The sequence below is a fragment of the Pinus tabuliformis genome, chromosome X (assembly GCF_031772625.1).
Source record: "Pinus tabuliformis cultivar Carrire ecotype Pingquan chromosome X, CPIR1, whole genome shotgun sequence".
NCBI classification, from domain to species: Eukaryota; Viridiplantae; Streptophyta; class Pinopsida; order Pinales; family Pinaceae; genus Pinus; species Pinus tabuliformis.
In genome coordinates this window covers 190921575-190993663 of record NC_142308.1, presented here as the reverse complement: position 1 = coordinate 190993663, position 72089 = coordinate 190921575, and positions in this window count along the sequence as shown.

The window sequence follows — 72089 nt, the reverse complement described above, 5'->3', positions numbered from 1 at the left end:
TCACAATAGGAAATATGAAGAACAAGTGGGAGCAGGCAAGATGAGGGCCGATCGATGAAGTATGATAAGACCAAGCACACCGAAGATTATACACAGGGAAGCCTTTGACAAGGTGTGTGAAGTGCTGAACACAGTCCACCATGTGAGATGCACTGACTGGGACCTGCAGGTACCAGCGGTTCTATGGGCTTATAGGACCATGTGTAAAACCCTGACCACACAAGCACTTCCAAAACTGAAGTATGAAGTAGGGGCTATGATCCCTATGGAGCATGCAAAGCCTAGCTCATGCCTAACAACACCCATATATACGACAGTCTGCGAAGCTTGGGATGAAGGAATCACATAGCCGCGAGAAACAAAACACATAAGACTTGAGGAAGAAATCTGATAGGGAAACCTTAGACTTCATGAACTTGAAAATGACCAGGTACGGATGAGGGAGAAAAGCGCTTCGATGGCCACAGAGGTCAAGAAGCTAGAAGACGAATTAAAGGAAGCATTTATCGTTGAAAAAATGAGGGTGGTAAGGTAAGGTGTGTACAATCACATTGACAAGTTGGAGAACTATCGTCATGAACTAGTTAGCCTGTTGCCTTGGCTTGGACCGCATATTGCCAAACGTAATGGCCAGGGTAGCGCGTTGCAAGTAGTAAAGGGCGTGAGGCCGACCACAACTATGGAAGGTGGGGGTTATCCGCGAGCCATAGTAGAGAATGGATGGAGCCCCACATGGGTGGTGCGACCACCTGAATAACCGCAGGAAGGACAGTCTTAGTGCTCTAGGTAGTTGAAAGGAAGCGCATGACTATAAACTATTCTGCCTAGAAATTGCACAATATTAGGGATGCGTGCAGAAATAGAGCATCACAGGGTTCGTCAACGCACACAAAGTGCTGCGCTACTACGTGGATTAGCTAAAAAGTGACCGTAGGTGTCACTATTCACGATGGGATGCTCGATTTGAGGTCAAATAGAGTGGGCAGTTGGCATTTAAGACACAATTTATGGGCAAGATTTGGGAAAATCTGCCACCAAGGAAGCATTAATGGCCCAAAATTGAGGGGAATGGTCGAATTCAAATTCAAAAGGCGCTATAAAAAAACAAACGGCTGGCCAGAAAACAACACTTGGTCATTTGAGAATTGAGCGCTTGAGCAGAGCACTACACATTAAGAGCTGAGCGATAATTGAGCCCCTAAGTTCGCGAGTGACAGAATACAGCCGAGATACGATGACAACTATTAAGCATGGTTTGGGAATTGAAGAGGTAACCACCGGCGAGGCCACGCAGACCCCCATGGTGGAGGATGTTCCAGAAGGCACCAGGGTTGTGAAAGAAATCCCCAAATCACTGCAAATGCCGAGGCCCAAGAAAGATAAACAAACAATGGCCCCCATACGTGTGTCCCCGAGGAACCCACTACGCAATAAGCTATCAATGGCTAATAAAGGAAAAGCTGTCGCAGTCGACACAGATGAGGAAGAAGAATACTTATAGGCCTGTTTCATTGCAGCAGAAGAAGACGAAGGTATGGAGGAAGATATTCAACCTATATGTTTTGCAAAAAAACTACCCGCGTATGTCCCAGAAAGGGAAAACCAAAGTGCCGCAGGACCTAGACAAAATTAAGAGTTCAATCTAGGCCCCGCTCCTCCCATATGTCATTGTGTTTGAGGGCACGCACCTAGGCCGCATTCCAACCTTGAAATTTGAAGACTGGGACCTCGTTGACCGCGAGAAGTTCCCGTAACTAGAGATCGGGAACCTAATGAAGCAGAACACTAAGGGGGTGGTGATAACGTTAGAACCACAGAAGTGGCTGCGCAGTGTGGAAAAGGCCAGGTTGTTGTACTTACTATGGATACCGCATTTCCAGCACGTGCCCATCACCATTTTCGTCAATAGGCAGCTGCTCTACCTGGTGCATGATGGGTATCTATGGCTGGAGGAGCCTATCCCCATCATGGTAGACCTCATTCATAACATTTTTCGGCTCCCCTGCAAAGGAAAGGACCCCACAACCATAGCCAAAGGAAAGGGTAGTGATTTGGCCCTTGCAAAAGCCATGAAGACAAAATACAAGATGGAGAAGAAGAAAAGGGGCTACACCATCTCCAGCATCAAGGACAAAGGGGTACGTGTAGCAACCCAACTCTTGGCTGAAAATGTTATGAGGAAGTGTCGCATCGATGAGGTACCAGCGCTGGTAGTAGTACTGGCTGAGCAGTACGCAGAGGGGGTCCAGTTCAATTAGTCCCAATTCCTCTATGAGGAATTTTTGCAGAAGTATTGTGAAGCCCAGTGTTGGGTCCCTATAATACTAGTGATTACCCCATTACTATTGTAGTTATACCCCTTATTAATATTGTTGAGCCCCTATTGCCCCCATATTTTTATTACTGTGCCGCATACAATCCCTCTATTGTTATTTTTGTGGCTTTATATTATTATTGTTAGGTCGACTGGATTATATTGTGACTCCTTAGACTCCTATATATAGAAAGGAGGTTTTGTCATTTGAATCATCTAAGAATTGTTAATTTATGTAATGTAAAGGACGCTGCCCCCTCGAAGAGGCTAAATTCTAAGCCGTTGATCTATCTTTTCTATCTTTTCTTGAGCCGGTTTCATAACATTTGGTATTAGAGCTTTGGATTCTAGGGTTTCGCTGCTCCAAACAGGTCATCGTGGCATTTTCGTTATAACTTTTTTTTTCTGTGACATTTCAGAAGTCACAAGAAAAACCCTTTTGAGAAGAAATGGCGCTGAACCTTGGGTCCAAATTTCAGTGCTTTTCACGCTATATTTGCAGAGATATGATCTGAGGAAGTTGGTCTTTTTGCAGACTCTTGAATTACATTCCAAACAGGTGACCTGGGGAAAATCCTCATAACGTTTTCTCTGGGGATCGGATTCAAATTTCATAAGAAGGTACAGAAAGAGGATGGATTTTAGTTTCTTGTATGCGTTTTTCAGATCCAAAGGTCGAAACAGTGACTCGTGGCACGTCATACAAGTTTGCTCTACTGAACTAGTCTATAATCAAGTCGTTGTGGGAGATTTTGCATAACTCTTCCTTGGAAAATCCAATTTGGGTCAGACTTGTGGCATTGGAAAGAGGACACAAAGGGCTACTATAGGTCACAAACTTAGAACTAGATGATCAGAAATTACAGAGATACATCAAAGGCAATATCAAGCTCCTACAAAGTGAAAAAAGGTGAGTAGATTTTCTTAAATTTTCGCTTAAGCTTGGTTTGAATTTTTTTTTTTGAAGGAAATCAAAGGGCATAGTAGATCATTATTATCGGTAATCGATGCTCCACAAAAAGAAAATGCAAACACCTAGTAAGGAACCTGAAAGCTCTAGCGTGACCCATGAAGAAGAGGAAGAAATGCAACATGATATATCAAAATTACAAGACCAAGTTCAACAATTGTCGCTTACACAAAAAGGAAGAGCATCTAAGATGGATGGTTTAAAGAAAGATGTAGAAGCTAAGATGGATGGTTTAAAGAAAGGTGTAGAAGCTAAGATGGACTGTTTAAAGAAAGGCATAGAAGCTAAGATGATTGACATGGAAGCTAAGATGGATGATTTGAAGATAGATTTGAAGACAGTTATGGACGAATTGAAGATAAATATGAATAATTTGCTACAAGAAATGGGCACTAAGGGTTAAAGGGTAATAAAGGAAACTCATGATGAGAATAAAAGAAGTGTTAATCATGATTCCATAGATGCTAATGTTGGATCGAAGACTCACCATATTCCAAAAATTGATATGAGGAAGTTTGATGGCAAGGATCCTGCCACATGGATATTACAGATGGATCAATTCTTCGATCTCAATAATGTGCAAAACACACAAAAGGTACATATGGAAACTTTATATTTGGAACCAAATTAGTTTGTATGGTATCAATGGCTTTTCTCTTGTAAACAATTTATCACTTGGGCAATTTTTACGGAAGAATTGATAGCACATTATGAGGATACAAAAAGCAACACTTTTTTTAGCCAATTGATAAGTCTCAAACAAAAGGGTTCAATAATGGAGCACATTGAGGAGTTCCAAAAATTGAACATAAGGGTAAAAGATATTCCAGAGGAGCATAGGATTGATGTGTTCATAGGGTCTTTAAAGGATAATATCCAACATGATGTTCGCCTTTGGGAACCTGATTCATTAGAGAAGGCATTCAGGTTAGCAAGAAAAATGGAAAGAAAAATTATGGCAACTAGGAAGCATACCACTCACAACTATAAAGACGGAAGTGTTGTTGCCCCTAGTCTTCCACAACCTATAAGGTTGACACCACAACAATTGGAAGAAAAAAGAGCAAAAGGGCTTTGTTACAGTTGTGATAGCAAATACACTAAAGGTCATAAGTGTGCTGAGAAGAAATTATTCTACATAGATTGTGAAGAGGAAGAAAAAAAAGGAGCAAGAAAGGTCAAAAGAAGAGGATATACTCCAGGAACAAAGCCTAGATGAAGAAGAAATAAATCCGACCATATCTTGTAATGCATTGGCGGGAATTACCACTCCTCAAACCATCAAGATAGAAGGACAAATCAAGAAGAAAAAGGTAATAGTGTTGATTGATTCAGGAAGCACCCACAATTTTATTCATTGTAAGGTAGCAAAAGAATTGAATTGCTTCCTATATCCAGCACCAGAGTGTCAAGTGATGATTGCAAATGGAGGAACAATAAATTGCTCTGGAAAGTGCCATAATATCAAGCTATCCATGGGAGAATATGTATTGACTAGCCCAATGCTTTCCATTCCAATGGGAGGTGTGATGTTGTACTAGGAGTCCAATGGCTACAATCCTTGGGTACAATAGCTTTTAATTTTCAAGAACTTTTCATGAAATTTTCTGGAAGGAAAGGAAGTTGAATTAAGGGGTATTGCAGGGAAACCAGGAAAGATAATCAGCTCTAATGGTATGACAAAGCTTCTAAAAAAGGAGCAAAGAGGTGTAATTGCACAATTATGTTCGCTAGATGTTTCCACATCGGAATCATCTATTTCTCCAGATCTCCAAAAAGTCCTGGACAATCATTCCAAGGTATTTGAGACTCCCAAAGGTCTCCCACCTATGCGTGATCATGATCATGCTATTCATCTGATTCCAGGAAGTGTTCCTCCAAACATCAGGCCGTACAGATATCCCTATGTCCAAAAGAGTGAAATTGAACGTATGGTTGCAGAAATGCTAGAGGCTGGTATAATTCAACCGAGTCAAAGTTCTTTCTTTGCTCCAGTAGTATTGGTGCACAAGAAGGATGGATCATGGCGCATGTGTCCGGATTATAGGGAGCTCAACAAGCTCACTATTAAAGATAAGTTCCCCATTCCTGTCATTGATGAATTACTGGATGAATTGCATGGATCAATTTACTTCACCAAGTTGGATCTTCGTTCAGGATATCATCAAATCAGAATGAAGATTGAAGACATTCCAAAAACAACATTTAGAACTCATGGGGTCATTATGAATTTTTGGTCATGCCTTTTGGCCTTACCAATGCACCTTCAACATTTCAAGGTTTGATGAATTCAATTTTCAAACCATTCCTTAGAAAATTTGTGTTAGTATTTTTTGATGATATACTAATCTACAACAAGTCTTGGAAGGATCATGTTGAACATGTTGACAGGGTGCTACAACTATTGGAGGAGAAACAATTATATGCAAAAAGATCCAAATGTTTCTTTGGAGTCCAGGAGGTGGAATATTTGGGTCATATTGTATCTCATGAAGGAGTTAAGGTAGACCCTAGCAAAATTAAAGCCATTAAGGAATGGAAAATCCCCACATCCATAAAGCATCTGCGAGGATTTCTCGGGTTGACAGGGTATTATCACAAGTTTGTTAAGAATTATGGGAGAATAGCAGCACCTCTAACAACATTATTGAAGAAAGATGCATTTTCATGGACTCCAGAAGCAACAAAGGCCTTTGAAAATCTTAAAGAGGCAATGTGCCAAGCACCGGTCTTAGCTACACCGACTTCACAAAAACCTTTATTGTGGAATGTGATGCTTCAGGAAATGGAATTGGTGTTGTTCTAATGCAAGATGAAAGACCCATTGCTTTTGAAAGTCGTCCAATCAAGGGAAAGTTTTTAAGCAAAGCTATTTATGAGAAGGAAATGTTGGCAATACTCCATGCACTTAAGAAATGGCGACCCTACCTAATGGGAAGACACTTCAAGGTAAAAACGGATCATGATAGCCTTAAATACTTTTTAGAACAAAGATTATCCTCTGAAGAGCAACAAAAGTGGGTCACAAAGATGTTGGGTTATGACTTTGAAATCATCTACAAAAAAGGGAAGCAAAATGTGGTGGCAGATGCACTCTCAAGAAAGGATGAGGATGTGGAAGCATTGTTGTGCACCATTTCTATTATCCAACCAGATTGGATAAACGAAGCAAGGGAGGAATGGAAGAATGACGAAGAAGTGTGGGCACTTATTCGAAAGTTACAACAAGATTCCAGTACGTCTGATACATTTAGCTGGCAAAATGATTCATTATGGTACAAAGATCGCTTATACCTCTGTAAGAATTCCCAGCTAAAACAAAAGATTCTTATGGAATTGCACACTTCTCCCTTAGGAGGGCACTCAGGATTTTTAAAAACTTACCACAGGGTTAAGAAGGAATTTTTTTGGGATGGCCTTAAATCAGATATTCAAAAGTTTGTGGCGGAATGTTTGGTTTGCCAACAAAATAAAGTTGAAACAATTAAGACACCGGGTCTATTACAACCTTTATCCATTCCAAGCCAACGTTGGGAGGAGGTTTCAATGGATTTTATCACAGGTTTACCCAAGTCTGAGGGAAAGAGTGTCATCATGGTGGTAGTTAACAGACTTACCAAGTATGCACACTTTTGTGCATTATCACATCCATTTAAAGCCAGTACAGTTTCTACTGCATTTATGGAAACAATTCAAAAGCTACATGGAAACCCAAAGATTATTGTAAGTGACAGAGATCCCATTTTCACTGGAAATTTTTGGACAAAATTATTTTCTTGTCTTGGTACTCAGTTAGCTCATAGCTCATCTTATCATCCTCAATCTGATGGGCAAACTGAGATAGTAAACAAATGTTTGGAAGGATATCTTCGTTGCTTTGTATCTGATAAACAGACACAATGGGTCAAATGGTTGCCTTTGGTTGAATGGTGGTATAACACTTCCTTCCATACAACAACAAAAATGACCCCATTTATGGCACTTTATGGGTATCAACCACCATCCATCACATCATATTTAAGAGAAAATTCTAAGGTTCAGGCAGTGGAACATCACATCGAACATCAACAACAAGTCCTCCAACTCTTAAAGGATAACCTCATGTTGGCACAGAATAGAATGAAACAACAGGCAGATCAACATCGCAGTGAAAGAAGTTTTGATGTAGGTGATTGGGTATTCCTACGGCTACAACCATATAAGCAAATGTCCCTCAAGCAAGCTAAGAAGGATAATAAATTATCACCAAAGTATTATGGTCCGTACAAGGTGTTGCAAAAGATTGGTACTATGGCATACAAATTGGAGCTTCCTGCAGCTTCTCGATTGCACCCAGTTTTCCATGTTTCATGTTTAAAGAAGGTTATAGGCGACAAGCTCCCAGTTCAAACAATATTGCCAGAACTTGACGAGGAAGGAAAAATTATATTGGAACCAGAAGCAGTCAAAGAAACAAGAACTCGACAGCTACGAAATCGATCAATTTCAGAGTATCTTATCAAGTGGAAGAACTTATCCGCTGAAGATTCCACATGGGAGGATGAGAATTTTATGCAGAAGTATCCAGAACTACTCAAGCGTTGAGGACAACACTTTTTTGAAGGAGAGGGGCATGTTGGGTCCCTATAATACTAGTGATTACCCCATTACCATTGTAGTTATACCCCTTATTAATATTGTTGTGCCCCTATTGCCCCCATATTGTTATTACTGTGCCCCATAGAATCCCTCTATTGTTATTTTTGTGGCTTTATATTATTATTATTAGGTCGGCTGGATTATATTGTGACTCCTTAGACTCCTATATATAGAATGGAGGTTTTGTCATTTGAATCATCCAGGAATTGTTCGTTTATGTAATGTAAAGGAGGTTTCCCCCTCGAAGAGGCTGAATTCTAAGGCGTTGATCTATCTTTTCTATCTTTTCTTGAGTTGGTTTCATAACACCCAGGAGTAGGGTAAAACCTTCCACTATGTGTGGTTGTTGTTATCCATAATTCTCGTAGCAGGGGAACTGCCGGAGGACAGTCAATTCCCCAGCATTGACATAGAATTGCCAGAGGCCATGAAGTACGCTTCGCTCTGGGCCACAAACGATGTGAAACGGATACGCGACACCAAAATATTCTAGGTGCTCATCGAGATGAGCATTCGAATGTGGATCAATCAGCCGCCACGCTTGTCGCCTATGGTGTACAACACTCTGCAGAGTTTTGCAGAATTCAAAGATGACATGCATAATGTATACATCAGGGCACACAAGGATACAGCGAAGAAGTGGACAAAGCTCCCTTTTATAGCCATTGACGAACCTATCTTCATTGCATTGGGGACATGGCCTCCAGAATGACACTAGGATGATTTAGCAGAACTAGAGAAGGTGGCAACAAAGAAGAAAAAGGATGATGCCAAGCAATGCGTCACACAATTGGCCAAGAAAAGGTGTTGGGAAACAACAACAGCTAAGGAAAATGCACCACAAAAAGTCATCAAGCCGAGGAAAGTCGTACAAGCAGCAGCAGCAGCACAGACGGCAGAGGCAACAACCATCAAGATGGATGAGGTCCAAAAATCGTCCTCGTAAGGGCAAGAGGCAAGGGAAATAGAAACAGTCGAAGGGAGCATGGACCCAGGGACGACGTCCACATAGTTGAAGTAGCCACACATCGCAGAACGAGCAGGACTGAGGAAGAAGGTCAAGGCCTTGAAGTTGGCCACTGACCCAATCACCTTAACTGAAGGTGATCTCCATGACATCGGTGAGACAGTCCGCAATGTCACTAATGAAGCACTTCAAAATTTTATGCAGGAGCACCAAACTATCTTTGGGGCTCTCAGAGCATAGCTTCATGAGTTACAGGTGTGCCTCCTTCAGGAAGGTACCCTGTCAACCCATGTCGTAGCCAGAACTTCAGTAGTAGAGTAGATGTTGTGCGCAAGGATGACAAATACAATAGTGTTGCCGGAGGGAGCTCTAGTGTCGTCAAATGCGATGGATCTATTGTTGATTAGCATGATGAAAGGCCTTGGCCTTAATCTAGCTGCCCTTCTATAGGAAACATTGTATCTGCTACAAGATGGGATAACAGTGGAGCTGCACGCTAGGGAGAGCCATGCGATCCAAGTTCATAGCGAGCAGAAGATAAACATAGAACAGGTCAGCTTGCAGCATGACGAAGTGGTGTCACAAAATAAACATTTGGCACAGGTGGTAGATGGCGCTTGTCGACGCGTCCCAGAGTTGGCCATCCCAGCAGATCTATCGGTAGAAGTGTGGATCCACAGATTGGAAACTGAAGTCTGCGAGGCCAGAAAAGAAATAACAAAGGTTCAGTTGGAGTTGAATCTTCAAATCACCAAGCTGCAGTTGAAGGCGCAACCTTCCACTCTCCTAGAAGTCAAAGAACAATGTGCTAGTCCTATCACAGCATGGTTGGAAGAAATTGAAGGTGTAGTACGAGACTTTACCGGAATTTTGGAACAAGCACTTGAGGTCCTCACGACTTTGTAGGAAGACCCCAACATCCAGCACTTGGAGACAGAGGCGCGAGAACTACAACAACAATATGATAGTGTACAAGGAACTGTGTAGACAATAGTCCTCACTTAATGGCTTGCGAGGATGTAGCAAGCTAAGGCACTAAAGGAGCAAGTGGATGCTGCGTGACATAAGGAGGCAGTTCTCAAAGTGTGTTCAGCGATGGACTGACGAGGCCTTCATGATCATGACTAATATCAGAGGGAAGCTCGTGCACATACAGGGGATGCACACACAGATGTAGGGAAGTACGCTGGACATAGAGGTCTCAGAAGAGAAGATGCAAAAGGTTTAGCAAGCAGCAGCTCAGTGCACTGCCGACATCAACACAGTTTGAGGACAGTTGGAGGGACCCCGTGCCAAGATTGCCGCACCAACAGAGTGACTCGAGGGAGAGTCACGATGTTTGTGTTGGGGGCCTGTTGGGCATAGAATCCCCCAGAGGAATGTTTTGGGGCTTAAAGCCCATGTTTTGACCGAATAATGTTGTAAAGCCGCACAAATTGCGGGCGCAGAAGTATGTTAGAGTCATAGGGTTGTCCGCCCTAGTTTGTAATGTAATGTCAGCTTACCCATGGTCCACAGACCATGGGATTGTATAAATAGAGTGAGGCTCTAAGTGTAGAAGGGAAGAAGAAAAGAAAAGTATTAGATAAAGAAGTAGAAGCATGGAGCAAGTGCAAAGTGTGTCTTGGGTTGTAGAGTAGGAGAAGGCTCTGGAGCTGAGTGTGTAGAGGCGTAGTTGTCAGTAGCTGAGTGCGCAGACCCCTACAGCTGAGTGCACAGGGCAGAGTTGAGTCTGTAATCGAAGGAAGAGAATAATAAAGAGAAGTTTTATCTGAAATCCGTGTATCTATTCTTGAGTTACTACATGTTTGATATCAATTGCAAATATACTGTTTATTTACTATGCACACTTGTATGAATGATTTATATTGCTAAGTATACTTTACACATGCAAGTAAGCTAAGTTAATGAAATAACACTGAAATACTAGTAAGGACTTGGGTAATAATAGCATTCGGCCCTCGAGTAGGGCTGTGTGAAGACAACATCACAGGCTGCGAGTTACATGTAAGTTCACGTAGTGACATGCACGCAACGTCGATCCGCGGACCACTTGAGCTCATCAAAAATCTCTAGGGTGCGGAAACCTGGTTCTAGCACCCTCCCATACTAATTCAGGTGAAATCTTAGTTTGCGCTTCATGGACTATTGCTGAAGCGGCCAATAGTACCGAGATTTGTTTTACTAAATCACCTCCGAACCTGGGTCAAGCTCCAACAAGCCAACAATAGATGACTCTAGTTCACCTGTTGATATGGATGTTTCTTATGATTGTGAATTGAATTTGTCTAAAGATTTTGAACCAACTTCCTTCAGAGAAGCTAGCTCTCATGATTAATGGAAAGAAGCGATGCAAAAGGAGTATGATGCCTTGATAAAGAATGGCACTTGGAAGATGGTTGATCCTCCATTTGGAACCAAACCAATTGGCTGCAAGTGGGTCTACAAGAACAAGTATAAAGATGACGGGTCACTTGACAAGCACAAAGCTAGGCTTGTGGCAAAAGGTTTTGCAGAGAAGGAAGTGGTCGATTATGAGGAGACTTTTGTCTCCACAGTAAAATGGGGTACCATCTGGACACTCCTTGTCCCAGCAGCTCAGAATGGTTAGAAAGTCCATCAAATGGATGTAAAAATTACTTTCTTGAATGGAGATATAAAAGATAATGTTTTTATGTTGCAGCCTGAACGATTGGCTGTGAAAGGACATAAACATAAAGTATGAAAAATTGTGAAATACTTGTCTGGCCTCAAACACGCACTGCAGGCTTGGTATGAATAACTAACTAAGCATATTCTGAAACTCAATTTCAAACATTATGATCTTGATGATCCAACTTTTTTTTTCAAGAAAATTGCAAAACAGTTGTATATCTTGTGGTATATGTAGATGATCTTTTGATGACAGGGAAGGATGAGAGCTACATTTCATCCATAAAGAAGAAATTGATGACAGGTTTTGAAATGACTGATTTGGGCTATGTTCATTACTATCTTGGCATTGAAGTAACTCAACATCTGAAGTCCTTATTCCTTTCTCAAAAGAAGTACATTGGAGATATGTGGAATAGGTTTGGCATGTCTGAATGAAATCCTCAAACTACTCCAATGGATAAAAACTTAAAGCTCACATCCATTGAAGGAAAAGAATTTGAGGATGCAACAAAGTATAGACAGCTTGTAGGAAGTGTCAACTACCTGACTACTACCAGACCAGACATTTCATTTGCTATTGGAATCCTCTCCAGGTTTATGCAAAAGCCTTGTGAGGGACATTGGTCTATTGCAAAAAGAGTTCTAAAGTATTTGAAGGGAACTCAAAACTTTGGACTCAAGTATACATAGGTGGATGCCTTTAGTTTAATTGGATACTCTGATTCATACTTCGATGGAGACAAAGAAACTGGGGTATCTACTTCTAGTTATGTTATGAGTCTTGGATCAACATCTCTCTCCTAGAGATCACGTAAAAAATCAGTTCCAGCATTCCACGACAGAGGAAGAATATGTGGCAGTAGCTGAGGCAAGAAAATAAATTGTGTGGATCTGGAAAATTCTGCAAGATTTGTAGGTAAAACAACTGCATTCGACTCCACTCATGATTGGTAATACCTCTGCAATAAATTTGGTAAAGAACCCAAAGGTCCATGATCAAACGAAGAACATCAATACAAAATATCATCTGATTCGACATCATGTTGAGGCCAAAACAATCCATCTTCACCATTGTTCCACTAATGAGCAGATTTCAGACATCTTCACCAAAGAGATTGGAAGAGAAAAGCTTGAAAGATTCAGAACAATGCTTGGACTCACTAACATTCCTTCAGATTAAGGGGGGGAATGTTGACACCTAATCATAGGGATTGGGTTAAGAATTGTAAATAGTGTAAATAATTAATAAGAGAAAATGAAGAGTCATCAGGAGATGAAACTCAACGGTCACTCCCTCATGTATATAACTATGAACAACCTAAATGAACAAACATAATCTAATTTGAGGAGTTACCTCCTGGTCTGACAAACATTTTAACACTCCTAGCGAAAAAGGCATTAAAAAATAGGACCTATCACAAAATTTCCAATTTGTTTCTCTTTGAATATAAAATTTTTGATCATATTTAGTTTATTATTGGAAGAAAACCCCTTCCATTTCAAATATTAACATCATATTTTGACTTATGGTAATGCCCATCTACATCTACATTACAACCACATGCATGATATTAACATATCTCCACCTCAACACTTCATTGCTTAAGGACATAAAAACCTAACAATTGAAAATTGAAGTTAGTATTTATTATGAATTATTTCCATTTGTATAAAAAGGGAATTTTACAATCAGTTTATTGAAAAAAAAAATGTTATCAACACAATATCTCACCAAAAATAAAGAAAATAAAATTATTTTATTCCACTGATGACAAACCCAATCAACAATTCTTTTATTATTATTATGAAATAGAAGTCAAATTAAATTTAAAAGGGCTAAAAAATATAGTAATAATCCATGATGCCATACATATAATAACATGAAATAGACACTAGCCATATTACAATACTATTAAATGTGATTGAACATCCTTCAAAGTAGCTCGCACATATGTTTTTTTGTTCAGTTTATACAAGATTCTCCATATCTCACCGATCAACTAATTGTCCACTTGATTTCTTCCAATGCATGGAGGTGAAAGAATCACATTTTTTTGTGATTTTCTTTCACTATCTCAAGTGAACAATCCACTATAATAGTATTGGTTGCATCATATTGGGTATGTGCTTCATACACTTTTTTCAATGACTTAGTGTGCATACCTATTCTTGGATTTGCAATGGCCTTATGTCCCTTTTTTGGTTCACAGTCTAAATAAATCCACATAGACACAATTTGATCTTGTAATATTTCTAAAAAAAATGTTTTTAGAACTCTTGTTGTGTTTTGTTTCAAAGTTTTTGTCCAAATTACAATTTCAAGAGATTCATTTTTGAAACAAATTTCAATTTTTTATTTTCATGTGGATGAATCAGGAATAACTTTCTCTATTGTGTAATCTACATGAGTTCCTATTTTCTCAATATGTCCTTAGTTTGTTGCTTCATCATTGATGCTATGATAAAAAATGTCCTTTAATTGAAAAATAAATAATATCTTTTTAGTTATTTGAGCTGCAAGACAATAACAAATAATCTAGTCAAATCAATTTATTTAGGGTATAAGAATTATAAAAATTACTAAAACAATACACTTACCTTGAGTTCTTTTTCCACTATTTATAGATGAAACAATGTTCTCTTTTATTATATTTATAAATACTTGAGTAAAAAAATATTAAATTTAAATACCAGTAATACTTCTTATGATCAAATTATGAAATATAATATATATTCACTACAAATTTGGCAATGAAAAAAAATATTAGCAATGCAACCTTTAAAAAGAAATACACACATTATTTTGATTGTTAGTTTTGTTATTTTTATTTGTTCCTATAATACACATATACAATGTTATGTTAGTAACAAGCATTAAAATTTGAAGAATAATAAGAAAAACAAGAAGACAAGTTATAAGTACCTCCTATGACATTGTCTTCATAATTATAACTTTGCACCTCATCACCATATTAGTTCTCTTTATTTCTCTCTACATTAAGCATACAAAATATTTTGAATTGTGAAAAAGAATTAAAATCACTAAATAATAAGGAAAAGAAGGAGACAAATTATAAGTAACTGATATTATATTTTGTTCTTGATTATAGCTTTGTTTCTCTATGCTTACATTATTGTCTTTGTTCTCCTTATTTGTCTCTATAATATGCAATTAATATGTTATAAATTGTGACAATGATTATTTGAAGTAAGAAACAAACCAAAAAACATGTTAACTACATAATACAATATAATTTGCTTGATTATAGCTTTGTTTTGCATTGATTTTGATTCAGGTGCATAGATGGAGCACAAAGTCTGATGAAAGTCTGGACTAAAGCTTGTCAATGTGATTGGATGGTCACATGATGATGCTAGGAGAAATTTTAAATGTTTTGTAAATATTTACATTATGATGTGAGTTCGCTTTAGAATAGGTTGGAGGAAATATTTCATAATGTAAATGTAATTCCAGTTTCCCTTATTTTGTGAGAAGAGGAAATGGATCATCACTTGTGACTCTTGGTTATTCCATGTACCTTTCGTTTTGAAGAGGAATAGTGTTTGAGAAAAGTGGTAGTGTGTAGGAGAGGTAGAAGAGATAGAGGAGAAGAGAGGAGAAGCTCCAACACTAGGAGAAGATGAAGAGGTTGAGGGGCTTGGGTTGCACATGCCCATATGGTATATATGGTCATTTTAATGTATGTTAAATAAGATTAATGAGCATCTTGTTTAAATTCCTTTGTACTTTCATTTCTGTGCTTAAAATGTTAATTTTATTTGTTTAGGGTTGCACTTGTTGAGTCAATTTATAGTGAGAATATGGATGTGTTAAGAAATGTCATCGTTGTATGCTTTGATGTCAAATATGGATATGTCAAGAAATGTGGTGATTTTACCCCTTAGGAACAATATTTATTCTTTGTTCAAATATATTATAGAGTTGAACATATTCAACCCTATGCCTGTGAAGTTGTAGTTTCACATGGTTTTCATAGTGGTTGTTGAAGTGTTTAAAATGTTTGATTTCGACTCTAAGGATGTGTCTAATCACAACTGGTGTATGGTAATGTGGTATGTGAGTTGTGAGCATTTCTGAGTTCTCATATATCTGTCCAAAATTAGACCCTGTGTTATATTTGTTTATGTATCTGTCGAATGCCTTTAACACTATCAACTCTGTGAAGACTGTAAGTTGTGTTATGTTTGGGTGGTTTGTACTAGTCTGTGTAGCGTGTGTCTGATGTGTGGTGAAAGTGTGTTTTAATCAAACCATACTATACCTTATAATTTCTGCTAGCACTGGTGAGTTAATTTACAATGGAAGTTTGCACATGAAGGCCCAACCATTGTGTGGTTGTTAATGATGCTTTGCTATTTTGTTTCCAAACATGTGAAGAATATTCTTTGTGGTTTAGAGCATTAAGTTTTACTATTTATAATGAATAAAGCATTGTTATAGCAAACCCGAGTACCTTGTTTTGGGGGCATTGTCAAACCCCTTTTTCTGACTAGTTTTGATTGGCGAATGTGTTAGCTTTTCAATCCCAATGGACGCAGGCATAAGAAAATAATATATTTTGTTAAGGAGAAATTCACAACTATAGATAACTGACCTTGCAGAAGGGAAGTCGGTTCAATTTACTGGAATATGAAAGAATAGATTTTAATACTCCCCATCAATTATTACACAATGCATATGTGTTTTCTCTAAAACATAAAAGGAATCCTTCTCAATTACTTGGTGAAGCTATATGCTACTTGATCTCTAGATCCATGAAATCGAAGAGATATTTCACCATTGCTAACAATTGTGAATGAAATGATAGTGAGTGTCAATGTGATTGCATTTCCTTTGAAACACATAGTTCTCTAACAATGCAATTACATAATTGTTTTGAGTTCCATCTTCTAGATCCAACACATTTAGAATTTGATGTGCCAATGTTTCAAACCTTCAAATGAGGTTCATCTTTAGGGAGAGAAAATAGAGGTTGTCACCATCTACACATGTACAAGTTCATTTAAAGGCCTTATTTTCCATATTGCACCATGATGTTGTAGTAGTTGCTACATATTCTACTTGTGCACAACATATTGAGAAAATTATATGTTTTTGAGAAACACATGAGATCAAATTTGTTGCCAAATAAGTAATATATCTTGATGTGATTTTCCTCCCATCAATACTACTAGAAAAATCATTATTTTTGTATGTTTTTTGTTTTCCTCAAAACTTATGTACTACAATCCATATTCAGTTGTACCTAAAACATACCTCAAGATGCGTTTTCTAACTTTCAAGTGGGTTTCCTTGGGATACTACATAAATTTGAAAATATAACTAACTACATAAATAACATTAGGCCTATGTACAGTAAGGTACATGGGGCTACCTAGAAGGATTTTATACAATGTTGAATAGACTAACTATCCAACATCTTGCTTGCTCATTTTTTTTATATTGCAATAGGCGTCTTTTTTGGTTTATGTTTTCCCATCCTGAACCTTTTTAAGATATTTGTAGCATGCTTCTGTTGAAATGGAGATCCATTAAGAAGATTGCTTGACTTCAATTCCTAAAAAGTACTTCAACAAACCAAGCTCTAACATCAAATTTCCTATATATGTTTCATTTCATAAACATGAATACAAACTATAAGTATTTTACCTTGGTTTGATTCAGTATAGAGAGTAGGCCCATTAATACTCTTTCCAAATCCATTATTCAGTAAATATGAATCAATCCAACTATACCAATCTCTTGGAGCTTATGTCAAGCTAGAGAAGGATTTCTTCAATTTGTAAACTTTGAGCTCTTATCCTTTTACTTCAAATCCTAGTGATTGATCAAGATACACCTCATCTTATAGTTTTCCATTCAAGGGGAATGACCTCACATCCATCTAGTAAACTAACCATATGTTTTAGGATGTAATGGCTACTATAGCCCTAATAGTATTCATCCTTGCTACTATAGAAAAGGTTTTATCATAGTTAATACATTTCTATTGACCAAATCATTTAGAAACTACTCTTTCCTTATATTATTCTAACTTTCCTTTCTCATTTAATTATTTCTTTTATACCCACTTAATAGTAATGTTGGTTTTATATATTAGGAGACATACAAAATCCCATATCTCATTCCTCTCAGTATCTTCAATATCTTTATTCATGGCATGTACCCAAATCTCTTATTTCACTACTTCTTAAAGATAATTAGGTTGATCAGATAATAAGGAAACTTTATCTTGCTAATTCATGTCATCGCACAACTCATATATTTCCCTTAAACTCCTTGTTCTATGATCTCTCATTGAATATTCTTAGTCATTGCCAGAAGAATTATTTCTCAAATTTCTCATTTAATATACTAATTGTCCCCTGTAACAAGATCCATCTTCTTATCCTTTCACTTGTAACCTTTTAAGTCTCATTGGAGGTACATGTTGTCCTAAACTTTCCTTCTATTATTGGGAGAGATTGATTTCTACTATCCATTGCAATGTTCTCTTAGTAACTATCAGATTTGTCCTCCAATAATTTCACATATTTTCTCATCAAAAAGTTCTTATGATTGGAATATACAATATGTAGCCTTTGGATTATTCATTTTTTGTAATGAAAATTCATTTTTCACTCTTCTTTTCAACTTTCCTCCTTAGCTCTTTTGGGATGTGTTAATAGGCAATACAAAAAAAGATATAAATTGAGGGAAACTACACTATGTTTCACTCCATATTTCTTGAGGTACTTTAACTTTGACACTATTTTTTCTATTTATATAAAATATGTAGTGTTGGGTCCCTATAATACTAGTGATTACCCCATTACTATTGTAGTTATACCCCTTATTAATATTGTTGTGCCCCTATTTCCCCCATATTGTTATTACTGTGCCCCATAGAATCCCTCTATTGTTGTTTTTGTGGCTTTATATTATTATTGTTAGGTCGGCTGGATTATATTGTGAATCCTTAGACTCCTATATATAGAAAGGAGGTTTTGTCATTTGCATCATCCAAGAATTGTTCATTTATGTAATGTAAAGGAGGTTGCCCCCTCGAAGAGGCTGAATTCTAAGGCGTTGATCTATCTTTTCTATCTTTTCTTGAGCTGGTTTCATAACATTTGGTATGAGATCTTTGGATTCTAGGGTTTCACTACTCCAAACAGGTCATCGTGGAATTTTCACAATAACTATTTTTCTGTGATGTTTCAGAAGTTGCAAAGAAAAACCATTTGAGAAGAAATCGCGCTGAACCTCGGGTCCAAATTTCAGAGGTTTTCACACTATATTTGCAGAGATATGATCTGAGGAAGTTGGTCTTTTTGCAGACTCCTGAATTACATTCCAAACAGGTAACCTGGGGAAAATCGTCATAACTTTCTCTCTGGGGATCAGATTGAAATTTTGTAAGAAGGTATAGAAAGAGGACGGAATCTAGTTTCTTGTATGCATTTTTCAGATCCAAAGGTTGAAACAGTGACTCGTGACACGTCGTACAAGTTCACTCTACGGAACTAGTCTATAATCAAGTCACTGTGGGAGATTTCACATAACTCTTCCGTGGAGAATCCAATTTGAGTCAGACTTGTGGCATTGGAAAGAGGACACAAACGGATAATGTAGGTCACAAATTTAGAACTAGATGATCGAAAATTATAGAGATACATCAGAGGCAATATCGAGCTCCTACAAAGTGAAAAAAGGTGTGTAGATTTTCTTAAATTTTTTCTTAAGATCGGTTTGAAAATTATTTTGAAGGAATTATTATCGGTGACTGATGCCCCAAGGAAAGAAAATGGAAACACCTAGTAAGGAACCTGAAAGCTCTAGCATGACTCATGAAGAAGAGGAAGAAATGCTACATGATATATCAAAATTACAAGAACAAGTGCAACAAATGTCATTCTCACAAAAGCTAACAGAAGCTAAGATAAATGGCATTGAATCTAAGATAAATGGCATGGAAGCTATGATGGATGATTGGAAGACAGATTTGAAGACAGACATGGAAGAATTGAAGATAGATTTGAACACAAACTTGAAGAAGAGCATGACAGATATGAAGACAAATTTGACAAATTTTCTACAAGAAATGCTTACTAATGGTGAAAAGGTAGTAAAGGAAACTCATGATGCGAACAAAAAGATGTTAATCATGATATCATAGACTCTAATTTTGGATCGAAGACTCACCATATTCCACAAATCGATATGAGGAAGTTTGATGGGAAGGATCCCGCCACATGGATATTATAGATGGAGCAGTTCTTCGATCTCAATAATGTTCAAAACACACAAAAGGTACGTATGGCAACTTTATATTTGGAACCAAATCAGTTTGTATGGTATCAATGGCTTTGCTCTCGTAAAACATTTATCACTTGGGCAATTTTTACAGAAGAATTGATAGCACATTATGAGGATACAGAAAGCAACACTTTTTTTAGCCAATTGATAAGTCTCAAACAAAAGGGTTCAATAATGGAGCACATTGAGGAGTTCCAAAAATTTAACATAAGGGTAAAAGATATTCCAGAGGAGCATAGGATTGATGTGTTCATAGGGTCTTTAAAGGATAATATCCAACATGATGTTCGCCTTTGGGAACCTGATTCATTAGAAAAGGCATTCATGTTAGCAAGAAAAACGGAAAGCAAAATTATGACAACTAGGAAGCATACCACTCACAACTATAAAGATGGAAGCGTTGTTACCCCTAGTCTTCCACAACCTATAAGGTTGACACCACAACAATTGGAAGAGAAAAGAGCAAAAGGGCTTTGTTACAGTTGTGATAGCAAATACACTAAAACTCATAAGTGTGGTGAGAAGAAATTATTCTAGATAGATTGTGAAGAGGAAGAAGAAAAGGAGCGAGAAAGGTCAAAAGAAGAGGATATACTCCAGGAACAAAGCCTAGATGAAGAAAAAATAAATCCAACCATATCTTGTAATGTGTTGGCGGGAATTACCACTCCTCAAACCATCAAGATAGAAGGACAAATCAAGAAGAAAAAGGTAATAGTCTTGATTCATTCAGGAAGCACCCACAATTTTATTCATTGTAGGGTAGCAAAAGAATTGAATTGCTTCCTATATCCAGCACCAGAGTGTCAAGTGATGATTGTAAATGGAGGAACAATAAATTGCTCTAGAAAGTTCCATAATATCAAGATATCCATGGGAGAATATGTATTGACTAGCCCAATGCTTTCCATTCCAATGGGAGGTGCTCATTTTGTACTAGGAGTCCAATGGATACAATCCTTGGGTACAAGAGCTTTTAATTTTCAATAACTTTTCATCAAATTTTCTACGGAAGGAAAGGAAGTTGAATTAAGGGGTATTGCAGGGAAACTAGGAAAGATAATCAGCTCTAATGGTATGACAAAGCTTCTAAAAAAGGAGAAAAGAGGTGTAATTGCAAAATTATGTTCACTAGATGTTTCCACGTCGGAATCATCTATTTCTCCAGATCTCCAAAAAGTCCTGGACAATCATTCCAAGGTATTTGAGACTCCCAAAGGTCTCCCACCTATGCGTGATCATGATCATGCTATTCATCTGATTCCAGGAAGTGTTCCTCCAAACATCAGGTTGTACAGATATCCCTATGTCCAAAAGAGTGAAATTGAACGTATTGTTGTAGAAATGCTAGATGCTGGTATAATTCAACTGAGTCAAAGTTCTTTCTATGCTCCAGTAATATTGGTGCACAAGAAGAATGGATCATGGCGCATGTGTCCGGATTATAGGGAGCTCAACAAGCTCACTATTAAAGATAAGTTCCCCATTCCTATCATTGATCAATTACTGGATGAATTTCATGGATCAATTTACTTCACCAAGTTGGATTTTCGTTCAGGTTATCATCAAATCAGAATGAAGATTGAAGACATTCCGAGAACAACATTTATAACTCATGAGGGTCATTATGAATTTTTGGTCATGCCTTTTGTCCTTACCAATGCGCCTTCAACATTTCAAGGTTTGATGAATTCAATTTTCAAACCATTCCTTAGAAAATCGGTGTTAGTATTTTTTGATGATATACTAATCTACAACATGTCTTGGAAGGGTCATGTTGAACATGTTGACAGGGTGCTACAACTATTGTAGGAGAAACAATTATATGCAAAAAGATCCAAATGTTTCTTTGGAATCTAGGAGGTGGAATATTTGGGTCATATTGTATCTCATGAAGGAGTTAAGGTAGACCCTAGCAAAATTAAAGCCAATAAGGAATGGAAAATCCCCACAATCCATAAAGCATCTATGAGGATTGCTTGGGTTGACAGGGTATTATCGCAACTTTGTTAAGAATTATGGGAGAATAGTAGCACCGCTAACAACATTATTGAAGAAAGATGCATTTTCATGGACTCCAGAAGAAGCAAAGGCCTTTGAACATCTTAAAGAGACAATGTGCCAAGCACTGGTCTTAGCTACACTAGACTTCACAAAAAACTTTATTGTGGAAAGTTTTTAAGAAAAGCTATTTATGAGAAGGAAACGTTGGCAATACTCCATGCACTTAAGAAATGGTGACCGTACCTGATGGGAAGACACTTCAAGGTAAAAATGGATCATGATAGCCTTAAATACTTTTTAGAACAAAGATTATCCTCTGAAGAGCAACAAAGGTGGGTCACAAAGATGATGGGTTATGAATTTCAAATCATCTACAAAAAAGGGAAGCAAAATGTGGTGGTAGATGCACTCTCAAGAAAGGATGAGGATGTGGAATAATTGTTGTGCGCCATTTCTATTATCCAACTAGATTGGATAAACGAAGCAAGGGAGGAATGGAAGAATGACGAAGAAGTGTGGGCACTTATTCGAAAGCTACAACAAGATTCTAGTACGTCTGATATATTTAGCTGGCAAAATGATTTGTTATGGTACAAAGATCACTTATACCTCTGTAAGAATTCCCAGCTAAAACAAAAGATTCTTATGGAATTGCACACTTCTCCCTGAGGAGGGCACTCAGGATTTCTAAAAACATACCACAAGGTTAAGAAGGAATTTTTTTGGGATGGCCTTAAATCAGATATTCAAAAGTTTGTGGCAGAATGTTTGGTTTGCCAACAAAATAAAGTTGAAACAATTAAGACACCGGGTCTATTACAACTTTTATCCATTCCAAGCCAACGTTGGGAGGAGGTTTCAATGGATTTTATGACAGGTTTACCCAAGTCTGAGGGAAAGAGTGTCGTCATGGTGGTAGTTGACAGACTTACCAAGTATACACACTTTTTTGCATTTTCACATTCATTTAAAGCTAGTATAGTTTCTACTGCATTTATGGAAACAATTCAAAAGCTACATGGAAACCCAAAGATTATTGTAAGTGACAGAGATCCCATTTTCACTGGAAATTTTTGGACAGAATTATTTTCTTGTCTTGGTACTCAGTTAGCTCATAGCTCATCTTATCATCCTCAATCTGATGGACAAATTGAGATACTAAAAAAATGTTTGGAAGGATATCTTCGTTGCTTTGTATCTGATAAACAAACACAATGGGTCAAATGGTTGCCTCTGGCTGAATGGTGGTATAACACTTCCTTCCATATAGCAACAAAAATGACCCATTTATGGCACTTTATCGGTATCAACCACCATCCATCACATCATATTTAAGAGAAAATTCTAAGGTTTAGGCAGTGGAACATCACATTGAACATCAACAACAAGTCCTCCAACTCTTAAAGGATAAGCTCGTGTTGGCACATAATAGAATGAAACAACGGGCAGATCAACATCACAGTGAAAGAAGTTTTGATGTAGGTGATTGGGTATTCCTACGGCTACAACCATATAAGCAAATGTCCCTCAAGCAAGCTAAGAAGGATAATAAATTATCACCAAAGTATTATGGTCTGTAGAAGGTGTTGCAAAATATTGGTACTATGGCATACAAATTGGAGCGTCCTGCAGCTCCTCGATTACACCCAGTTTTCCATGCTTCATGTTTAAAGAAGGTTATAGGCGACAAGCTCCCAGTTCAAACAATATTGATAAAACTTAACGAGGAAGGAAAAATTATATTGGAACCAGAAGCAGTCATAGAAACAAGAATTCGGCAGCTATGAAATCGATCAATTTTAGAGTATCTTATCAAGTGGAAGAACTTATCCGCTGAAGATTCCACATCGGAGGATGAGAATTTTATGTAGAAGTATCCAGAACTACTCAAGCATTGAGGACAACACTTTTTTGAAGGTGAGGGGCATGTTGGGTCCCTATAATACTAGTGATTACCCCATTACTATTGTAGTTATACCCCTTATTAATATTGTTGTGCCCCTATTGCCCCCATATTATTATTACTGTGCCCCATAGAATCCCTCTATTGTTATTTTTGTAGCTTTATATTATTATTGTTAGGTCGGCTGGATTATATTGTGACTCCTTAGACTCCTATATATAGAAAGGAGGTTTTGTCATTTGAATCATCCAAGAATTGTTCATTTATGTAATGTAAAGGAGGTTTCCCCCTTGAAGAGGCTAAATTCTAAGGTGTTGATCTATCTTTTCTATCTTTTCTTGAGCTGGTTTCATAACATGTAGACTAAACTAGCAACTTATTCAACCCAAAAATGATTGGAAATATTTCTATCTTTGATAACACTCCATTTCATGTTCATAATGGTATTATTCTTATGTTTAGCTACTTCATTCTATTGTGGAGTATATATAGTGATGTGCTTTCCTTTAATTCCTTGTTTTCTACAAAATTTTACAAACTCATTTGAGTCATACTCTCATCCTGCATCTGACCTTAGCACTTTCACATATTTTTCACTTTTTTTTCTACTACATCATTAAATTTTGTGAAATTTATGAATGTGTTTTATTTATTTTTGAGAAAATACACAGAAATGTTTCTTCTAAAATCTTAAATAAATGTTAGAAAATAAAATCTTCCACCAATGGATTGAGTTTGCATGGGTCCACATAGATTTGTGTTGACAAGTTGTACATGCTTCTTAGCTCTGTAGGAGGCTTTTGGAAAGGTATATTTTTTATTCTTAATAAGAATGAAATTTTCACAAGTGATGTTTTTCTCACTCAGTATGGGAAATCCCTCAATGATTAACTATTTTTTCAAGATATTAAGAGTCATAAAAGAATATATACCTAAAATTCCACAACCTAGTATCATCTATGCTTGAAACATTTTGTGCATATAAATGTGACATATTTACACTTTTCATATTCAATGTCAACATTTTATTCTTGGTAATTTTGGTGTTTACATTAAATCCTATACTAGGTAACTTATCTAATATTGTTTACATTGAGTCTTCGAATCTAATATCATAACCATGTTGACTCAACTATCTAATACCTAATATATTATGATTAAGATTTGATACATAATAGACATCAATAATATATTTCCTCTCATAATTCTTATTTAGGATAGAAATAACACCTTTTCATATAACGTAAACATGATGATCATCTACTAAAGTAATTTAGATTGAACAGATCTATCAAGACTAGGAAACAACTTGTCAATACCAGTCATGTGATTGTTGTAGCCACTATACTCCAAAAAAATATTCTCCTTTTGATCTTCTCTAGTTATCTGAAATGAGATGAACATTGATTTATATGTCCCTTGTTTAGTTTTGGAGAAACTATCTCTACGTTTATTTAGATATGACTACCTCTTTCTGCACTCACTTTCATATTGTCCATATTGTTTGCAGTAGTAACATTGTACCTTGGACTTGTCCATCCATATTCTACCTCTCCCGCTTTGATTCAAAGAGTGTCTAACTTCGCCTAATTATCCTTGTTAGAAGCATAATCATATTGGGTTATGTAAATTTGGATTATTCACTTAAGAGGAAGGTGAAAAACCTTAAGATAATGCCAATATTATGGGAATTCTAAGAGACCTCTTAGTAGATGAAAACCAAGGATAATTAATAATTGTATGTATATGTATCATATGCTTAATTAAAAGTATCACATAGATTATTGAAATTAGTCTATTATTTAGTGTGTTTTCAATAGTGGTAGCAGAGCATGTCATCTCTCTACCTGGGTTCTCTATGATTCTGAGCCTATCTCTCTATTTGTCATATTTAATACTAATTGTTCCTTAGAAAATCACCACATCATTTCATTTACCTCCTTTTTGTCTTAATGATTGGTTACCTAATTCCCCTTCTCACTGCACATTTACTAGATTCTTTCATTGTGTCCAAAGTTATCAATTATTATACTAATTGAATGGAATTTTATGGCAATGCATTTATCAACCTATGCTTCTAACCACAACAGAAAAAAAGGCAGAGGGTCTGGAAAAAGGACGAAATTTTCTATCTTTAATCGATAATGGGTACTTTGGAAATTCCTTCATATTAATTGGGTTTTTGGCATTCATATCCTCCACTCATATCCTTTGTGTTCTCTCTCCAATATGTAAAATCTATGTGTCCTTTTGTTTATTTTCCTGAGCATTTATTCTCCTACCCTTAAATACTAGAAATGACACCACTCTACCTATTACTATATTACTCACCTACTATGTACTAAAGTAAGAATTTGTTGAACCATATATCTTGGGGTCCAATATCATTCGACACAAGTCCTATTGGCATCTCAATAAAAGATTATGGTGTTTTTCTATTAGATGCTCATGACTAAGCCATTGAAATTCCTAGTTCTGTATGTAGTTATTTTCATGGTGTCGCCCAATTGATCCATTGTATTTTTTAGATTTTATTCATCTCTCTCCCAATTTTAAATTAATCCTAGGCCTGCCTACTTGATGATGATGCCATTGCTACTACTAGAGAAAATAAAGAAAATATAAGAGATGATGGGAGAGCACAAAGTCATTGTCCTTAATAATACAGGGCTCAATATAACGAACTGAATGAGAGTGGAAGAGGGTGAATAGCAAAACAAATGAGGATTTCAGCAAGGGACTATATTCATTTCAGTGCATTTGTACCCCTTCCTTGGAAGATGGTGTTAAAATGTCAAGAATGGAAGCCTTTAGATGATAAATATGATATTGGCATTGAAAAGCCTAACTCTTGATGCATTGGGAAGATTTTGAAAACCTTCCCAGGGACCACTAAAATACTATTTATGGTATCTTTTTATTTGAGCCAAAATATTTTGTTTCTTGTGCCTTAATGTTTGCCAACATGGAATTTAATTCTAGGGTTGTTGAAGTTCAAATCCTTTGTCCACGTCTGAACCTAGAAATCTCTAGGGATGTATCTATAGTTTCTTCAAAAACTCCTTGACTTGGGTGCTCCTTCTACAAGTAGAACATATTTTTCTTCAAAGAACAACATCATCAACAAGATATAGGAAACCCACCATGATTTCACCTAGTATGAAGGTGGCTAGATGTTAGGAAAAAGGTTGTAATATAAATGTAAGTAATTATAAGAATTATCATTATCTCCATTAACTATGGTAGTTGCACTCCAAGGTAGCGATGATCATCAATGGTGGCCTTACTCAATGGTTTTTCCAAAAATACAACCTATTTCACATATTGTTGGATTTTGATGAGCATTGATGTATCATGTATTACTATGGATTGTTTATCCAACATGAAACTTGGCCTATACCTACTAATGTGAAGCACTTCATCATGTAACTCCTTAGATGGTTGCTCCAACATGAAACCCATCCTCCAGCCATTAATATGAAGCACATAAGAATTGTCTAGGTCTAGGAAGGAAGCATTGACTAGAGCATGTTACACTAGAGAAAATGTTAGCCTAAAAGTGGCTCCTAAGAAAAAACAATAAAGTAATAGTTAAAAAAAAAAAATACGAGTTATGAATTTTGGACTAAACAAAAGAAAATATTTTTTTTAAATGTATTTTTTCCTTATCTCCTTATAGGTTTACTCAAATTTCGAGTGTATACACTCGTTGGATGTGGAATTAAATTCCACATCCAATGAGTACCCTTTATTCATACTTTTGAGAATACTCACATTGGTAAAAACGGAAGAGACATTAAAAAATGTGTGTCAACATGTTGCTTTAATGTATCTTCATTTTTTTATCAATGTGGACATTCTCAAAAGTATGCATAATGGATACTCATTTGACGTGGAATTTAATTCCTCATCTAGTAAGTATCTACAGTTGAAATTTGAGTAAACCTATATGGAGATAAGCCAAAAATACAATTAGAAGAAAATATTTTTCTTATTTTCCCTCCAAAATATTTACATGCACCTCTTTTCAAATTTAAAGGATTTTCATTAGTTTACATATTATGACATGGAAACTATGTGAAGATTTCAATGGAACATTTACATTAAAAAAATTTCTAATTATAAGTTGACTTGTCTATACCAATCCCTTGAAGAGAGATATCCATGGTCCGATGCTACTAAGGGCATACCTTTTGACTTAAAATTTGAATGCATTTTGTAGTATGAAGACAGATTTTCATTGTGTTGCCTCCATTTCCATGTTCCTAGAGAAGGGGTTTTGGAATTTAGAAATCCCTTGAATCGTATTTCCAGGCAACATTCACATTTTTTTTTGTACTCTCAATGATATTTAATGTGCTTTCACTAATCTCCAAGTGACAAGATATGGAGTGCCACATAGATTCATGAGTCAAGAAGCTTGGCTACTATTAAGAAATTGAAGACCATATTTTTTTCATCGTGTGAGGAAGAAGAAAACATAATCCATAGCGATTTCATGTGCATGTGTGTCATATTTTCTTAATTTATTCTCAAATACTCCTAAGTCTACCAGTGATAGAAAAAATTGCATCTTTGTGATCACTGATATTCAAAAATGGTTTTCCTTTAATTAGTATTACAAAATTTCATTTTTATCTCTAAATTGTTTTTATATAAAATTATGCAATAGAATCAAACGTGCAAGTCACCAAAGGTATTTGATCCTTAAGTATCAAAAATAAAATATAATGCAACTTTATCTTTGATCAAGAGTGGATTAACCAATATGACATATTTTCTTGTAGCTATCTAGCATTAGGAGCTATCTATACTTTTACATGTATATGGATGCATTTTCAGTTTAAGATGATACCCTTCATCTTTCATTTGCCAATCCTTAATTTCTAAGAAAATGGCCAAAATTAATTGATTATTAGAGTTACTGAACACTGTAATAGTCTCTACTGTTGATGGTACAGTCAAGATAAACAAATTCATCATCACTAATGTTGAATCTTTTTATAGGATGCATATGACAAGATCAAGTTTCTTCAACTTGAATCACATCTTCATTGAAATGAACTAACACAAAAGACAATATTATATTGGTTATTATTTAATACAATTCTCTTTTTTAAGTTTGAGAAATACTCTTATTAGCAGTCAACAATTTTTCAAATCATTGAGGCCACTTTAGGAGTAGCTGGACTTGAACTTGCACTTCTCAAGCCCATCATCAGACCTTGGGAAGAAGTTATTAATAGTAGGCATAAAACTAGCCTTGAATATGAAAATGATATGTCCTTTCACATTCTAGAATATTCCAAACCAATCTAGTTTCACAGTGCTAGATTCCTTCAGGACACTTCATCTCTGCCCACTCCACATCTCTCTTCTCTCCCACAACCACTATGTCAGATTGTCAACTACCAACATTATGATCATGTTTTCCATGTGAAATAATAGTGTTTTTATCTTCACCCATGTGAGAATTGTGGAAAGCATACTCATAATTAAAACAGAGGTTCCAAACATAAGATTCCTACAAGAGAAAATATTAACCTTTGATGGGTCACTTCTTGGAAATTTTCCTCAACATCCAAGAAGATATAGTGTTCATGCCTCAAAATTCCTTCTTGAGTATTGATAGACCTTGCAATGTAGATATATTCATCTTCTCAGCTTATATCTAAAGGGGGGTGGGGCGGGGGGGTGGGGTGGTTCATGGTTATCTACTAGACTCAAAGATATATAAGGAAATCTTAAGCCATAGCTTGAACCAAAGCTACTTTCTAGAGGCTAAAACTAGAATAAACCAATGCGAGATTCATATTTGTAGGCATATTGAGACTCATTCAAGAGAGTTATTAGGTTAGTGGTCTGCCTTAAACCATCACCTGTAGAATAATTCAACTTCTAAGATGAATCTAAATAGTTTGTGTTCATTTGTAAACCATCATTAGGGGGCACTTAAACTTTGCAAAAGACTTCAACTACTAGCCAAATTCATACCTTTTTAGGAAATACTTCAAGCCTAGTTGTAGTGTTGGTGGTCATCCTTAAATCACCATCAATAGAAAAAATTGGGTTCTTATACCTCGTTTAGTTTTTGATCTTCCTAAAACCATCATTTAAGAGAGAACATATAACCATTGGTTTACATATGCTTTTTTATTTTAGCTATCTTCTTGGACTTATATACACCCCTTCGTATAAAGGGTGGTAATATTGGAAGCATATTCCTCTTGGCTTATGCAGACTTGACTTATTCACTTGAGAAAAAAGGAAAAAATATTCAAGTGAATGTCAAGAGCTATGGGAAGTACAAGAGATGTCTTGGTAGATGAAATCTAAAGGTCATTAATAATTATATTTATGTGTATGATATGTTTAACTGAAAGTATCACACAAGTTATCTAAATCTTACCTACTACTTTTTTGATTGTTCAACGGACCTCACTATTTTGGTGTAGTTCTTCTTTTTTATTGATTATTACACCTAACTATTTCACATCTTCCTATACTTAAATTTCCTTTTCCTCCATAAATGATGAAAGTATCACACAAGTTATCTAAATATTTCCTATTACTTTTTTGAGTGTTCAATAGGCCTAACTATTCTAGTATATTTCTTCCTTTTTCTTGATGATTACACCTAAATATTTCACCTCTTCCTCTACTTAATTTTCCTTTTCCTCCACCAATGGATGTTTAGTCTTGAATACATTATCTAAGCACTCCTCTTCCATGCTAATTCTCTATTCATGCAACAAATAGATCCCATCAATTCTTCTTCTTTCATTTTCGACAAATATTTGGAATCCTCTATAACAATGACAACCTTATGAAACTTCTTATGAATATTCCTTAAGAAATTTCTCCATAATTTTCTTTTATATTTTATCATCTATCCATTAGTAATTATCAATTTCACAACTCCCATCACTATGGTAATGAACCAACCAATATTATTTTCCTCCTTCATCTTGAATTTTTCAAACTCTCTCATCGGGGTTTGAAGCTTCACACTCTTCACTTTATTATTACAATGGTATGCTAACTCCATAATATTATATGCCTATTTTTCACTAGCTACTCCCATTATCTTATAAAACATTGAGTCATCTATTTAACTTTCAATCTGAAACTTTCCATTTCTCTCATTTTGTGTCATCCTTGCAAGTTGATTTATGTGGGCATTAAAAATGGACTGCACAGTTATGTGATATGGCTCTTTGGAGGCATATTCCATTCCTTATCAATGTTCCAATACCCATAGAAAGGTATTCATTTTCATAGACAAAAAATCATATGTCTTGCCAATACAAATTGATCCATGTGTCTAGGGCCTAGATTACTTGTGGAAGCCATTAAAAAATCTCATAGCATGAAGAGAATTTTTATTTTATCTCTCCGTAATATTATTTCTAATACACAGCCAAAATTATTTTACAAATCTTCATGTATCAATTATAAAATCAACAACTTTAACCTACTCCAACATAGATCAATGTCATCAACTTTCTTTAGGGAGCAAACAAAACTTCTCTATACCATTGTTTACTTCCTTTAGTGTGGGACAACAAACCAATAAAGGTAGTTACAACTCTCCCTTATGATGGATTTGATAGCTTTACAAATAACGAAAAACTAATCATGAGAATATTAATGGATTTCTTACCACTTAGTAGTAGTAGTCTTGCTAAAAAAAATAAGAAAAACCTAGTTATAACATTAAAATATTTGAATCTCCTTATTGTCTCTCCACTCTATGAATAATATTACACCTAATTTAATACCACGTTAAAGATCAAAATTATATACATTAATAAAACCATTTTGGATCTTGTGGGGCATAGGTTTCCTTCCCACCACTAAATACATTTTACAATACATTAATATTTTTTTGGAATTATCTAGGTCTAATAATTTCTAGAGACATCTAGGACTAATGACTTCTAGAAATATCTAGGACTAACCACTTTGAGAAATATATTGGATGCACAACTAATATTGTCACGAAGCTCTTGCACATATGAAACCAACACATAAATGTCCAAAATCCTTCTTTCAAGACCATGTTAACATGAATACCATTCATAAACCGATATCAAAAAAACATTAACAACATGTACCATGAATGCAAATAGCCTAAGAGAAGTGGAATTGATATTGCATTATAGAAAAAATGGAAATACATAAAAATTATATCCCAAGCATGAGATGATCATCCTCTTCACCTTACAACCTAGTCTCCTTCTCCTAAAAAGGATAACTTCCCACAAGATCAAATCTCTCATGATATAATATGGACACTAGATCTAGCTGAGTCTAGCCCGTCTCTTCTTGATATGGTGCTACTATATAGGTTAATTCTATCCTTCGAGGGATTGTATCTACACACCTAGGGGTTTGAGATGTTAGGAAATTTCTACAATAATGGACCCCTAGCCAAAAGTTGGTCAATCTTCCTGGGAATGACAAACTATAGAACCCTTTTTCTTCCTATTCCATAATTATGAAATCGTGACAAAATATTTGTGAGAAATTACTCAATTATGTAATTTCAACCTTTGAACATGTAATAACTTCCCTGTAATAGCAATATAAGTAGAAGTAAGGGTAAAATGGGATGCATTCGAGCTAGCAACTAAGGTAAGTTAAACTTGGGCCTCTCTCACTATAGTGAAATGTAAAATATGGTTATAACATCCACCACAAAAGTAAAAGAAAAAAATCTAAACTTTAAGATTTCAGATGGATTTCAGAAATAATATTTATCTATCTCCACTCTTTCAGGCACTCTTGTAGACATTAGTGATATTTGGTTAATCGACATTGGTTCTTCTAGGTACATGATAGGTTGATGATATTCTCTCATATATTAGGTAGAGAAGGATTTATCATTGCATATGGAACTTATAGATAATTCCAAGTATGCATCCAGAGAAGTTGGGACAACATCATTTAAACTAGATTTTGTATATTCTCTACACATGAGAGATGTATTGTTTGTACCAATATTGAAGAAGAACCTACTCGTTATTTCAACATTGGAGGATAGAGGTTACATAGTTGTTATTTGTAGATGGTGAGGATCTTGTATGGCCTAAGGGGTTTATCATAACCCAATATGAGTGATTGGTGTTTGAGAGTGAGGGTTGTATAGATTGTTAGGATGTCTAGCCCAAGCATCAGTACATGACAATATCAATTTATGTGATTTATGGAATCAAATATTTTCTCACCTACATTACAAGAATTTTCCAACATTAAAGAGTATGGTTATAGGTATTCCAGAGCTCCTTAGCGAGCATGAGTGTGTTTGCAAGGATTTTTCACTTAGAAAAAATGCAAAGGGATATTGGATCTAGCGCATTCAGATGTTTGTAGATCCATGAAAGTATCATATTTTGGTGGTTTCTTGTACTATGTGAAATTAATTGATGATTTCTCGTAGAAGACATGGATCTAGTTTATGAATACTAAGGATGAAGTGTTTAGCAAGTTCTAGGAGTTTAGGGCTCGTGTAGAGAACTTGAGAAGGAATAATATCAAGATTTTTATGTTAGATAATGGAGGAGAGTATACATTAAGGACCCTAGTGATTTATGTAAGGAGGTAGGGATAAAGAAGGATTTTATAGGTCGTTACAACCCTTAGTAAAATGGGGTTATGGAATTGAATAACAGGTCCATTTTGTGGGCTATCAAGGTGATGATTCATGATTATGATTTACATGTTCTTATGGGAAGAAGTATCCAACATAATAATTTATGTTTAGAATAACAGTTATATCTAGATATTGCAACTCCTAGTGGTACTTTCAGGGAGAAAAAATGATGAGAGAGGTTCTCAAGTTATATGGCATTGATAAGCCACATAATTTATTCCAAACCTACCAGTTATGAGGAGGAAGCATGCCAATATGTTTGCAAGAATTCCATGGTGGAGGAGTGTCAACCCATCATGAACAATGTTGTGTGGGAGATACTTCCAATACTATAGGGGAAGTTAGTAGTGACATCCAAGTGGATCTATAAGATTAATAATGCAACATATGGAAGCATCAAGAAGTACAAATAATTTTTTTTGGTGAGAGGTTTCTCCTAGAAAGAGGGAGGAGACTTTGATAAGACTTTTTCTCGATTCACTAGGTATTATTCCATTTTGACTATTATTTCTATTGGTTCAATTATGGGTTGGAGATGAAATCAGATGGATGTAGAGACCATGTTCCTCAATGGTATGATTGAGGAGGAAGTGTACATATATCAACAACCTTACAACTTTGTGATACATGGGAAAGATTTCCTTACTTGCAGATTGAAGAATGCTTTGTATGGACTCAGAAGGCACCCAAGGAATAATACTCTATGATTGATGGATATTTATGATTTTGCACATCATCAAGAGTGATTTGGATGCTAACATTTACTAAATCATTTTTAATGGTGATCTTTTAGTCATGGTGTTGTATGTTGATGATCTCTTCCTTACTAGGGTAGATAGTCTCATTGTTAGGTGGAGGAAGGTGTTCAATTCAAAGTTTGAGATGAAGGATCTTAGATTGATGCATTATTTCTTGGGGTTGGAGGTGTCATAGAGGCCATGTAAGATCTTCCTTGGAAAAGGGAATTATAAAGTTTAGATCATGAAGATATTCTTTATGGAAAGTCCATGGCTACACCGATCGTGATAAATCTGAAGAAGCTGAGTGATTTCACTTCATATTCATACTTGGTGCATCCCACAATGTATAGGAAGTTCACGGACAATTTGTAAATGACCATGGATATTCGAGTGGATATTTGGTAACAAAAAATCTAATAAAATTATATTTAAAAAAATCTAAAATTTACACTATTACACTTTTATTTCTCTTTAGATTTCTTGATCTATAGATTAATGTTAATTGAATATGTATAGAAATTAAAACTCTGTAGAAAATAAATAAAATTGAAATAAAATATCACAAACTATTATTGACAAAAGATATGACCTGGGAAACCCTTTTGGGAGAAAACCCAACTAGAACGTGAGGTCGCTTTTCTCTCTTTATATGAATAAAAAATGGTTGCGTGTATAAACAAGGATGGCCTAAGGATCTGTTGGGTGTGGAGCCCGATTATCTTCTATATTCAAAGGTATTGCCGTATTGGACCCCAGCTCGTAATGGGGCAGCAATGCCGCCCATAAAATATTCACTGCAGGGGGTGTCCAGGGGGGGCAGCTGCAGGGGGGTCCAGAGATCTGATGGTAGAAGTTATGTTTAATTTAGGGTTTTTTTCCCTAGAAGGCAACCCCTTGCCATATATGAGGGAATTGTATTGCATCTATGTAGATCTATATTCAGAGTGAGAAAGAGATAGGAGATTGAGAGAAAAGAGGGAATTACAGTGGATCTGTTGTAGGTTGTATGTCTTCAGTTTGCTAGATAATATAAAAGGAAGGATTGGCTGTTTCTCCATGAACGTATTCCAAACTGGGTGAACCACGTATATCTGTGTCTCTCTTGTTTTATGTGTTTTATGTGTTTATATTTCTGTAATATTTTATGTGTTCCATTTCTCTGTAATATATAATTTGCTAACAACTGGTATCAGAGCTGAAGGTCTATTTGGATGATAAACTCACAGGAGAGAAGGGTTCGTAGTTCGAGTGGGAGCAATGGTGGAAGATGGTAGGTTTAGGTTTGAGAAATTCAACGGCCAAAACTACCAGCTATGGAAGATGCAGATGGAAGATTATCTATATCAGAGAGATTTGTATCAACCATTGAGTAGAAAGGCAAAGAAGCTGATGAGTATGATAGACATAGAATGGGATATTCTCGATAGAAAGGCACTTGGAGCAATACAGTTGTCCCTAGCGGCGTTGGTAGCATTCAATCATTCAAAGGAAATGACCCCTCAGCCTAAAATAAGGTATTTCTTGTGAAGTGTTTATTTAATATGAAGATGTCAAAAGGTGGATTGGTTGTTGATCATTTAAATTAATTTAATATAGTTACCAGTCAGTTAAGTTCTCTAAGGGTAACTTTTGGTGATGAAATTAGGGATTTGTTATTTCTTTGCTCATTGCCAGAAAGATGGAATGGTTTAGTTGTCGCCATTAGTAACTATATATTTGGATCTAGCACTTTAAAGTTTGATGATGTTGTCAGTGCAATCCTTAGCGAGGAAATGCAATGGAAAAGGTCTGATGAGACATCAAATAATGGTTTGACCACAAAGACTAGGGGAAGAAAAATGGAAAGAGGAAAGAGCCCGGGATATCGTAGTAAGTCAATAAAAGGTAGATCCAAGTCCAGATCGAGGATAGTGTGCTGGAAATGTGGGAAGAAAGGACACTTGAGGAAAGATTGCAAGTCTCAAAAGGGAAAAGAAGAAGACGCGTAGCAAGAAAATAATCATGATGCAAATGTAACAAGTGATGTTTTGTAAGATGCTTTGATTCTTTCTTTAGAAAATATTATTGATGCCTGGGTGCTAGATTAAGGGGCCTCACTCGATGCCACACCTGATAGTAAATGTTTTCATGATTATGTTCAAGGAGATTTTGGACATGTTCCATTAGGTGATGATAAACCCTGTAATATCATTGGAATGGGTACAGTTTTCATAAAACAACATAATGAAAATGAATGGCTATTAAAGGAGGTAAGGCATGTTGTAGATGTAAAGAAAAAACATATTTTAATAGGGTAGTTGGGAGGTGAAGGCTGTGTGACTACTTTTACAGATAAAACCTTGAAGGTCACTAAAGGATCCGCAAAAGGAGAAAAGGTTTGTCCATTGTATTTATGCAATGGTATTTCTAATTCTGTTAATGTTTTAACCTCTATAGGAGAAAATAGGTCATTGTGGCATCATAGGCTCGGGCACATGAGTGAGAAGGGGATGTAGATTTTTCACTTAAGAAATTTTTTGCCAGGTTCAAAGCATGTTGATTTAAAATTTTGTGAGAATTGTGTTTATGAAAAACAAAAGAGAGTTAGATTCCTCAGAGTTGGGAAAAAAAAGAAGATCGAAAAATTAGAGCTTGTGCATATAGATGTATGGGGACCTACTCAGGTATAATCTCTTGGTCGCTCTCATTATTATGTTACTTTTATTGATGATGCAACCAAAGAAACCTGTATTCATTGTATTCGAAATAAATCTGATGTAATTCAAACTTTCAAGAAATGGAAAGATTTGGTTGAAAATGAAATAGGAAAAATGTTGAAGTGTCTCAGATCAGACAATGGAGGTGAATATTGCAGCAAAGAGTTTGATAGGTACTGTTCAGAGAATGGAATTCGTAGAGAGAAGACAGTTCTAGGAACACCACAAGAAAATGGTGTGTCAGAAAGGATGAGATTGCATGCAGGATTGCCTCTACAATTTTTGGGTAGATGTTGTAGATATTGACGTTTATCTAATAAATAGAGGGCCTTCAAGTTCCTTGGATGGTGGTATTCTAGAGGAGGCATGGACAAGTAAAAGGGTAAACTACTATTTTTTAAAGACTTTTGGTTGTAAAAACCTTTCCTACATTAATAAATAAAATAGAACAAAGCCTGAGGCAAAATCAAAGAAATGTACCTTTATTGGATATGGTGTTAATCATTTTGGTTGTCGCTTTTATGATTATGAAAAACACAAAATCGTTAGGAGCAGAGATGTCATATTCAATGAAAAGGTTTTGTATAAGGATCAGTTGCAGGAAAGGAAACAGGAAAAAGAAAACAGAGAATACACAGTGCTTGACGAGATCACAGGAAAACTGATGGTGCCTGAAAATCATAATGATCAACAGCAGGGAAAATTTTAAGAGCTCCCCCTAAATTTATAAATATAATAAATGGGCGAATCTCCATGGTATATAGGAAAAATGGAAGGCGATTTTATCAATAATATAATATGTATATATAATTTTTTGGCGAATCTCTCACCAGGCATGGCCAATATTTTACTCAATTATAAAATCTTGTAAGATCTTGGTGAGTCTTCCACTAAATAATAAAACTTTGTAAATTCCTAGTGAATCTTAGCATAGGCTACATGCTGGTTTAATTCCCCCATTTAAATAGGCTACATTCCAGGTGAATACCATGGGTCAATACCATGTGCCATTTTGGTGAATACCATGGGTCAATATCATGTGCCATTTTTATTTTTATTAATTCTAATATTAGGGTTAATAATGGTTTTTTGCATGGTATTAATAGCAATCTAGTCCATGGTATTTGTCCCATAGTATTTTGGCCATAGGTTTCACCTAAATATAACCCATTTTTTGAGTGTTCGTCAATATAAGGTGACTTATCCCCCGGATGCGGGTGGTCGCTAGACACATGGCGCATAAGGCTCGTCCAAAGGGCAGGTGTCCGCCCGGACGAGCCACGCATGACAGGAGGACACACCATAAATTCATCAACCCGCTGCATTTAAGGAAGGGAGTTAAGGGAGTTGACAGAGGCGTCCTGTCGACATTCATGGCGAGTCTTGAGAAGCGTAACATGGCGCTTCATAACCGCATTCTCTCGGACATTCTCCCGCAATTCCTATCTGCAACTGTTCTGATCTTGCCGGAGGTGACGGAGGTTCAGCCCTTCGACTCTCAGTCTAGCCCTGAATGTGATTGTGAGTGTTTATCTGCTGCAGAGTGGGGCAATTGGCAGGCTCACAAGCAAGCCAGTTGCGACTCTGAGAATTTGGCAGTGCTTACTTACCCGCGTCTCTCGTTGGCTCTTGTTCTGGTTTCGATAGAAGTTGTGGATGTTCAGAGTCTCGGCTCTCATTCAAGCTTTGAGAGCAAGGGTCAAGGCTCTGCGGCCACAGCTTTGGGCAATTGGGAGGCAAGGATCCGGTCTGGCAATAAACCTGTGCCAACAGTGGTGTTGCGTTGCGGAATTGAGCGCTCTGTTTAGAGGACCAGAATGCAGCGCAATCGTGGAAGGGGCAACAGTGGTAGGGGAGGTCACAGTGGTAGAGCCCCCTCGACTTCTTCCTCAATTGAGGAAACCTCTGAGTGCAGAAGGCCGAGGGGAAGGCCCCCGGGCAGAGGTAGAATGGGGGAACCTCCAGCGCGCATGGACTGTGGGCATACGGAACACCCAGTGGTGAGATACCGCATCCCCTGCACCTTAGCCAATTCTACTTTCTTCGTGACTGTCTCTGTGGAGCACTGCAGCAATCCCTGGGAAGATGAGGATGGTAATCCCCGGGCCAACCCTCCGCGTGTTCCTGGGATTGTTCCTACGGTGGAAATGGAATTCCCTGCTGTTGAGATGATGTGGCCCATACATGACCCGGGAGCAAGCCTGAGAGAACCTGTTTGTGACTATGGCGCTGGCCCAAGTGACCGTGGAATGCGCAACTCTGGTAAAGCCATCCTCCAGCCTCCCTGCTGCAAGGCGGAAGATGAACCGCAGACTACTGATGAAGATTAACATGCCCAGCTCGCGCTCCAGGTTCTACAGCAAGAATTTTTCTCTGTCAGCTCCCTATGCGGTTATATATGAGTCTGTCACTCTGTCTCTATGTAATTGTGTCGATTTTATGTTATCTCTGTTCTGTGTCGATGTTCTTCAAGTGTTTTTGTCCATGTGTCAGCTACATGAGTGTGGCTCTAAGTCTTTGTCCATGTGTCCTATGTAATACTGGCATGAATACTCAGGTGTCTACTGTCTGTCCTCGGACAAATCTTACAGGGCCGCGGCCCCGTTGTAATTTTGATAATGTAACTTTGCTCTTGCTGTAATATAATAGTTTAGCTTTACTTAGAAAAAAAAAAAATATAAGGTGACTTATGGAGTAAATATAAAAAAATGTTTTATTCGTTTACCATACCTCTCGTTTATTTATATTTTTATTAATTTACCATACCTCTTTTACAAATATGGTATTTGGCCCATAGGATTCACTTAAATAAAACCTCTTTCTTTAGCCTCCATAAATAGAATGAGGGTTATGGACTAAATATAGAAAGAGGTTTTATTTATTTACGATACGTCTAGTTTATTTATATTTTTATTTATTTACTATACCTTTTGAGTAAGTATAAAAAGAGGTTTTATTTATTTACCATACCTCCACTTTACTTATATTTTTATTTGTTTACACCCTTACATGTATATAAGGTGACTTATGGAGTAAATATAAAAAATGTTTTATTTATTTACCATACCTCTCATTTATTTATATTTTTATTAATTTACCATACCTCTTTTATAAATATGGTATTTGGCCCATAGGATTCACTTAAATAAAACCTATTCTTGAAAATGGGCGAATGGATTCACTTAAATAAAACCTATTCTTGGAAATGGGCGAATGGAAGGTTGTAAGTCCTAATTTCAAGGGCTAAATTTACCTTTTTTACCCTCTCCCTTAAAATAAGGTGGGCTATTTGAGGTGATTTGTAAAAATGTACTATGATACAAAATATTCACCCACTAAAAATTTAGAACCCCTTAATTTCGCCAAAGGGCGAACATTCGCCCCTAAAATTATCCTTGATCAACAGCCAGAACAACATCCACAACAAAAACAAGCACCTCAAGCACCTGAAAGTGGTGTTAGAAGATCTACCGGGATAAGTAGAACTCCTCAACGGTACTCTCCTTCATCATATTATGTATTGTTGAATGGTTCTGGTGAACCATAATGTTATGAAGAAGTAGTGCAGGTAGAAACCAGGAAGAAGTGGGAGCAAGCCATGAAAGAATAGATGGACTCCTTAGCACATAACCAAACATGGGTCTTAGTCAGGTTGACTGCAGGTAAAACAACATTGTAGAATAAATAGGTTTAAAAGTTGAAGGAAGAAGATGGAGGTAGAAAAAGGTATAAAGCTAGACTTGTGGTGAAAGGGTTTGCATAGAAAAAGGGTATAGACTTTGATGAGATATTTTCTCCTGTTGTTAAAATGACTTCAATTAGAACTATTTTAAGTCTAGTAGCAGTTGAAGATTAACATTTTGAGCAGTTAGATGTAAAGAGAGGCTTCCTCCATGGGGATTTGGAGGAAGAGATATATATGCAATAGCCACAAGGATATTGTTGAGCATTGGAAAAGGTATGTATTTACCACTTATCTCTTTATCCTTTCCTTTGAATCATAACTTCTTTACATTCTAAGATGGTAATATGTTAAAGAATTATGATAGAATTAAGGAGATTTGTGATTGATGCAAAATGACTAATTATTGTCTTTTTCTATGCAGAAAGTGAAGAAAATGGAAAATCAGTATTCAGGAGGAAAAGACAAAGCAGAAGCAACTAATTTCCCTTTGAAAGGAAGTCGTATCCAGATGAGGAGATCAAGATCAGAGCACATGATCCAGGAAAAGGAAAAGGAAACGCAACATCAGTGCAAGAAGACAAAATGATAACTAGAGATCAAAGATATAGTGAACCCCTAAGGATCCTTTGATCTTGAGGGATTGTTGTTTCAAGGCTTATCAGTACTATTGATACTTCCACCTGGCCATTATAAACAGGGACAGTGCAGGTAGCCTAGGGGGAAAATATTATTATCAATTTATAGAACTTACTGCTGTAATTGTAACTTTGATCATCCACTCTCTTTGAAGAGTGATAGCTGTAACTCTGCCATTTATGATTAATATATAACTCAGTTGCTATTCCATTATCTGATTCTGGAGTAAACGCAACAGTGCTTCCCTGGTGGCTAAGGGCCCAACCCTAGTGGATCCACTTGCTTCTTGTATCATTACTTTACAATTACAGTCGTGTGTGGTTTGATTTCCTTTGCATTTCTTTAATTTGTTTTATTCAGTAATCTTCTGTTCCTGAACATTTCATTGAATTGCTCTATATATCAAAATCATAATTGGATAGCGAGATTATTATTCACAACTTGAAATGTTATGCTATTCATTTTGAAACAATATTGCATTGTCTAATTCAGATTTTGTTGTTCATTTATAGATTACTATTGTTGTTCGTTTATAGTTGCGATTGTTGTTCATTTAACTACGGTTCACTTACAGTTGTGATTGTTTTTCATTTAACTGCCATTCAATTACAGTTGCAATTTTCGTTCCCTTATATCTGTGGTTAATGTCCATTGTGCTAGAATAAGATTACTGATTCAGTTATGCTATATTTGTTGTGTGGTTACACTTAATTTGGTTTGTTGTTCGTTTCTTAGATTGTTGTTCAATTCCTTTCATAGTTAAAATTGTTGTTCAATTCCTTTATTAGTTGAAGGTTGTTGTTCAATACATTTCAGTTAAGGTTGCTGCTCAATTAAGTCTTGTAGATTAAGCTTTGTTGTTCGACCTTTTCAATAGATTTAGTTGTTGTTCCATTTCTGTTAATTGAATTGTTATTTCCAGAATTTGCTTTGGTGTGGATAGAAATATCTACAACTGTAACGAACATTAACTACTACTATCTAAGTTCTCATATTGAAGATCTTGTCTATGATTGATTTTCATTTACATCAGTTTATAGGGGAAAGAGTTGTCATTACTGTATCCTTGACTGATGATTGTTGTAGTTTCTTGAGTGAATGATTTAGTTACAAAGCATTTAAGTTTCTTGCCATTACAATTAGATTTTGTTTCTATCATTCATTTAATTTTGCAAGCACTATAATGCAAACATTATTCTTGAACAAGTGACCACCTCAGACTGAGTACACTCTTGAGATAAAAAATCGTACCTGGATTGATAATTAATGTAGGGTAAATAGGGTTTAAAAGACACCTTTTTATCACTCAACATTTTGGCACTATTGCTTGGTAGAGAGTAGCCATTTTCTTCTTTTGAAAAGACAGTAGTGTAAGTACCTACTAGGAGAGAGTTGAGTTTTAAAAATGGAGGGTAAGAACCTGTGTACGGAGCATATAACAGCCCTGCTCCTCGCCCTCTTTCCTACAGATTTGTTGATTATTTTGGGTAGAAATAAGTATTTGATTTGTGTGCATGACTAAGAATAAAAAGCCTGAAAAGTATCCAAAACCACTACCAAAGCCTAATAAAGCTAAGGGACCAGTGACCCTTGGCCGATCTACCTTTATAGATGATATCCTTAAAAACGCAAAATCTCAGTCGTCAGTAGACCCTAGAAAAGTTGCTTCTAGACAATCTTCTAGTTCCCTTCGATCCACAGAATAACCATCTATAGCCTTTGTTGAGGTGCACAGCTAAACATAAGAGCAAGATTTTCAAGAAATTGAGAATTCTAGCCCAAAATCATTACAATAAGTGAACCTCAGTGATCTCTGTGAAGGAGGAGGAGAAACAGGGGAAGCTAATGAACCAAGATCTCCTCTTGGAATAGTTTAGCCACTAATCAACCCAAATAAGGGAAGTGTTGTCAAAATCATCCAGAATAAAGCGGAAGAACCTAAAGAGCTAAAATCCCCCCAGACATTAGTTCAACTAGGAGCTCTCATCATCTTAGACAAAGGAAGTGCTATTAACTCCATTCCTGCTCCTTCTAACTAGCCTAGGAATACACCCATAGAAATCCCAGAAGGATATTGGCACATATTTGACCAAATGGTCTAGAACCAGCAAACACCACAAACCTCCATAGTGCAATATTCTGTTGTAGATACTGCAGTTAATGCACCTATGAAGGACATTCCTCTCCAACATATTCCTACATTCCATGGCCTAACATCAGAAGATCCAGACGCATTTTTGTTTGAATTTGATGTATTGTGCCGAGCATATGTCTATACCACCAATCCCCAAAATCTAAAATTATTTCCCTCTGTTAACACCCAGGTTGTTCCCTATGACTCCCAAGGGAATACGGCCGGGGTAACCACTAACCAATCTTTGGACTACAGCTTCTAGCCAAACTGTAATCAGAGAGAGCTCTCTCTTTATAATTTGTCTCTGTTCTGATAGTATTTTAGGCTAGCTATGTTGTTCAAACTTTTGTTTTTGTGTTTGGTTGGAGAATGTTTCAGTCAAGATATGTATGCTCTCATTAGAATGTTATATGTCATTGGGCAATGGAGTCAGTGGTCCTTTAACTGTTTTGAGGTGCTGTGTGATGCTGTAGTGATGCTGTAGAGCAAGGTTAGTGTCTGAGAAACAAACATTCATAAAGTGATTGGGTGGGTGTATCCAGTTTATGCAAGGCAATCAAGAATCTTACAGTAAACTGCTAGAGAAAGACAGTGAGAATATTGACCTAGAAGCAATTAAGAATTTGTAGGTAACATTCATACATACAGATTTAACAGCTACATGAGCAATTAAGAATTCATATCCATGGTTAATTCTGAAGACAAACATTTACAGCAGTAAAAATTGAGTACAAGGTGTAGTAAAACAAATCCTGCACTATTCTTTTTCTTTACTGTTAGTTTAGTGTAACTTAACTATGATTTGATAAACATAAGAGAGACAAGAACAGAGATTAAGGAAAAAACTTGTTATTTCATCAGACAGCACAGGAATTCTGCATCAACACGTGAATCATCAGCAAGACACCATAGTTCCAGGAAATCACTGAGCTGATCTAGCTCTTTGTATTAAACAATTCTGAAGGTAAACAGTATACATGCCTCAGAGTGAAAAATTACCAACCCCTTCTGCGTTAATAAGGGGAGTATATATACAAAGTTTACATAAGAAAATATATGAATGGAGAGTAAATGCTTCATTAATAGCATGCCAACCGCTGGAGTGTAGCAGCTGAGAAAGTTAATGCTGTAATAACTTTTGTTCCCTTAGCTGTCAAAAATGGTCAGAGCCTGTTCACTTGGTGGCAGTTTGAGTCGGCTGAGGGTACGCTGTCAAAATTTGCGCATTTCTTTACCTTTTGGGCTAGCCATCGTGGTCTATGTGCTGAGTCACATTTCAGCTGCTTTTAATGTTGACTTTATCATGCTGTTTGTCTTGTAGTGACCTGGAGCTGGCAGTGACCGAACAGCTGAAGCTACCGTCGCAGAATTTGAAGCATTGCTTGCCACCAATCCTCTTTTGGCATTTGATGCCTCCTAATCTTTATCAAGGTCTCATCGGCCTCTGTATATCTGTAGAAATTAGGAGGAGTCTCAAAAAGATGATTCACTTCATTCTCAATAAAGAACAGGCCTTCCAATTTGTCATATAAGCTCTGTCCTGAGGGAGGTCCTGTTTGTTCAGATGTACTGCCAGATGCAGTAATCTGATTCTCAATGTATGTTGCCATTCTGTTGGCAAATTGATCCCGGGAGACTAGTCCACAGTTTGTACATAGTTCCTGAGAGTTAGCACCTTCTTGGCAGTGAGGACAGCCTCTGTTCTGTTGGGAATGCCTATGGCTACCAGTTCCTCCTTTTCCTGCCTGTTCAGGAAGTCTATCATTCTGTTGGCCTGCTCTGGTCTGTTTTGCAGCAGTGTTTTGGCCTTATTGATTTCTATTTGTGCTTGGCCCAACAAGTCCATCTGTTCATGCATTGTTTTATTGATCTCCATTGTTGAGTGATGGATTGGCCTATTTTGGCCCATAGAATCCTTTTTATGTCGGCCATGGCTGTTTCTAGATTCAGCTCTTTTTCTAAGGCCTTTATCTCTCTGCTCTGTTCAGCCACAGTTACCTTCGAGTTGTCATATTTGGCATCCAGTTCTACCAATTTTTCCTTGGCCTTATTTATTTCATTGGCCTGGAGCTCCATTTCTTTGATGGCCTTGGTCAATTCCTCTACACTTTTGCTGGCTTCTGGGGCTGTTGTTGTACCTGCTGCTTCTGTTGTGGGGGCCACTGCTGCCCCTGAAGTTGTTGTTGTTGTTGAAGTATTTGGAGGAGCTTGGGAAGTGGATTCTCCCTGTTTATCTTGTAGTGCTCCTTCCAGCTCTTTCTCCAATTCCCTGATCCTCTGGTCTTGCTGCATTAGGAGGTCTAATTGGTCATCAGCCTGTTTTTTCTTTTGAAGTTCTGTTGTTTGAGGGTGCTCTGTGGGCTGCAGCTTCAACCTCTTCTTTAATGCATTGAGGTCATCATCTTTCTTCTTCATAAGGGCCTTCACACCCTTTGGATCACTAGGATCATGTCCTAGATCAATGATGATCTCCTCAAGAGACTTTATTCTATTGTCTTTGGCCAGAGAGGACATTCTCTCAAAATCCAACTGGGTATTGGTGCTTTTCAGGGGCTCTTTCAGCTCATGGGCCATGGTGGCCTTCTCCACCAAGGTTGCATAGACCATCTCCCCAGCTTGCTTGTGGAGTTCAATCTGGTCCATGGGATGTATATCTCTGGCTAGGACCTCCACCCTTGTCTTCACAAAATCTGCAGCTGACTTAGGCTGCGGCCCTTTGGGCTTAAAATGGCTGAGGAGCAATTTTTCCTCCTGAATGTCATATACCGACATTAGCCTTTCTTGCTGGGTTGGTGTTACATCTATGAATTGCTTGTAGACATCAGCCCTTAGCAGATCATTCTGAGCTTTTATTTGTTTGAAAGAAGCCTTAGTGCTCTTGGGCTTCTTGTTCTGCTGGGAGGAGGAAGACACCTCCAAACCAAGTTGCAATCCTTGCTCCTGCTGAAAGGAGCTTGTTCCTGTGTGCTGGCTGCCCTCCTTGTTTTTCCTTGAGCTGTCAAGGAATTCTTCAGTGATGTCTTCCACCTCTGGGGAGTCTAGCCTTTGCCTTTTGGCTTTTGTTTGCTGGGAGGATCCACTAAGAGGAGTGGACTCTTCTCTATCTCTTTTTGTACCCCTTTCCTCATGTGCTGGGGTCTGCAAAATTGGGGCAGTCAATGGCTCAGTTTGAGGTGGTGGTGTTTGCATTATTGGAGCTGCTGGCAGCCTAGTTTGTGGTAGGACGGTTTTCCCTTACTGCTGCTCATTCACAGGGGCAGGTTTTTCTTTCACTGCTTCCTCCTCTGCACCCATTATCCCTTTGCCTTTGTCTGTCCTCGGTGCTGATGTAGAGGGTGCCTGTGGTGCAGTCCTTGTGGCCGAGGTCCCTTCTCCTGCTGAGCGAGGCCGTTTGAGGGGTACCTGCTGCACAGAGTCTAGGTCAACGGTCTTTTCAAGCTCCTTCATATTCTTTAGCATTATTTCTTCTTCAGTTAGCTTTTCAACTAAAGTACCCTGTAGCCATTCTTGCTGGTTGGCATATCTTTCAATATGTGGGTATTGACAATGCCTATAACCTAGAAGTCTGTATTTGGTTCTTCTTGCAGTGATGAAGCCCTCAGGGTCATAAGGGACCCACCGGAAACTGTATGACAGTTTATATTTGTCCTTGAGGATGAGGTCAACATCTTCCCATCCTTGTTTTTTATTCATGATGAATGGGCCCAACTGGTGTTTGAACTTGAGGTGAGCCTTCTTCCTGGAACTGTGGAAATGGGTGAGGTCAGACTGAATCAATTGCCTATAATATTCCAAGGCAAATATCCTCATGGGCACATACTTTGGGAGTCTGAAAGGACAGAGCTCACAGCCATAGACCCTGATGACTGTGTGTTCCTCATATAGGTACCAATCACCTATTTTACATTTTTTGGAAAGCTGCAGAGCCTTCTGTATCTCTGTTGACATTCTGGGAGGAGGGGACCTCATTAATAGGCAAGAGACTGAATACACAAATTGGTCAACAAACTCACAATAGGAATAGGGCGATTTTGTGACATTGTGATAGACAGAGGTCCAGAAGATGACAGATCTTCTTTCCCCTCTATAATCCAGCTTTTTGATATAGCATGGAAAAGCCTCAGACTGATAATACATAAAGAGATGATAAATATAGGCCGAGTACTTGAAGACACCCTACCTGTCCACTCTGCTCAGCTGATCATGAATTTTATTAGCAATGAACTTGGCAAACTTGTATTTGCAGGCAGGGGGTTGGCCTGGGCTATAAACAGCCAGCAATAGTAGCATGGTTTGATCCACATGCTCATTAGTGTTGTACCCCAGCACATAAGCAATCATGTCCAGGAGTAATCTGCCTACTTCAGTGAAGTGGATATTTAAATAAGGAGGTGGCCCTGTAGGCTGGCACTCAGGTCTCATGAATGTCCTAGTGACCCTTTGAATCTCCTCACTGGTCATTTTGGTACCAGTATCCAGCAGATAGTTCATAGAGAATGGGAGCAACAGCTCTGTCTGGTCAAAATGTAGCATTTTGTTGACGGTCTCAGGATTAATGTAGAAAAGGACCCTCCCAGATGGGGTGTTGATGGCCCTGTGGTGCACATCATAGTTCTCAGCACATAGGCGAATGATTTCGGGAAACACATTTACAGAGGGGAGACAATAGTATGGCAGGTTTGACTCCCAGATGCCATATGTGTCATGACCCATCAGGTCCTCTCTCAACTGTCTGAAGGTCTGCAGAAAGTCTTTGTTTCTCACATAGTCTTCAATAAGGTAGTCCTGGTCAGCAAGAGATAAAGACTGCAGGTCTTTATTGGGTGGATTTAGTGGAGCAACACTAAGAGCTGTGGGTGCAGGGGCAGCCATTGTATGGTTTGATTTTGAGTGATATGAGTGCACTGGTTTGCAAAGCTTTTAAGAGCTTAAGTGATAGGCCAACTGTGGACAAAGTCTGAAATGCTTTATAGTGAAAAACAGGCTCGCTTCTGCAGTCTTGGTAGGTTCACAGAGATTGTGAATTGCCAGGGGTGAATTGCAGAGGGTATGAGGTTTTCTTTAGTGAAAAAATTGCTGTTGGTCTACACCCGGCAAAAGGGAACAATGCCGGGCACCTCGAAGATAATTTCACAGTTTTGGCCCGCGAATTGACTGTTTAAATGCTGAATTTATGGTTCTGGGGGTAAGCAGGTTAGCTTGGTTAACTTTAGGTAGTAGGGGCAGAGTTTATATGGAATTCGACAGGTATTTTAATGGCAATTTACAGAGAGATGGTATGCATGGGCCAAACAAAGGAATTACGGTGAATACCTGGATAAACGCTTGAAAAGCCTGCGGGCCGAACTCTGGAGGTTGAATTGATGAATTGGAATGGTTGGAATTTGAATTTGGAGGTCTGGAGGCGCTTTGGCAGCTGCAACGGCTATCTCTTCCTTTACGCGAAAATAACATAAAAACTGCCCGAAAAGTGATTTTAACGACAAAATTCAGGAAAAATAGGTATTTGCCGCCTTTTCGCCGATGACGTCAGCATGACGTCATGGCGGGCCCGAGTACGGAGGATGACGTGGCTGCTGAGGTGTAGGCCAGGGTGGCAGGACATGGTGGCGGGTGGATAAGGTGAAAAGATTACGTGGAGGGCCACACGGCGCGGGGGCGGGGAAGGGCACTACGTCATGCTGACGTATTGATGACGCAAGGGGGAGGCGGTAACGGGATGGTGGTAAGCGGGTTCCCCGCACCACCTTTGGGTAAAGGCGGTATCGGGGAGGGGGGCTCCGAACAACCCCACCGCCTACCACGCGTCCCTTGTACGGGGCGGTAAACCACTTTCCCCGGACGCTAAAGGTCGGTAGGTCGGGGAGCGAAATTGACCGCCCACCGTCAGATCTGGGTGGCGAAGATCGGATGGCTGGCGGGTCCTCCGACGGATCGTGCAGGTTGGGGGGGTCCCGCTGGCCTATTAAAATATTCAATTAAATACTTTTGGGCGGAGAACCTTAGGGTTAAGGGTTTTTGTATGTATTTTCGGGATTTTTGGGTTTTTCAAGGGTTTTATAAGGAAAAAGAGGTTTAGGAGTGGGTTTAGCAGGGGGAAAGGGGTTTTCTATGGCATTTTTTAGCAGAGGGAAGGTGAGGGCTTAGGGGAAAGGTTCTTGCTCATAACCAGAGGTTAGAGCAACCCCAAGACAGGGTTGACCACAGCCCCTGGTGGACTGAAGTCTCCCTAAACAACTTATTTAGCTATAGTGCCAAGGGGAGGGATATTTATACCATGTTTGGGGTTTATACACCATGGTGTTATACTAGTAGGGAAAGGGCAGTTTAGGGGATTTAGATAATAGAAGTTAGGGGTTAATGTGAATGAGGAAAGTGAATGAGGAGTGATTTCATCAAGTGTATTTGAAAGTCACTTAGTTTAGGGAGTAGATCAAAATGAAAAGATTTTTAGACAAGAAATGTGGCTTTTAAAGGAACAAGAACCACCATAAAACCTCAGATCTTCTCACCAATCTCAAATAGATGAAGGGATGTTAGTAATGAGAGTGAAAGGGGAAATTTGGGAAGTTAGACATGCTTCCTTGCTTTGCTGCCACCTGATGGAGAAGAGGAGCTTCTCAACCATTGATTTTCCTTTGTGGACATTTCAGCACACATCTGCTTGCAAGGAATGATTTTTCTGCAACCCCAACTGCCTACCCATCTACTTGCCTAGCATTTTTTGTTTCTTCTTGGAGGGTGCACTTGGACTTGCAGACCCTTATTTGCCTTTTCTTTTCTTTGGCTTTTTCCTTTTGATTTTCTATCTAATTCTACCCTTATTGCTTCCAAGGTCCCAGATTAAGTAGTTGGGAACCTCACTTCTCTACCTAAGCTACTTGTCTGCCAAGATTAAACAATTTGGACAGACTTCTTTCTCTATTCTACAACTGAAAATTTAAAACATGGCATGATCCAGATTAGGCTGTTGGACCATCCATCAAAATTGAGTCTATATCAATCTATAAGCACAAACTGTATTCTCTTGGAAATATGTGATCTTTGCATCATCAAAGCAGAGCATATTTGGACCTTTTCATTGACAATCATGAAATATGAAACCTATTGATATAGGTAGCTAACAGTGGCTCCACATGGGGATGGTTTTTCATTTGAAAGACCAAGAACAGCAGGTCAGAATGCCTTGTCCCTTGACTGCTTTTACCAAACTTGAAGCATGCTGCCTACAACTGCCAAAATTGTGTTCTTCCCATCTTGGTAGATCTCTGATCCTATTTGCCTTTTGCTGATAGTTAATAAACTTGAAAAACTGCATTTTTACATCCTTACAGAGAGTAATATATACACTTGAATATGTACAATGGAAACTCAGGCTGCACTTATGGGTGATAGTCAAAATAGTGCTTCAGCATCCTGCCATTCACAGGACCTTCATCCAAATCAGTTTCATTAAGACTTTTAAGGAAATAAGTGTTGTTTCCTTGTACTGCTTGGACAGCAAATGGTCCTCTTCAAAGGGAATCAAATTTTCCATGTTTTCCTTTATCTTCCCTTCTTGAGTCCCATTTGAGGACTTTGTCTCCAACATTAAAGTCTTCTGCCTTAGTTCTTCTGTCAAAGGCCTTCTTTAGCTTTTCTTGTAGAACTTGAACTCTGCTGAAAACTTGGTCTCTAGTTTGCTGTAAACATATTATTTGATTTATTATTCTTTGCATATCATTTGGTTCAGCTTGGCTTTCTTGAAGAAGTTTCATGACAGGCACTCCTAGTGATGAAGGAAATTTGGCTTCTAATCCATAAACCAACTCATATGGGCTGGTCCCAATTGATCTTTTGGTTGTTAGTCTATCTGCCCATAAGGCATTGACCAGCTTCTTATGCCAATTCTTCTTGTTTTCTTCCAGCACCTTCTTTATGATGTTTACTAGGCTTTTGTTTGATGATTCAGCCAGGCCATTCCCTTGGGGATAGTATGCAGTAGAATGGCGCAAGGTAATGTGAAATTTGTGGCAGAAATTCACCATTTTTTTAGATCTGAAAGCAGCAGCATTGTCTGTTATTATTTTGTCAGGGCAGCCAAATCTAGCCAATATGTTATTCTCCAAAAACTGAATAATTGTTGAATCATTTGCTTGTCTGCATGGAGCAGCTTCAATCCACTTAGTAAAGTAGTCCATAGCTGTCAGAATCCATCTATGTTGTCCTGAAGATGAGGGATGAATTTCCCCAATGAAATCCAAGCCCCACTATTGAAAAGGTCTCTCTGTTGCAATAGGCCTCAAGGGAAGTGGCAGCAACTGTCTCTTTCCCTCAAACACTTGACATTTATGACATGAGGTGGTGAATTTCTTAACATCAGAGAACATGGTGGGCCAGTAGTAACCAGCTCTCAGTATTTTATCCACAGTGGACTTCCAATACAAATGTCCACCACAATCACCTGCATGAAATTCTTTTATGATATTGTTAGTTTCATTCTCAATTAAGCAGTTTAACAATATCCCTTCATGGTTTTTCCAAAGTAAATTTCCATCCATAACACAGAATTTAGAAGCTTTCATTTTTAGGAACCTACATTTAGTTCTGGACAGCCCTGGGGGAGCACACAGGTTTTGTAACACATAACAGATATCAGAATACCAGTGGGATTCTTCAAAGGCTACATTGATCTTTGGAGTCGCCAGCTCCGGTTCACTGTCCAACTGGTTGATGTCCAAGGCTTGGAAATTTGTTTCAGACATTAACTTAGCCAAACCTTGTCCTTTTATCAGTTTTGTAGGTTTTATTTCAATGTCAAATTCTAGAATATTTGCAATCCATTTTCCCCTTCTACCCTCTAAGTTCTCTTGAGTAAGTATGTCTTTGACAATTGGGCTTGGTACATAGGCTATAACATGGGAGTATAGGATATAGATCCTAAAGTCCTTAATGGCTTTAACCAAAGCATAAGCTTGTTTTTCCATGATTTGGTATTTCAGAGGTGCATCCCTAAGAGCTCTGCTAAAGAAAGCAATGGGCTTTTCATTCCCTTGGTCATCTTTCTGTAATAAAACAGCAGCAATAGTATGCTGGGAGGCAAAAGAGAAAATGATAAATTCTCTGTCAAATTGTGGATTTGTTAAAACTGGAGTTTGAGTAAGGGCCAATTTTATACCTTCAAAGGCTTGATTTGCTTCAACATTCCATTTCACTTTTGAATCCTTCTTTAGCATGTTATTTAGTAATCTGCTCAATTCAGCCAGATTTGGGATAAATCTCCTCAAGAATTTAATCTTCCCCAAGAATGCTTGCAACTCTTTGATAGTTCTTGGGTGGGGCATTTGTAAGATAGCTTGTATCCTATTTGGGTCAATTCTTATGCCATCTTTGGAAATGATGTGTCCTAGCAGCTTACCCTCTTCCAAACCAAATAGGGACTTCTTGGGATTCAAGGAAATTCCATATTTCCTACATGTTAAGAAAATATGTCTTAAGTGTTTCAAATGTTCTTGATCAGATTTTGAAAAAGGTGTGAGGTCATCTAAGTAAATGACCAAAAAGTCATGAATCTCCTTTTCAAAAGCAATATCCATTGCTCTTTGAAATGTTGCCCCTGCATTTTTCAATCCAAAAGGCATTTTTACATATTTGAAAGTTCCCCATGGAGTTGTAAATGTCGTTTTGTCTTGATCATCAGGGTGTACCAGGATTTGATTAAAGCCTGAGAATCCATCAAGTAATGAGATCCTTGAGGCCCCCACCACTCTTTGGAGAATGTGATCCATCTTGGGTAAGGGATAATTATCTTTTAAGGAAACTTGATTCAAGTTCCTTAGGTCAACACATAGCCTTATTTCACTGGTTTTCTTTCTTGTAGGGACTAAGTTTGAAATCCACTCAGAGAATCTGATTGGTGCTATGATGCCTGCCTTGAACATTTTCTGTACCTCTTGTTCCATTGCTGGGAGAAGCATAGGATTGATTCTCCTCAATTTTTTTTTGAAGGGTTTTTGATCTGGCTTAAGAGGGATAGTGTGTTGAATTACAGAGGTGTCATAGGATTTTAAGTCCTCATAACTCCATGCAAAGACATCCTGGAACTCTTTAAAGAGGTCAATGTATTTAGGCTTTTGGTCAGGAGGTAAGGAAGCAGACAATTTTATTATTTTGGGTTGTGCAGCAGTCCCAATGTTGCATTCTTCAATGGCAGAGTTAAGGGGCTGCATTTTTGGTTTTCTAGGGATGTCATTTGAGTCAAAGATATCCTCTAATGGAGTTAGGCCTGTTGGAAGGAAATTGTCCTTCAGCTCTATGATTTCAGCTTCAACATTGGCCACTTCTTCACAACTGATTTGGTGAATTTGCTGAATGTTTTCCTTGTTGAAGATAGTTGGATTTAGCATTTGTTTTGCTGTTCTAGGTGATATTGGGTGGTTAGTCTGTTCAAACTGTATTTGTGATTGACTTGCTTTTTCAAGTATTTGTGATTGACTTGCTCTTTCAATGTCAATATTTAGTCCTGCAAATTCTTGTTGCAAGGTCAAGAAATTGTTTATTTGTGCATCATCTTCAAATACCTGCCAGTCTTTGACATTGTTTGGGACAGAAGGTCTGTGTTTTACCTCAGCTGTAAAACAATGATGGGGCTCAAAAGGCAGCTTGCAGGTACTTGCAAATGTGGCTAAACTATGGGCATGCAAGTTCTGGGTTCTGGGAATCTTAGTAATTTGAAATTCAGTGAAAAAGCTTAGTATTTCAGCCACAACAGACCTATAAGACCTCAGTCTCTTGTCATTGGTGACAAAATTTCCCTTCACTTGTTGGATGACTAAATCTGAATCCCCCATAATTGAGACCTTTGTGGCTTGTAAGAACTTTACTAGCTTGAGGCCTAGTAAAAGAGCTTCATATTCTGCCATATTATTAGTACACTTGAAATTCAGTCTATAGGCTCGGCCTTCTGCCTGATTGTCTTGTTTATTATGTATCCAAACTCCAGCTCCTGCCCCTAATTTGTTGACTGACCCATCAAATTCAAGGAACCATAGGATCTCTTGTTCCATGGAGAACTTAATGACCTCCTTGTGTGCTGGAATTGTAAGTTGAAGCTGTGTTTTGCCATCTGGTTGGTTTTCTAGGGCAGTTTGCTCACTTGATGGCACCTGTTCGCTTTCTTGAACAACAGTTGTGTTTAATGCTTGCTTAATCATTGTTTCTTTGGTAGCAGTTTGGTCATTGGTTTCTTCCTCTTGTATGAGTGCCTTGGGTTCAACCTCATTGTCTGAGAGAGTTGCATTATCACTGAAGAGAATGTATGAGTCTATGTCCGAATGGACAGCATATATGGGAAAGTTTTGAGGCTTTTCTTCACTGCTGACCATGTATTTCATTAATGTTTCTCTGTATAATCTCTTTGGTTGCCCAAAAACAGTGATGGTGGCATATGACATATCTAACTGTAGGGAACCTTGAAGTTTAGCCCCCCATGACCTTGATAACAGCATCCCATACTTGGGTGGGATGTCATCAACTACAACATCCATTAGAATTGTTTTATTTGGGTACTGAACAAGAGACACACATAGATCTTTTATTAGGCCTAAACACTTGACTTGGCTGGAATCAAAGGAGAACAGGTCCTTGTATGGTCTGGATATATCCAGGTTTAGTCTTTCCATGACTGATTTGGGCATCAGGTTGTGAGAGGCCCCAGAGTCAAACATTGCATTGTGTAATATCTTGTCATGAACATGCAGGCTGACATAGAAAGGCAAAATGCCTAGACCTGCTGTCTTTCCATCCACCTCAGGGCCAAAAAGTAGCTCTGGGGTATCATCCAACACATTAACATCATCTTTGTTGCTAGTAAGTTGGAGGGATTTCCTGATTTGTTGTTTGTAGATGTTGTGTTTGGCCAACTCTGAGAGAGGAATTGCTATCTTCACTTTACTAATTTCAGTTTCTAGGTCAAAGGATTTTTCGGATTGGGTTTTTTGGCTGTGGATGACATTTCTTTCCTTGTTCAATAATTCTTCATCTTGATTGTTATCCTGACTTTGAGGCTTGCCCTTCTTGCTCATCTCTTGGGGAGTGATACTTGGGTTAGGGTGCAAGGATGATGCCTCCATGCGCTGCTGTTTTGAAGAAGCTGGTTCAGTGACTTCTTCAATGGTTACTTCTTTTGTAAGCAAATCTATTGGGTCATTTGGCTCTGTAACTTTGGTTCCTTTGAGCTGCTGATTATCTTTTATCTTTTCAGGCTGTGTCACATTTACAGTTCTGCTCCTTAGCTTGTATTGCTTATGGACTTCATAAACAGCTGTGTCATAGCCTTGTTTGAAGTCAAATGACTCGCCTGATTTGATTGAGAACAGCTTGATTACCCCATCCTCATGGTCTTCTTGTGTTAAAAAGACTTGACTTTCACCATCTAGACCCATTAAATTAATCTGAGAATCTTCATTGGGTTCACTTGATGTGGAAGTTTCAGCATAGTTTTCTTGGAAAGGGGGTCTTATGTCTTGGTCAGAATTGGTCTTGCCAACGTTTGGGTTTTGAGTTCTCCTAAAATTTGGATTCCTAGGAGGGTTGTTTTGTGGTGCTTCCCATGATGACTTTCTCTCCACAGATTCCACTCTGTCACCCAATCTCTTCATACCAGTGAGTATTGCATCCAATTTTTGATCAAAAGCTGAGGGTTCTTCTTTGAAAGTAGTTCTCTTTTCCAACCTTGCTCTGTTTCTTTTGGCAATCAGGTTAGCTTCCACTGTGACAGCAACCTTTTGGGCCTCTGCAAGGGTTTGAGGGTCTCTCTCCTTCAACTGATAGGCCATATCAGGGTCAAAACCATCAGGGAATTTGTACAAGGCCAAATCAGGGGGAGGTCTTAAATTTTGTGGGATTGCGTTATATACATTGTTAAATCTTGCACAATACTCCAAAACAGTCTCTTGGGGACCTCTTTTGATAGTGTCATATTCCCCAAGTATGTGCAGAGGATCTTTCTTTTTCTCCCATCTGTTAGTAAAGGCTTGATACAGCTCATCAGGAGTTGTGATGGAATTTGCATTCAGGGATCTAAACCAAGTTCTTACATCCCCAGTCAGACTTTGAACAAACATCCTCATTCTCACACTGTCATCATCTATTTCATAAGTTTCAAAATGGTCTTGCATCCTTTTGGCATGCTGAATAGCTGTCAAAGGGCCAGTGGAGTCAAAATATGAGATTTTGGTTTGGTAGTCTTGGGGTAGAGCTGCAGCATTAGCTGGTATCTGCAAGGGTGCATATCTGTTAGCCATATTCACAAGGTTTGGGGGATTTACAGGAGCAACTGGGATAAAAGGAACGGTGTGTACTACAGGGGTAACAGGTGCAGCAGCACCTAGAGTGTTGTTTAAGGGGATATGTGCAATGGGTGAAGATGTGAAAGGAGGGCTTTGAGATGTAGATGGTGAGCTAGGGAAGACAGGGGTAGACCTAAATAGAACCTTGATTGGGGTTGGAACTGGCTCAGGGTGGGCTGTCTCAGGAGTCAAATCAGTAGGATTTTCCTGCCTTTGTTGTTTCCTAATGACTTTAGGGATTATATTAGGATTTTCAAAAACAGCTGGTGGATTTGGGTCAGGGTTTGACCTAGTGTACCTGTTTTCCCTTTTAGGAGCCAGCTTCTGAACTTCTTTTTGAGTATTTTCTAAGATATTTTAGGATTGTTTAAGGGACTGATTAAGCCTTTTTAGAACCACTGTCTATGGATAAACAACGGTTTAAAAAAGTATGCTTAGGTCCCCAGTGGAGTCGCCAATTATGTTAACACCCAGGTTGTTCCCTATGACTCCCAAGGGAATACGGCCGGGGTAACCACTAACCAATCTTTGGACTACAGCTTCTAGCCAAACTGTAATCAGAGAGGGCTCTCTCTTTATAATTTGTCTCTGTTCTGATAGTATTTTAGGCTAGCTATGTTGTTCAAACTTTTGATTTTGTGTTTGGTTGGAGAATGTTTCAGTCAAGATATGTATGCTCTCATTAGAATGTTATATGTCATTGGGCAATGGAGTCAGTGGTCCTTTAACTGTTTTGAGGTGTTGTGTGATGCTGTAGTGATGCTGCAGAGCAAGGTTAGTGTCTGAGAAACAAACGTTCATAAAGTGATTGGGTGGGTGTATCCAGTTTATGCAAGGCAATCAAGAATCTTACAGTAAACTGCTAGAGAAAGACAGTGAGAATATTGACCTAGAAGCAATTAAGAATTTCTAGGTAACATTCATACATATAGAATTAACAGCTACATGAGAAATTAAGAATTCATGTCCATGGTTAATTCTGAAGACAAACATTTACAGCAGTAAAAATTGAGTACAAGGTGTAGTAAAACAAATCCTGCACTATTCTTTTTCTTTACTGCTAGTTTAGTGTAACTTAATATGATTTGATAAACATAAGAGAGACAAGAATAGAGATTAAGGAAAAAACTTGTTATTTCATCAGACAGCACAGGAATTCTGCATCAACACATGAATCATCAGCAAGACACCATAGTTCCAGGAAATCACTGAGCTGATCTAGCTCTTTGTATTAAACAATTCTGAAGGTAAACAGTATACATGCCTCAGAGTGAAAAATTACCAACCCCTTATGCGTTACTAAGGGGAGTATATATACAAAGTTTACATAAGAAAATATCTGAATGGAGAGTAAATGCTTCATTAATAGCATGCCAACCGCTGGAGTGTAGCAGCTGAGAAAGTTAATGCTGTAATAACTTTTGTTCCCTTAGCTGTCAAAAATGGTCAGAGCCTGTTGACTTGGTGGCAGTTTGAGTCGGCTGAGGGTACGCTGTCAAAATTTGCGCATTTCTTTACCTTTTGGGCTAGCCATCGTGGTCTATGTGCTGAGTCACATTTCAGCTGCTTTTAATGTTGACTTTATCATGTTGTTTGTCTTGTAGTGACCTGGAGCTGGCAGTGACCGAACAACTGAAGCTACCATGGCAGAATTTGAAGCATTGCTTGCCACCAATCCTCTTTTGGCATTTGATGCCTCCTAATCTTTATCAAGGTCTCATCGGCCTCTGTATATCTGTAGAAATTAGGAGGAGTCTCAAAAAGATGATTCACTTCATTCTCAATAAAGAACAGGCCTTCCAATTTGTCATACAAGCTCTGTCCTGAGGGAGGTCCTGTTTGTTCAGATGTACTGCCAGATGCAGTAATCTGATTCTCAATGTATGTTGCCATTCTGTTGGCAAATTGATCCTGGGAGACTAGTTTTCCTGCACCAGTTAGGAGGCTGGGCAGGCCTTTTGCTTGCAGCACTGCCAACTTGACTTTGAATTCCTCCACATCTGCTGTGATCTCATAGCACTTCCTCTCCACAGTTTGTACATAGTTCCTGAGAGTTAGCACCTTCTTGGCAGTGAGGACAGCCTCTGTTCTGTTGGGAATGCCTATGGTTGCCAGTTCCTCCTTTTCCTGCCTGTTCAGGAAGTCTATCATTCTGTTGGCCTGCTCTAGTCTATTTTGCAACAGTGTTTTGGCCTTATTGATTTCTGTTTGTGCTTGGCCCAACAAGTCCATCTGTTCATGCATTGCTTTTATTGATCTCCATTGTTGAGTGATGGATTGGCCTATTTTGGCCCATAGAATCCTTTTTATGTCGGCCATGGTTGTTTCTAGATTCAGCTCTTTTTCTAAGGCCTTTATCTTGTCCTTGAGGGCCTTTATCTCTCTGCCCTGTTCAGCCACAGTTACCTTCGACTTGTCATATTTGGCATCCAGTTCTGCCAATTTTTCCTTGGCCTTATTTATTTCATTGGCCTGGAGCTCCATTTCTTTGATGGCCTTGGTCAATTCCTCTACACTTTTGCTGGCTTCTGGGGCTGTTGTTGTTCCTGCTGCTTCTGTTGTGGGGGCCACTGCTTCCCCTGAAGTTGTTGCTGTTGTTGAAGTAGTTGGAGGAGCTTGGGAAGTGGATTCTCCCTGTTTATCCTGTATTGCTCCTTCCAGCTCTTTCTCCAATTCCCTGATCCTCTGGTCTTGCTGCATTAGGAGGTTTAATTGGTTATCAGCCTGTTTTTGCTTTTGAAGTTCTTCTGTTTGAGGGTGCTATGTGGGCTGCAGCTTCAACCTCTTCTTTAATGCATTGAGGTCATCATCTTTCTTCTTCATAAGGGCCTTCACACCCTTTGGATCACTAGGATCATGTCCTAGATCAATGATGATCTCCTCAAGAGACTTTATTCTATTGTCTTTGGCCAGAGAGGACATTCTCTCAAAATCCAACTGGGTATTGGTGTTTTTCAGGGACTCTTTCAGCTCATGGGCCATGGTGGCCTTCTCCACCAAGGTTGCATAGACCATCTCCCCAGCTTGCTTGTGGAGTTCAATCTGGTCCATGGGATGTATATCTCTGGCTAGGACCTCCACCCTTGTCTTCACAAAATCTGCAGCTGACTTAGGCTGCGGCCCTTTGGGCTTAAAATGGCTGAGGAGCAATTTTTCCTCCTGAATGTCATATACCGACATTAGCCTTTCTTGCTGGGCTGGTGTTGCATCTATGAATTGCTTGTAGACCTCAGCCCTTAGCAGATCATTCTGAGCTTTTATTTGTTTGAAAGAAGCCTTAGTGCTCTTGGGCTTCTTGTTCTGCTGGGAGGAGGAAGACACCTCCAAACCAAGCTGCAATCCTTGCTCCTGCTGAAAGGAGCTTGTTCCTGTGTGCTGGCTGCCCTCCTTGTTTTTCCTTGAGCTGTCAAGGAATTCTTCAGTGATGTCTTCCACCTCTGGGGAGTCTAGCCTTTGCCTTTTGGCTTCTGTTTGCTGGGAGGATCCACTAAGAGGAGTGGACTCTTCTCTATCTCTTTTTGTACCCCTTTCCTCATGTGCTGGGGTCTGCAAAATTGGGGCAGTCAATGGCTCAGTTTGAGGTGGTGGTGTTTGCATTATTGGAGCTGCTGGCAGCCCAGTTTGTGGTAGGACAGTTTGCCCTTGCTGCTGTTCTGGCTGCTGCTCATTCACAGGGGCAGGCTTTTCTTTCACTTCTTCCTCCTCTGCACCCATTATCCCTTTGCCTTTGTCTGTCGTCAGTGCTGATTTAGAGGGTGCCTGTGGTGCAGTCCTTGTGGCCGAGGTCCCTTCTCCTGCTGAGTGAGGCCGTTTGAGGGGTACCTGCTACACAGAGTCTAGGTCAATGGTCTTTTCAAGCTCCTTCATATTCTTTAGCATTATTTCTTCTTCAGTTAGCTTTTCAACTAAAGTACCATGTAGCCATTCTTGCTGGTTGGCATATCTTTCAATATGTGGGTATTGACAATGCCTATAACCTAGAAGTCTGTATTTGGTTCTTCTTGCAGTGATGAAGCCCTCAGGGTCATAAGGGACCCACTGGAAACTGTATGATAGTTTATATTTGTCCTTGAGGATGAGGTCAGCATCTTCCCATCCTTCTTTTTTATTCATGATGAATGGGCCCAACTGGTGTTTGAACTTGAGGTGAGCCTTCTTCCTGGAGCTGTGGAAATGGGTGAGGTCAGACTGAATCAATTGCCTATAATATTCCAAGGCAAATATCCTCATGGGCACATACTTTGGGAGTCTGAAAGGACAGAGCTCACAGCCATAGACCCTGATGACTATGTGTTCCTCATATAGGTACCAATCACCTATTTTACATTTTTTGGAAAGCTGCAGAGCCTTATGTATCTCTGTTGACATTTTGGGAGGAGGGGACCTCATTAATAGGCAAGAGACTGGATACACAAATTGGTCAACAAACTCACAATAGGAATAGGGCGAGTTTGTGACATTGTGAGAGACAGAGGTCCAGAAGATGACAGATCTTCTTTCCCCTCTATAATCCAGCTTTTTGATATAGCATGGAAAAGCCTCAGACTGATAATACATAAAGAGATGATAAATATAGGCCGAGTACTTGAAGACACCCTGCCTGTCCACTCTGCTCAGCTGATCATGAATTTTATTAGCAATGAACTTGGCAAAGTTGTATTTGCGGGCAGGGGGTTGGCCTGGGCTGTAAACATCCAGCAATAGTAGCATGGTTTGATCCACATGCTCACTGGTGCTGTACCCCAGCACATAAGGAATCATGTCCAGGAGTAATCTGCCTACTTCAGTGAAGTGGATATTTAAATAAGGAGGTGGCCCTGTAGGCTGGCACTCAGGTCTCATGAATGTCCTGGTGACCCTTTGAATCTCCTCACTGGTCATTTTGGTACCAGTATCCAACAAATAGTTCATAGAGAATGGGAACAACAGCTCTGTCTGGTCAAAATGTAGCATTTTGTTGATGGTCTCAGGATTAATGTAGAAAAGGACCTTCCCAGATGGGGTGCTGATGGCCCTGTGGTGCACATCATAGTTCTCAGCACATAGGCAAATGATTTCGGGAAACACATTTACAGAGGGGAGACAATAGTATGGCAGGTTTGATTCCTAGATGCCATATGTGTCATGACCCATCAGATAGTCCTCTCTCAACTGTCTGAAGGTCTGCAGAAAGTCTCTGTTTCCCACATAGTCTTCAATAAGGTAGTCCTGGTCAGCAAGAGATAAAGACTGCAGGTCTTTATTGGGTGGATTTAGTGGAGCAACACTGAGAGCTGCGGGTGCAGGGGCAGCCATTGTATGGTTTGATTTTGAGTGATATGAGTGCACTGGTTTGCAAAGCCTTTAAGAGCTTAAGTGATAGGCCAACTGTGGACAAAGTCTGAAATGCTTTATAGTGAAAAACAGGCTCGCTTCTGCAGTCTTGGTATGTTCACAGAGATTGTGAATTGCTCGGGGTGAATTGAAGAGGGTATGAGGTTTTCTTTAGTGAAAAAATTGTTGTTGGTCTACACCCGGCAAAAGGGAACAATGTCAGGCACCTCGAAGATAATTTCACAGTTTTGGCCCGCGAATTGACTGTTTAAATGCTGAATTTATGGTTTTGGGGGTAAGCAGGTTAGCTTGGTTCACTTTAGGTAGTAGGTGCAGAGTTTATATGGAATTCAACAGGTATTTTAATGGCAATTTACAGAGAGATGGTATGCATGGGCCAAACAGAGGAATTACGGTGAATACCCGGATAAACGCTTGAAAAGCCTGTGGGCCGAACTCTGGAGGTTGAATTGATGAATTGGAACGGTTGGAATTTGAATTTGGAGGTATGGAGGCGCTTTGGCAGCTGCAACGGCTATCTCTTCCTTTACGCGAAAATAACATAAAAACTGCCCGAAAAGTGATTTTAACGACAAAATTCGGGAAAAATAGGTATTTGGCGCCTTTCCGCCAATGATGTCATGGCGGGCCCGAGTACGGAGGATGACGTGGCTGCTGAGGTGTAGGCCAGGGTGGCAGGACACGGTGGCGGGTGGATAAGGTGGCAGGATTACGTGGAGGGCCACACGGTGCGGGGGCGGGGAAGGGCGCTACGTCATGCTGACGTATTGATGACACAAGGGGGAGGCGGTAACGGGATGGTGGTAAGTGGGTTCCCCGCACCACCTTTGGGCAAAGGCGGTATCGGGGAGGGGGGCTCCGAACAACCCCACCGCCTGCCACGCGTTCCTTGTACGGGGCGGAAAACCACTTTCCCCGGACGGTAAAGGTCGGTAGGTCGGGGAGCAAAATTGGCCGCCCACCGTCAGATCTGGGCGGCGGAGATCAGACGGCTGGCGGGTCCTCCGACGGATCGTGCAGGTTGGGGGGGTCCTGCTGGCCTATTAAAATATTCAATTAAATACTTTTGGGCGGAGAACCTTAGGGTTAAGGGTTTTTGTATGTATTTTCGGGATTTTTGGGTTTTTCAAGGGTTTTATAAGGAAAAAGAGGTTTAGGAGTGGGTTTAGCAGGGGGAAAGGGGTTTTCTGTGGCATTTTTGAGCAGAGGGAAGGTGAGGGCTTAGGGGAAAGGTTCTTGCTCATAACCAGAGGTTAGAGCAACCCCAAGACAGGGTTGACCACAGCCCCTGGTGGACTGAAGTCTCCCTAAACAACTTATTTAGCTATAGTGCCAAGGGGAGGGATATTTATACCATGTTTGGGGTTTATACACCATGGTGTTATACTAGTAGGGAAAGGGCAGTTTAGGGGATTTAGATAATAGATGTTCGGGGTTAATGTGAATGAGGAAAGTGAATGAGGAGGGATTTCATCAAGTGTATTTGAAAGTCACTTAGTTTAGGGAGTAGATCAAAATGAAAATATTTTTAGACAAGAAATGTGGCTTTTAAAGGAACAAGAACCACCATAAAACCTCAGATCTTCTCACCAAACTCAAATAGATGAAGGGATGTTAGTAATGAGAGTGAAAGGGGAAATTTGGGAAGTTAGACATGCTTCCTTGCTTTGCTGCCACCTGATGGAGAAGAGGAGCTTCTCAACCATTGATTTTCCTTTGTGGACATTTCAGCACACATCTGCTTGCAAGGAATGATTTTTCTGCAACCCCAACTGCCTACCCATCTACTTGCCTAGCATTTTTTGTTTCTTCTTGGAGGGTGCACTTGGACTTGCAGACCCTTATTTGCCTTTTCTTTTCTTTGGCTTTTTCCTTTTGATTTTATATCTAATTCTACCCTTATTGCTTCCAAGGTCCCAGATTAAGCAGTTGGGAGCCTCACTTCTCTACCTAAGCTACTTGTCTGCCAAGATTAAACAATTTGGACAGACTTCTTTCTCTATTCTACAACTGAAAATTTAAAACATGGCATGATCCAGATTAGGCTGTTGGACCATCCATCAAAATTGAGTCTATATCAATCTATAAGCACAGACTGTATTCTCTTGGAAATATGTGATCTTTGCATCATCAAAGCAGAGCATATTTGGACCTTTTCATTGCCAATCATGAAATATGAAACCTATTGATATAGGTAGCTAACACCCTCCACATTAAAAGGAGCAGCTTTATGATGGTTTATGGGATTCGGTGGGGGTATTATAAATGACTGGGATTAGATGAAAGGTGCTTTTCTAAAGAAATATCAAGATTATTGTAGGTCTAGAGAATTAAAGGATGAAATATTTTAGATGGTAGCCAGACCTAATGAGACACTAGAAGAGTATGTTGAATGTTTTCAGTATAATCTTCAGAGATCTCCTTATGCATCATTACCCTTACCTAACAATGTATTAAAAATGACATTACTTAAAGGAATGAAGGAACAATGGGTTGAAACACTAAATATTATGGGAAAAGGTGACATCTAGGAATTCATGAGGCATTACAAGGCTAAAACTAGTGGAATTGATTTGTGCATTAGGAATTGATTTGTGCATTAGGAATTCATGAGGCAGTACAAGGCTAAAACCAGTAGAACATGACATGCTCACAAGGGACAGCAAGATCTTCAGTGGAGGAGGAAACCATGCATAAATCATGAATTTACTAGAGAATTTCAAAACTGATATATTGGGGACTTTGACAACGTAGCTCGATATTATGCAAGCTAAACAAAAACAGGCAGAAGCAGAGAAAAACCTGGCAATATTCTACCCTAGAACCAGAAAGAAACATAGCCATAAAGAGTGCCCACTGGATGCAATTAAATTCTGTGCTATTTTTATAAAATATCACTCCACAGAGAACTGCCCCTCACTTCTGAGATTGAAAGCAGTATACAAAGAAGCGGAAGAAGAATCAGAACCAGTGTACCTACTCAATTAGCGCCCTCAATGGCAGTCACAACAACTAGCTATGCCCTCCGATCCATCTTCTTCTTTCCAACCTCTACAATATCATGCTTATCAATATAATACAATGTGGCAAAATCAACCTCCCTTTTCAAACTGGTCACAACAACCATTTCCTTCATCACCATGGCCAAATCAAACAAGCCAAACTAATTGGCCAGATTTTCCCTACTCTCCTCCATATTAGCAAAACAATGCATATCCAACACAATGGTCCCCTCCCACTTCGCAGAGTCAAGCCTGGTAGTCAAACTAGCAAAGACCGATGAATTATCCAGCTGGAACCATTCCTCTCCCTTAACCCACACTGCCAGCACCATATACACTACAACAAAATCCCCAGTCCAACTTAAGACCGCAACTCCCAGCCCAACCCAACCTGAACCCAAATAATATACCGATTCAATCTGTTCAAATAATTGAAACACTAGAACTAGAAATTGATGTAAGGAAGTGCAACGACCTTCAATTAAGGTCTGGGTGCATAATAGAAACTAAGGGAGATAAAAATGATCAAGTTGAAAATCAGTTACCCATAGAACAACCACTACAAGAAGAGGATGTGGTCAGACAACAAACTCACAACCAAGCAACCACATCTTCTCCCCCATTCCTAGAACGATTAAGCATACCACACCCTATAGAACATTTCAACTTTGATATCCTATGAGAACTAAGAAATTTGTGTATAAAAATCCCACTCCTCCAAGTTATCCAAGATATCCCAATATATGCAAAAACCATAAAAAAATTATGTATAAGAAAGCCAAAGAGGAGAATAACAACTAACCCAACAATCCAAGTAGTTGGCACTGTATCTGATTTGTTATCAGGAAGAGAAGAACCTGTTAAATATGAAGACCCACGGGATCCTATAGTGACGGTGCAAATCAATGGACAAACCTTTTCAAATGCCGTAGTTGATTTAGGGGCTATAATTAATATTTTAACAACCACCACTTGCCAAAAACTTGGCATTACGTCAGTGGGACCAACCTTCACCTTATTGGAACTGGCTAGCCAATCAGTAGTTAGGCCAGAAGGTACACTACATGATGTAATGGTATCCGTAGATTCCTGGGAATACCCTACCTACTTTCTGATAATCAACCCCAAAAACTGACTTGATGGACACCCTTTAATCATAGGTAGACCTTGGCTTGTGACTACTGATGCTTACATTAGCTGCCGACAAGGAAATATGACTATAACTAGAGGGAGTAATATCAAGAATCTAGCTCTATACCCTCCAGCCTAGCCATGTTTGACAATAATAAAAACTAACAAACAACCTGTATCATACTTCACAGAAAACATTACGTCCCCATCAACCATAGAAGATGCCCTCGATTTTAAAGACCAAACAGCGGATGAAATTACTAACAACTTCATGAACCAATCTGAATCCATATCCCATGTACAATGTCACATGATAGAGGCAGCATTTGACAATGAACTAGAAGAAGATCCCCTCAAAGACACTCATGATCAATCAATACCCGCTACCTCTGTTTCAAACCACAAAACTATAGAGATTGAGCCATGAAAAACCTTCAAAATTAACAAAGACCTGACTCTTAATCAAGACGAAAAGATAGTCCAGCTACTGAGAAAATATAAGGAAGCTTTGCATGGGATTATCCAGACATGAAGGGAATTGATCCCCAACTATGTAAGCACCACATTTATTCAGAAAAGGATATTAGACCTGTTCACCAACGACAATGAAGACTCAACCCTCACATGAAAGATATTGTGAAAGCTGAATTACAAAAACTTTTGGATGTAAACTTTATTTATCCAATCTCCAATAGCAAGTGGGTCTCTCCACTAGTAGTGGTGCCAAAGAAGAATGGAAAGTGGAGGATTTATGTAGATTACAGAGAATTAAACAAAGCAACCCATAAGGACCACTTTCCCCTTCCATTCATTAATCAGGTATTAGACACATTAGCAAGAAAGAAATTCTTTTCTTTCTTGGATGGCTTCAGTGGATACAATTAGATTCAGACTGCCCCTGAAGACCAAGATAAAACAACTTTTACTTGTCCTTGGGGAACATTTTCCTACAGAGTCCTACCCTTTGGCCTATGAAATGCCCCTACCACATTTCAGAGGGCCATCCTTAGCATCTTTTCAGATTTAATGAATGGAGGGCCTGAAGTATATATCGATGATTTCACACCATATGGAGATGATTTTGAGCCAGCACTAGAGATGTTGGAGAAGGCATTACAATGATGTATTGCCACCAGGCTTTGCTTGAGCCATGAAAAGTGCTATATGATGATGACCGAAGGGCTCATCCTAGGTCATTATATCTCAGTAGCTAGAATACAGGTAGATCCGGCCAAAATTCGAATAATTTTGTTAATACCGACTCCTACCACACAGACAGAGCTACGCAGTCTTCCAGGATTCTTTTGGTTATTATAGGAGATTCATAGAACATTTTTCTCAAATAGCTGCACATCTATACGCACTGATAGGGAATGTTGATTTTGTTTAGACAGATAAATGTGACCGTCCTTTTGAGGATTTGAGAAGGCTTGTGTCAACAACCCCAGTGCTCAGAGGCCAAAATTGGAACCTGCCATTTCAAATTTCATCAGATGCTTTAGACACAGCTATTGGAGCAGTCCTTGGGTAGGAAGAAGACAAAAAACCATATGCAATGTATTATATTAGCAAGAATTTATCTCATGTTGAGCTAAACTATACCATAACTGAGAAAGAGTTTTTAGCTGTAATACATGCTCTAAATAAATTTAGGAATTATCTCATTGGATATCCTGTTGTTTTATATACAGATCACTCTGCCATAAAATGCTTAGCAAATAAATCTGTTACAAATAGTAGAGTAAGAAGATGGTTGATTTTATTGCAGGAATTTGACATCACAATAAAAGATCGACTTGGGAAAGAGAATCTTGTAGTTCATTTCTCTCGTGAATGCCGAAGCCAACAGATGCATCAGTAGTTGAAGATCAATTCCCAGATGAACATTTATTTGTTGTTACTGTCAAGACACCCTGGTATGCTGATGTTGCAAATTATTTAGCAGTAGGAAAATTACCAAAGCATCTAACCCCTAATGAATGAAAACAGATTGTGCAATGTAGTACCTGATTTTCTTGGATTGGGGGCTACCTATTTCATATAGCAGCAGATATGCACATGAGAAGATGCATCCACGAAGACGAAATATTTGACATTCTGAAAGCTTGTCATGACAGACCATGTGGCGGACATTTCACAGATCGCAGGACTGGTCACAAGGTTTTACAAACAAGTTATTACTGGCCCACAATCTTTAAAGATGCTAAGAAATTTGTTCAAGCCTGTGACAGTTGCCAAAGAGCAGGACGCCCGAGATAGTCCGACGAAATGCCTTTAAACCCATAGTTAGTAATTGAACCATTTGAGCATTGGGCACTTGATTTTGTTGGTCTGATCAACCCATCATAAAATCAGAAAACATATATTCTAATGGCAACAGAGTATGTTACCGAATGGGTTGAAGCAGATGCACTTCCAAAAGCTACAGAGGACTCTGTGATTCATTTCCCGTTTGAAATATTTGTGGGATATGGAATCCCAAGGGACATAATCATGGATGGAGGACCACAACTTATAGGTAATAAAATTTCTGCAACATTAAAAATTTATCACATTCAGCACAAAATTACCACTCCGTATCACCCACAGGAAAATGGCCAAGTAGAGAGCACGAATAAAGTGATAGAGGCAATATTGAAAATAACCATTGCATCATATAGGCATGATTGGAATTCAATATTTCGCGAAGCCGTGTGGGCATACCGAACAATGTGGAGAAACATCACCGGTTATTCACAATATCAGCTAGTATTTGGAAAAGAACCTATCTTTCCAATAGAGTTCGAAATACAAACATTAAGAATAGCATAGGAGATTGGTCTGCATTTAAATGAGGCCTAGACTAATAGACTACAACGAATTAATGAGCTAAATGAAATTAGGCTCTCAGCTCTTCAACACACTGCATTGATTCAACAGTAGAGAGAAAAATGGCACGACGCCCTGATCAAAAAGAAAATATTCCATGAAGGAGATTAGGCACTCCTATATCACTCCAGGTTTCAGGATTTTCCGGGAAAACTACAGACTCGATGGCTTGGACCATATGAAATACAGAAAGTGCCTGACAATGGTACCATTACTTTGACTACTATTGAAGGATCTAGACATACCTTTAAAGCAAATGGTCACCGAGTGTGACTATACCATAAACCTCTTACTCGGGAATTATTTTACTGGTATCTATAGGAGGATTCTGATATGTAGATTCTTACTGAGGAAAATAATCCTTCCTCTGCATTGGTTCATTAAATAATTTCATTGTTCTTAAATTTTGTACATAAGTTTTTCTTTTCTGCTTGTATACACTACTTTTTATATAGATTTTTGTATTTCTACATTTTTTGTTTTTTTTGTTGTTCCTTTTTGAAGGGACAACACTTTCGCATTTTGCTGTCACTTTCCGGAGAAACAACATTTCTGCCTTTTTGTTGTCCCTTTCCGAAGGAACAACACTTTCGCATTTTGTTGTTCCTTTCTGAAGGAACAATATTTCCACATTTTTGTTGTTCCTTCTCGAAGGAACAACATTTCTACCTTTTTGTTGTTCCTTTCCAAAGGAACAACACTTTTGCATTTTGTTGTTCCTTTCCGAAGGAACAACATTTCCGCCATTTTTCTGTTCCTTTCCAAGGGAACAACACTTTTGCATTTTGTTGTTCCTTTCCAGAGGTAAAACATTTCCGCCTTTTTGATGTTCCTTTCTAAAGGAACAACACTTTTGCATTTTGTTGTTCCTTTCTAAAGGAATAACATTTCCACCTTTTTTCTATTCCTTTCTGAGGGAACAACACTTTTCCATTTTGCTATTCTTTTCTGAAGGAACAACATTTCCGCCTTTTTGTTGTTCCTTTTTGAAGGAACAACACTTTTGCATTTTGTTGTTCCTTTCTAAAGGAACAACATTTCCGTTTTTTTTGTTGTTCCTTTCCGAAGGAACAACACTTTTGTATTTTGTTGTTTCTTTTCGAAGGAACAACATTTCCACCTTTTTGTTGTTCCTTTCCGAAGGAACAACACTTTTGTTCTTTTTTTGTTCCTTTCTAAAGGAACAAAATTTCCGTATTTTTGTTGTTCCTTTCCGAAGGAACAACACTTTCGCATTTTGCTGGTCCTTTCAGAAAGGAACAACATTCCCACATTTTTGTCATTCCTTTCCGAAATAACAACACTCCCGCTAGATTGTTTTGCCATTCCTTTTAAAGGAACAACCCTCTTTCACATTTTTTTTTCCTTTTACCATTCTTTGTGAAGGAACAATAGTTTCAATTTTGGATGATCTTAGGTTGTTCCGCCAAAGGATCGGTATTTTATTTTGTGCTTGCTTTATTTACTGTTCTGTTTAATGAACAGCTACTGTTCCTCTTAAGGAACAACAGTTTCGAGTGTATTTTTTTCTTTTCTTTGAAAGGAACCACGGTTTTGTGTGCAGATGTTTTTTTTCCTATCCCTCTTAAGGAACAACAGCTATTCCATCTAAGGAACAACACTTTTTGAGTGCATTTTTTCGTGTGTGTGTTCCTTAAAGAACATAATTTAGAGGATTTTTGTGAATGATGGTTCACTATTTATCATCCCTTTAAAGGCACAGGTTACATTTATGCAAGAATACAAAAAGTAGAGGATACTGAAATCGGTAAACCAAAGAAAAATCATTATCTTTAGAGAAATTGCTTTGTATCGATAAAAAAAAGAGAGAGGAAAATGACACAACTATTTATATCACTTTGTTGTCTTTATTATCACTAAAACCAATTTGATTGATTATTTTTATCATGTTGGTTATTTAAAAAAAAAACTTCATAATTCTCTTTGATCATTATTATTGAATAAGAATAAGGGCATATTTTCCTCTATTGAGATGTTCAGACTTCTTCCACCATCCCTACTCTTAAAGAGTGTTGAGCCATCCTTTGTATATAAATAAGGAAGTGCTATATAAAATAAAATAAAAAAGAAAGAGAAAAATATATATCTATATGATTACTAACATAATTTTTCAGAAGAAGGATAGGGGGTCTCATCGAGAGCCAGCCTACCATGATCATAAGGAAGCAATGAAGTGGCATTCCCACTATGGCCACCACACCAGGGATATGATCTAAGAGACATATCAGAAAAATAAAAGGAGCCCTTGGAATAAGATGTCTCATCGTGAACCAGCCTGCCCACCTTTCACTCCTTCTTGGTGAATGGCATTGTGATTCATCTCGTTACCAAGCTAGCACAATGGCCTCCACTCTGACATCACATAGCACTCTCCTAGGCATACATGAAGGATTATGGTTTTAAGGGTGAAAAAAGCAACTCTGTCAAGGTTATGGACACTTGTGGGCAACAGAGCTTTACTGATGGTATTGAAGTCATACTTTCATACACCAATAGTCATTATAAACCCTTTTCTTGTATCTCTATCTTGATTTCAAATGAGATTATGTTATATAACCTTTTCGAACCTCTTACACATGAAAAATCATTTATAAATCAATCATAATGGTTAAAGTGGATAATGACTGCATAAGAATTTTTACTTACATCAGTTGTCCTCTCCTATATTTTTCGCATCATTTCACAAGCATTTCCATATCTAATCGCGATTTCCATCATAAGCCTTGATTTCAGTAATCCGCTGCTTTTTGTAATCATGTCATGGATATATACGTCATTCCTTTATTTTACTGTACGACTACAATCTAGCATGTTGCTCCTTTATTTGTCGGCCGAGGGTGACCTATCACATTTCAGGGGGGCACGGGTGACCTCCATAATACACTGGCATACATGTCAACTCCTTATTTGGAGGTACTATGACTCCATCAGAACTTGAGAATAGCAAGTTTAACAGTATTGATATTTCCCAATATGCACAGCTTGTTGTTCCATTATCATTTCTGTGTTTTTTCTCTGTAAAAATTAACAGTGTGCTAAGCTTGAACAACTTGCTGTTCCATTGTCATTTCTGTGTTTTTTCTATGTA